Raw genomic sequence first — 61369 nt, 5'->3', positions numbered from 1 at the left:
AGATGCACTTCATCTTTAATGTCATTGTAAAATTCGGACGTTGCCAAAATATGTAAAATTTTGGAAATTCAGAACTTATTTTGGATTTTGAGGTTCAAAATTCAACAAGTTTTAATGATTTTTACACTAATTAAATTTTAGTTTGAATTTGGCTAGAAATTTCAGATTTGCAAGTATTTTGGACCCCGCCGAAATATGCAAAATTTCCTTGAAATATTGAACCCTTGACAAAAGAAGAAACTATGCTGGAATTCCTCTTCACAATTAGTACTGCAACATCCAGAAGGAGCCAATTACGTGGCGGTATGCAGACCTTTGTGTAGGTTTACTGCCATGTAAATCTACCCTGGTTGAACCAGATCTACACGTTAGCGGTGACGTTTTGGGACGGTGCTAGGTGTCCCGAACACGGGTCTCCTCAGCACACGTGCCTCGCATGCAGGCAGCTTTCACGGAGCCCGTGAGGTGACGTTCCAGACCACGCATTTAATGTGAGTGCAAGCTACGGTGCATAGCCAGCCTATAGCTGTAAGGGGTGACAAGTGTTGAGAAGTTCGCCTCGATCATCAAAGACGACTTCCCCCTGCCGCCAGCACTCTCGAATGAACACAATTATAAAATTATTAAAACAGAAACAAGGCAACGAGACTAATGGCAGCCCGAAGTTCCTTACCAAATTATTGGTTTTACCGATGGGCGGGGCGTGCATTTGGATAACTCCCAAAATTTTGGATCCGAGCCAATTTTTGTTGACCCTCCCAATTTTGCGCTCAAGGTGGGAGATTCGTGTGGCCGCGAGATCCTTTGTCAACAAATTGGCGCCCCCCACGTTTTGGTATGGTGGGTGCACGCACAATCGAGAGAGGCGATAAATCCTGAAACCACCTATAACACCCCATCGGCCATATGAATCATCACCATGCAGCAGTTACGCGACACCACCGCCGACTACCCCTCTGTTGTCGGCCACCGCCCCCAGACAAACACCCCCGCGCGATGCTGCTCCTCCAAAGAAACGACCCGCCACACTTCGACAACCGGAGGGGGAAGCGGCTTTAGAGCATTTTTCGCGTGGCGATGGCCTAGGGCTGTGGAAAAAAAAACATGGCATTTGGACATCGTTTGGCTTGGTGGTTCTTCTCCACGAACGGGCCAACAAGTAGCGTGTGTGCGTCGCCTCGCCGGGGCGATTTTCACAGGCCGTGTGATGCCGTCATGGGAACGAGACAAGCACCATCAGTTGACAGCTACCACTGCACTCATTGCAGGAGGGAGTAGTACGTAAAATGCTTTGCAGGCCAGCACAGCACTAGCCACCGATGATCCCATGGCATGGCTCGCCGCTCAGTTCGGGAAGGTGAACTCTGCTCCATCCATTCAAAGCAGTACTAGCACGCAGCTTTACCCGGTGGAGTGCTGTGTGTGTGGCGTGTGAGACAAGGGAAAAGATTGGTCGAATCTCTTTAATTTATACTCCATGCATGAGCCAGATTGTTCTTTTGTACGTACTAGTATAGTCCAATTGCATCCATCTTATTACTACTCCCACACCCTCAGGCCCTTTCAAAATTCAAATGAGATTCGGGGTCTTGGTTAAGTTGGATTGGTGGGCATGTGATGATGGATGAGCGCAGGATGGTGGAGTTGTCTGGCGTCGACGGCAGCTAGACCGGACAAGGTAGATGCAACAATACAGCACTGAAGATGGATTGGTGGCAGGTGGCTACAGCGGCCTCATACCCGGCAGGCGTCTTGGTTAAGGAGGGCGCCGGACTGGTGGGTGCCCCATACCCGGCCGGCAGGCGTCCTGGTTGAGACCTCAGGACTTAGATGTTAGGTTTGGTTGCGAGGTCTGTTTGATATTAGACCCAGACTATCAGAATCCCTACATCAATTGAATAGGAGTAGCGACAGATGTTACCTAGACGATGGCTTTAGTCTTACTGTTGTATGACTTTGTAAGGTCTTATGTGAATAATTAATAAAGTGGCTGCATACATCGTCCAGAGGCCGGGGGTCCCCCTCCTTTAAAAAAATGCCCAAATCACCTATGGAGACCCATCGGATACCGTCGCCATTGGCCACCGCCCCAGACGACGACCTGCACCTGGTGCCGCTCCTCCAAAAAGAAGAGCATGCCACCTTTGACAATGGGGCCCGCCACCATCTTGGAGATTGGCCCCTACAGACGCATTGGGCGCATGATGGTACGAGAAAGGTAGGGTCCCGAAAGAACCCTTGGCCTTTGCTTTCTAGAATGGCAGCCGGAAACAAGATTTTTTAAAATAGAAACAAGGCAATGGCAGCCGGAAGTTACATTACCAAATTAGTGGGATTTACCGAGGGCAACTCCCAAAATTTTGGATCCCAGCCAATTTTTTGTCACCCCTCCCAAATTTGCCGCTCGGCAAGGAGATTCACGTGGCCCCGAAAATCCTTGATCAACAAACTGGCACCCCCACGTTTTGGTAGGGCTGGTGCACGCACAATCCAGAGAGGTGATAAATCCCCAAATCATCTATGACGCCCCATCGGCCATATGAATCTCAATAGCAGTTAGAGCATCTACAACCAAACCTCTCAAACACGTGTCAAACACCTGGGCAGGCTGTCCGGTTATTGAGCAGTCACAAAAAAAGATCCAACCGGAGCTCTCAAACCGCAGACAAACGCTTGAGTTGACCGACACCCCTCATATCCAGCCTAAATATAGGAAGGATATGAGGCGGCCCGGACGCGTCCGCCACGACCCACCATTGGCCCACCCCAACCCCACAAAATCATCCTTCAGAGCAACCCTAGCTCACTTCACTCCGCTCCGCTTCGCTCCCCGACAATCCCCTTTTCCCAATCCGTCCAATCCCTAGCGCCGATGAGCATGTCAAGCACCCAGAGCTACTCCGACGGCAGCTCCGAAGATGAGTACGAGATGGCGCTCCTTATCGTGCTCGAGCGCTCGCGGGTCGATACGGGCGGCAGCTGATCCGGGTCCGGTGCGACGCCTCATGTCGCCCGTCGCCGCAGCGCCAACGCTGGCGCCATCCCTTCCCGCCCGCGCTCGGATCTATGCGGGCTGCCCAATCTGCTCCGCCCGCCCGACGGCCTTCTCCACCTCCGGATGCTGCTCCGCGCGGGGCAGCGTTGGGTTCTAGTGTCGCACCGTCCGACGCTTGCAAGGCTACATCGTCATCTCCTCCTCGTCCTCCGACGGGTTCGACTCTGACGGCTCCGACGTTGACCCATCTACTGCTGCGGACGTCTACAGTAGCGCCGCTGATCGGAAGGGCAAAGGGCCGGCGAGAAAGTGGTGAAGCCCGCCCTCTCCTTTTATATAATCTAGTTCTAGTATGTAGTTACAATGTGCCGGATCGTTGAACTATGTGAACTATGCCCGTTTGGTAATCTTTTGGTGATGTTTATGTGATTATGCCCGTTTCGTATCGGTTTATATGTCGTGTCAATTTTGATCGTTCGGCGATCTATGTACTACATTTGCATGAATTTGTATGAATATAGAGTGTTGGATATGCGATACGCGGGTATGAAGGGGTGAATTTAGAGAGTATCCGGTCAATGTCCACGAACACACCCGAACGCGTCCACGACTGTTTGAGAGATCAGATTTGCAGAATCCGACTGTAAATGCTCTTACGCCACACCACCGCCCAAGAAAAGGACGACCGCCACGCGGTGCTGCTCCAAACGCATGGCACTTGGGCTGCGAGAAAACAGTGGCATTTGGGCGTCGTTTGGCTTGGTGATGATTTTTCTCCACGAACGGCACCAACAAGTCGTAGTAGCATGTATGCATGCATCGCCTCGCCGGACCGATTTCACAGGCTGTGAGGCCAACTCCAACGCACACCTCATCTGATCCGTCTGTATCCGTTTTATCCGTTTGATGTCCGGCCCGCCCTATTTTCGACGCAAAATTGCGTCAGGTATACGTCCCCACAAACATCAAATGAATGCACACGCGCCCGCTCCTCATCCGTCTCGAGACCGCGTGACGGCCGTCCACCTACCTCCCATCGTCCAAATTAAACTGCACACGCGCGGGCGGCCTCGCATGTCAGCCTCCTAGCCACGTGGGGCCTCATTCTTTTTAATGCGGAGGCCGTGGACCGGCCAGTCCACACTTCCACTCCCGGCCACTCCTGCCTCCTTGAAGCCCAACACAGCCAAACCCTAGCCACCGGCCGCCAGAGATCCACCTCCTCCCCGCCTCCACCTCGTCCATTGTCGGTAATGGGGTGGCATTGGATCGACGGCCGTAAGGGGAAGCGCGACCATAAGGCTGGGTCATCCTCCGGCCGTCGCCGCAGCCACTCCACCCTTCCACCCCCTCCTCCTCCGCCGCCATTCTCCATCGCCCCGTCGGCGGCCAACCCTCGGAACTGACTGTACGTGAAGGCCGACATTTGCAAGCGGTAGTGGGAGACGGGGATGCTGCTGCCGTGGAGCGACGTCCACCTCCCCAACAACTGGCATTTGTCGGCCGACTGCGTTCCCATCCCGCCGGTCCCAGTTGGCGGCCGAGCCCGTCGCGAGGAGATCCAGCGCGGCCGCGCCCTCCTGCCCCAACCTCCTCGACGACACCAGGTACGCCTTCGACTCGCCGTTGTGGGACACCTGGTTCCGCGACGAGCAGTATAGGGTTTAGGGTTTAGGGACGGCGTGGTGTGTCATTAAATGGTATGGATGGGCCCGATTGATGATACAAGTCACGTTACATTTACTTGAAGGCGATGCACATGGAATTCTTCTTTGAGAGGTGCGATTCAGGTAATCATGCGGCAGATCTGCCAAAATTTGTGCTTCTTCTAGTTCAGGGATTTGGTTGGGTGTCCCGGGAATCTCAGCTACTGTGATGCAACAAACCCAAAAACGGTTCTTCATATACAAGTTAATGCGGTGGTAAGTTAGAAAATCAAAATAAAACCAGTGATAAACCTGGTGTGCGCAATTCATTTAAAAATAGAATATGAACGCACCAGGCAGAGTGCATCTTCTTTTATCTGGTTATAAGAAAATAATAAATACTATTTGAAAAGAAAAAATAGCATAATTTTTTCCAGCTTACTCTGAAAAAATGACGCCAGAAAAAAATGGTAGAGTGCATCTTTAATTGAAATGATTAGGAACACTAGGTAACATCTGTGGTTGGCTAAAAAACTGAAGAGTGTGAATAGTCGAATGGTTTCCATCTTTTGCTAGAGGGACAGACAAAAAAATAATATTCCGTGTGTGTAATTTATCTTGAGCCCATGTGAGTATAAGATGTGAGGATTTTTTGAAATTTCACACCTGGAAAATGTTGATTAGTACACTTGGAGTGCCATGGGGTCGACGAGAGCCGCAGTTATGGTATGGCATCGAAGAAGCAAGGGGAGAGGGGTGTATGTTCAATTGGTAACGGAATTATTAGTGCAGGGGAGCGGTTGTTTTTTAAATGAACCACTAGTATAAAATGACAAACAATCTGAATGCATTTTTGTGGATAGGGTGTGAAAGTTTGATCATAAACTGCAGTATCCGTGTTAAGTTGGCCCGCGTACACTTATTTGTGTATCACATGAGGGGTGGCTGTGTCTTACGCGTTAAAGAAGAGCATAACTTTGAGAGGAAGGCACTTTGAGGAAACAAATTTGTCACCAGAATTTTCTAACAAAAAATTGTGATGCAAAAGTAATTTGGAAAATGCATCTAGACAATGAATGCATGTGAAGGAAAAAAATGTCATTCCAAGATGTGACAGTCAAAATAATTTGAATTAGGCACAATTTCTCTTTTTTTAAACCCATCAAATAAGAAAGAAAGGATGTTTTCAGGTGATTTCGTGTACTAAAACGGGCATATTATGTTGGTGGTTACACAATGACGATTTGTCCTAGAAATAGAAATTTGATACACCAAGTTGGACGAAGTGGCGCAGCTGGTTTGTTAACTGGCCAGAGGGGCCATGCAATGTGATCTTCCCCAGTACTCACTTGCTAGCTAGACTCCTATGTGAAGCGTAGCTGCGTGTAAGATTTGATGAGGCATAGAAATTGAGCAAGCAAACCGCAATCATGTGCGACGTACGGCTCCGCGCATGGGATGCATCAGCGAGTAAATGGGTTGCTACAATCAGCCATAATCCTGCCCCGTGTGTGGTCTACTGGTCTATCTTGCTGTGCACGATGCGATGATGGCACTTGTTCCTCTGCTGGTACGGCCGCTGCCACTGTGCATAAATGGGAATACGGTGCCGTGTAAAACCACGGCGGGTGGAATACATGAGATAAGTACGAAGCAGCGCCTGATCCATGTGAAAACCAACGCCCAAGATAGCGAGCCTCATGGTGCTCGGCCTCCAAAGAGCATTTTCGGCTTCTATTCTACTTTATTAGGGCATCTCGAACGGCAACCCGCAAAAAACGCCCCGCATCCGTCCACGGACATAGATGTGAGAGGCCGACATCCAACCGTAGCCACATACATCCGCCTTTCCGGATTTTTCTCAGTCTGCACGATCAGTAGCCGCATGCAAAGGGCACAGAAGTTCAAATAGCCGCATGCAGTGCTAGTTAATTTTTTTTTTAAAAAATCAAATATCTTCCTTGAACTGCTCGTGAGTTGGTCGATGTCGAATTTGTTGATGCATTTGAATAAACTCCTCAAATGTGGCCGGATTCTGGTCTGGAAGTTGGATAGGATCACCCACACAACATGTCATCACCTCCCACAAGGTCTCCGGATCCCATTGTTTGCAGCTCCACGAACAACTACAAAACGGGCCTGAAGAACTCCAAATGCCCTCTTGACATCCTTTCTAGCCGTTTCTTGTCTTTGGGCAAAGTGAGCCTTTTTCTGGCTAGCTGAGTTTGAGATGGTGCTGACAAAGGTAGCCCATGGAGGATAGATGCTGTCAACCAGATAGTAACCCATGTTGTACTCATGTCCATTGACAGTATAGTGGCAAGGAGGAGCTTTTCCTTCAGTCAGCCTCGCAAACAACGACGATCGTTGCAGCACATTGATGTCATTGTGAGAACCGGGTATGCCAAAAAAAGCGTGCCAAATCCAAAGATCATGAGATGCAATTGCTTCAAGAATGATGATGGGCTTCTTAACATGACTCTGAAATTGCCCTTCACTAGTAGAAAAAGGGCCTAATTTGAAGCACATTAGTCCCGGTTTGGAACTGAACTGACACTAATGTGACCATTAGTGCCGGTTCCAACGGCTAGGTGGGCGGAGCTCATTAGTACCGGTTCGTGGTGAACCTTTAGTACCGGTTCGTGCCACGAACCGGTACTAAAGAGGCTGTGGCAGGCTGTGGTCAGGCTGGGGCCCCACCAGCACCTTTAGTACCAGTTCATGCCACAAACCGGTACTAGAGGTTTCTAGTTGATTCATTTTGCAGCACTTTTTTAGTCCCACCTCGCTCCGCTAACAGAGTTTTTACCACCTTAAATATGTTACTTCTCAAACTATCACAACCACTTGGTCTTCATTGAACTCTATGTGTAGAAATTGTGGCCACAATATGAGTCTTCTCCGGTTTTTAAACCGGTGAGGTCTCATATTGACAATTCAGACTGTACACAAAAAGATCATTGATGTCAGAAAGGCCATCATTTAATTCATTTTTTAAAACTTATTACAACTCCGGACTTTTTTTGCGTTCAGTATGCACGATTCAAAGCCATGTCATCAACTTTCAACCCTTTCTGACATCATTTGCTATTTTTCATTCATTTACTGATTTGTTTTGAGAGCTAAATGACCATGAAATTGAAAAGCATTACAAAATGAACTCTGAAAAGGTTGAATCTTGGCATGATATCATCATTTCACCCACATAGCATATGCAAAAAAGTAGAGAGGGTTACGGCAAAAACTGGATGCACTTCGTGTACAAACTGGACAATCTCTTTCGAAGTATCAGGGTTTCGAACGAAAAAACTCATCTGTTACACCGGCACTTCATTTTTTTAAACTTATTATAACTCCGGACCTTTTTTGCATTCAGTATGCACGATTCAAAGCCACATCATCAACTTTCAACCCTTTCTAACATCATTTGCTATTTTTCATTTATTTACTGATTTGTTTTGAGAGTTAAATGATCATGAAATTGAAAAGCACTACAAAATGAACTTTGAAAAGGTTGAAACTTGGCATGGTATCATCATTTCACCCACATAGCATGTGCAAAAAAGTAGAGAGGGTTACGACAAAAACTGGATGCACTTTGTGTACAAACTGGACAATCTCTTTCGAAGTATCAGGGTTTCGGACGAAAAAACTCATCTGTTACACCGACACTTCATTTTTTTAAACTTATTACAACTCTGGACTTTTTTTGCGTTCAGTATGCACGATTCAAGGCCACGTCATCAATTTTCAACCCTTTCTGACATCATTTGCTATTTTTCATTCATTTACTGATTTGTTTTGAGAGCTAAATGACTGTGAAATTGAAAAGCATTACAAAATAAACTCTGAAAAGGTTGAAACTTGGCATGGTATCATCATTTCACCCACATAGCATGTGCAAAAAAGTAGAGAGGGTTACGGCAAAAACTGGATGCACTTCGTGTACAAACTGGACAAGCTCTTTCGAAGTATTAGGATTTCAGACGAAAACTCATCTGTTACACCGGCACTTCATTTTTTTAACTTATTACAACTCCAGATGTATTACCAATTTGAATATAATGATAAAACACACTAATATTAAACATAAGAAAAAAGAATTACTGAAAAATCTATTTTTAAAGTTAAGTTATTCACAAAGTAGTGATTCAGACAAATTTCAAATAATTCAAATTTAAACTATTCAAATTTGAAAACTACTGGCACTAACAGAAAGTTTGTAATTTTTTGTACGTAAAGAAAAAATATTCACAAAGAAACTCTAAATACAGCAAAAACCTACTCAGAAATAAACAAAAGAAGAAAACTATATAAAAAAATTATTTGCGCGCTGCCCAGTGGGCCTGCTCGGACTTGGGCGTGGATATGCAGGCCCATAAGGCCCAGCAGGCTCACAGGGCAGCGCGGCAAAGTTAGGCCCAGAAGCCTGCTTTAGAGAGTAGCTCGAAGAAGGAGTCGTGGCTGTGTTTATAAACCAGTGCGGCGGCCCTTCGCTTGGCGAGGTGGGACTAAACTTTGTGCACCGCGGGATGGGAGCGCGCCACCTTTAGTACCAGTTCGTGGCTTCAACCGGTACTAAGGGGGGTCTTTAGTACCGGGTGGAGCCGCCACCCGGTACAAAGGCCTGGCTTTCCCGCCGCTTCGTCTGGCCAAAATTGACCTTTAGTATCGGTTGGTGGCTCCAACCGGTACTAAAGGCCACTTCTATATAAACAGCACTTACGAAATTTCAGTTAGTTTCTTCTTCGTCTTCGTCGCGCCCGTCCCCGTCGCCGCCTCCGTCGCGCGCGCCCGTCCCTGTCGCCGTCGCCGTCCCCGTCGATGTCGCCGCCCACCCCGTCGCGCGCGCCCGTCCCCGCCCTCGTCGCCGCGCGCGCCCGTCCCCGTCGTTTTCGATCGCGCGCGCGCCGGCCGGTCGCCGCCCCGGCCCGTCCCCGTCGCCGCCCCCCGTCGCCTCGCATCGCCGGCCGTTGCCCCGCTGTAAGATCGACCGCGCGCGCCATGGCCGGCGGCCTCACACACACAGTGCACACACACAAACAGAGACATATTTTTCTTAATGATTTTTTTCTGTTTTCTGTTTTTTTTAGATTTTTATACTTTTACTTTATATAAATGTTAGATTAATGTCAATTGTTAGATGATTATATATATATAGAAATGTTAGATATATTAATGTCAAATGTTAGATGAATTAATTAGATAGAAATATATGTTAGATATGAATTAGATGAATTAGCTAGATATTAATGTTAGATGAATTAGTTTTTTATACTTTTAGTTATAGATGAATTAGATATATTAATGTTAGATGAATTAGATATATTAAATTTAGGTATATGAGATTTGATCATCTAATCAAAGTTTTACTATATAGAACTAGCTACTTTATTTTTAGTAAGAAAATTAATAGAACTAGTTTATTTTTAGTAAGTGCTTAGTTGAATTAATAGAACTAGTAAGTGTTTATCAATTAATGTTTCACCTATGAACATAGGAAATGTCGTCTGACGACGAAAACGATTTCGTTATGTGCGAATACTGTGAAGACGAGCGTGGCCTGTGCGACAGAAATTTCCTAGTTGATGATAGGCGCTTCAGCATCAAGCTGGATGAGACCTTCGAAGTGGATACAGTAAGTCACAATGACAAGTATTTTTTCGTAATTAAGCTTGACTTATATGCTTCATTTGCTTCAACTTATAATTTTAAAATTTCACTATTCTACTAGCGTATCCCTTGCCATGCAAGAATTTTTGTCTTGGATAAGATAGGTTTCAGTCCTAACAAAACTATGGAGGTAAAGAAAGTTTACTTGAAGACCGAGCATGGTTATACCTTCGACATCAAATTATACAATGCAGACACCTACACTTATTTTGAATGCAAAACTTGGCAAGCATTATGCAAGGCTTATGCATTTGAGTCTGATATGCTTATCACCTTTGATATTCGTCCGGAAGATGATATTGAAGGTAATAGAGACATTTGGGTCGATGTGCAGACGCCTCCAGTTCTACCATTATGTGAGTTTCTCAACCATATTTATGTCTTCGATATTGTTTATTCATAAATAGTTGACAACTAATTTCTATTGACAGCTTATTTCCATTCAAGCAAACATGTCCAGCGCTTGGTAGACAAGACCATCCACTGTCCCGGGGCTGAACTAAACCGCGAGGAGATAAGTCATTATGTTTCATAGCTTGAGGATCTTGATGCTGTCAAGAGAAATTATTTTCCTGAATTTGAAAATCTTAGTACTCAAAACGTGCGACCAATAGTGTTTGTATTGAACTACGGTCACATCTATTTAGGCAAGATGGTAAGATTTTTACTATTTGTCCTCAGTGCACTTTTGCATAAATTATTTTTCAAGCTAAACTTCATTGCTAAGTATTACTATACGATGTTCTTCAACAGGGACTCCCGATGACAGTTGTGCCTCAGTGGATCGGTACTAAAGGTCGCATGTCAATTGTTAGCTTACGACCAAGACATCCTACATTGCACATGAGTGCATTCAGGATTTCTAAAACCAAGGAATGCTTAATAGTGAAAGACTGGAGCGAAATTGTGAACGATCGCAGAGAAGTACTAGGGGCAGCAATCAGAAGCGCAGCCCATGATCAGGAGACAGGTTCATCTGCATGCTCCAATACGATGAATCAGGAGAGCTACACATGTTCTATGCTATTTTACCTGAGAGAGACCAGCAGGAGTGATTAGCTAATTCATGCTCTTAGTACTTGTCCTCTCATGTCCGTGTTCTTCGTCCTGAACTTAATCTCAAAGTGATTTGCTTTTGTGGTCTTATGAACGCTTATAATCTCATGACCATGTTGAACTCGATGATATCTTTGCTTCTGGTACAAGTGAATGTTTCTTCTTTAAGCTAGAGTTGGTGATGATTAGATAGCGGTAATAACTATGATGATTAAATAGTGGTAATGACGACCATGATGATTATTAGCTAGCTAGTACTGTTGTTGGTGATGATATGATGCAAGAGTTTTTATATTAATATGATGATGATGATGATGATGATGATGAGTTATAATGAGTTTGCGTGCTGAACCGCCACTAAAGTGCCACCACGTGATGATGATGATGATGATGATGATGCAAGAGTTTTTATATTAATATGATGATGATGATGATGATGAGTTATATGATGATGATGATGATGATGTATATCATTTATGAAAGAAACCGCAGATTATAATGAGTTGTTAAATCACTAGGTGAAAGTACCGCGGATTAGTTTGAAGTGGATATGGATCGTCCTAAGTGATCAAGTAATATGGATATGGCTATAGTGATCAAGTATATGCGATATCCATATTACTTGATCACTTAGGACGATCCATATCCACTTTCACCTAGTGATTTAACAACTCATTATAATGTAAAAACAATCTCTAAATTAAATTGAAAACACAATTAAAGGAAAAATAAAACCAAAACCCCCAACCCTTTAGTATCGGTTGGTGTTACCAACCGGTACTAAAGGTCTTCCCGCCCCCCGCCCAGGCTCGTGCCACGTGGTGGCACTTTAGTGGCGGTTCGTGCTGAACCGGTACTAAAGGGGGGGACCTTTAGTCCCCACCCTTTAGTGTCGGTTACAGAACCGGCACTAAAGGCCCTTACGAACCGGTGCTAAAGCCCGGTTCTGCACTAGTGCTTGTAAAGCCTTCGGGCAGTTCTTCCATTTCCAATGCATGCAGTCAAGAGAGCCAAGCAAACCTGGGCACCCTCTTGCTTCTAAGATTGCCAGGAGCCTCTCAGTGTCTGCCACGGTTGGTTCTCTCAGCTACAGAGGTCCGAACACCTCGACCACGATAGTTGCAAACCTGACCATGGCATGTGCTCTCAGACATCCGTAGGTACTCGTCCTATGGATCAGCGGTTGTGCCATATGCAAGCATCCGGAGTGCGGCCATGCACTTCTGATAACCAGAGAAGCCAATCGTTCCCACAACGTCCTTCTTCAGGAAGAAGTAGTCATCATAGGACCTAACGCCGTGGTACAAACGATCGAAGACAGTCTTGCGCATCCGAAAACGCCGATGAAAATGGTCAGCAAAGAGTGCATCCGGGGCAAAGTAGTCGACCATCAGTGTCAAATGGCCATGCGCCCTGTTGCGGTTGAGCCCTCGATGACCCTTGATCAGGCCCTTGAAATTGAGTACATGCTCCTCCGCACGATCCGTGTCTTCAAGGACCGCCTGCATCATCGCCGTCTCATCGGAGTACTCCTCGTCTGACGAGCCGTCGGACGACTCAACCTACTGCTCGTATATGTACTCCAAATCAGAATCCATTGCTAGAAAGAAGAAGGGGAAACTGTTTTTAGCTCCGGCGTTCATCGAACAGTTGCCGGGCATGATAGAGGATGGTACCTGGCAGGGCGGTCGGAGGACAGGAGGTTGAACGGAGATGGAGTAGAAGCTGCAGGGAGCCCTACTGGATCGCCGGAGGTGACGGAGACGCAGATTTTCGGCAGGGATGTGGCGTGGTGGCCGGGTGGTGGAGTGGTGGCGACGACAAGAGAGAAAGAAGGAAGGAGAGAAAATGGGGAGGATGGAGTCGCGGGGTCCGGGTAGGGTTTTTGGGTGGGCCTGGGGTGTCAGATTCGTACGTTTGGCATGTCCAGACTCCCGCAAACCTCCCCCACTTTTGTCTCCATTTTGCGGGAGAAATCGCGTCCGGACCGCCCTGCGGACCGATAGAGGACCGCGTTGGATGGCTTTCGCGATCCGGACGGTTGCGGGGGGTTTACGGGTCCGCCTTGGAGATGCCCTTAGCATCAGCTTCTTTCAACTACTACTTCTATACATCTAGCTGGTGTTATTTTTTCCCCCTTTCAACTGTTCTAGAAATTGAAATATGTATCTCAATAAGAAGAAGAAAAGAATTGAAACTTAAAAAAAAAGTCCACTCATAGCTTTTCCCCCAAAGTAATGATGATTCTTTTATGACAAATGGATTTTAACGGCTTAACCCAAAGGATATTAGACGTGTCAAATTTGTAGGAAAAAATTCCTGCATTTAACATCTTTTCTAACAGTGCAAAACATTTCCCCTTTTTTTCGAATATCTCTCAGTTGTTCACTTAACAAGAACAAGTTAAAGAAAATGAAGTTTTTCACGCTCATAGTTAGCATCAAGTCTTTTGTGTGCTCATAATAATTTTCTCTTCATAGTTAGCATCAAATCTTGTGTGTGCTTGTTTTTTTTTCCTTCTGAGCAACCTGGACTTTGTAGTTCTAAAAGGACTTTCAAGACAGAAATCGCATGCTCCAAAAGTTAGCGTTCACAATTCAAATAAATCCTGGTGTGTTATATCTTTGTTTCTGAACCAACCATATCAACAACACCCCTGTCCTGAAAATCATCAGTTATACAGTTTTAGTCTTCTGAACTAGTATATGAAAAATATGAGACGATTTCAGACAATACGCCTTCAGAATATTATTATGCTTACGGTTGCTCACAAATTATAAGAGGATATGCTCAGGCTCGGAACTTGGAGTAAGTACCCTCGCCAAAAAGAAAATACTTCCAGTAAGTAGCACTAACTGACGTTGTTCAACATTCACAGTTGTAAATTCCCCTGTGAGCACGACTAAATACAGTTCCAACCTCCACAAAGAAAACAGAGTTTTTCACAAATTTCACACTGCAGTTGCTCACAAATTTCAACCTATTGCTGGTTGGTTACATGATTAATGCACACTTACATCTCAGCTTGCAGCCTGGTGTTGTTTTCTCAACTCCCAAGGAACAACATTCTTCAAGTACTGATGGTCTTCAGCCTTCACAGTTGTAAATTCATCTGTGAACAGAACTAAAATATAGCTTCAGGCTTCATGTACCAAACACACTTTTTTTTTCACAAATTTAAGTGTAGTTTCTTTCACAAATTTCAATCTGAAAGTTTTCTCAAGTCCCAAATAGCAGCAGACATGTACCTTTTCCAAGTACATCAAAATGTGCATGACAAACAAAACAAGTTCAAAGTCTTTCTGAGGTTTTAACTAGAAGCAGTGTGTCAGACATTATATCGCAGAAATGCACACGAACATCAAAAGTATTGCAGTCAACAGTCAGCCACAAGTTACAATTTAGATGGATTTGGTGCAATGGGAATACTAATTCTGAGATACATGGGGCAATTGTGAGCTCCAGCCACACTACAAATGCAACAATGGTGGTTCCGTAAACATGCATGAGACAATCTAGAGCAACAACAGTTTGAAAGTTTCATGGGCATCATATTCAGTAAACTACCTTAGTTCAGAGAGTCGGTAAAGGGGGTCTTCGCAGATTCTGCATTGTCAGGAGAGGCAATTAATTCTTCTAGTGTGCGGAACCTCTTGTGATCGGCTGCCGGTTCTTCCACGGGCCCCTTGCGACGTTCACGCTTCAGTTGAAACCTAGGACTTGTCCTAGGAGTGCCAGTATGGTAATCCTTCCTACCATGTTTCACCTTCCCCCTCACCAGCTCTGCATCAGCACCATCAGAGGTCAGAGCCTCAGCTGGCAGCTCTTCCACAGACCCGTTACGACATTCACGCTTTGTTTTAAACCTAGGACTTGTCCGAGGAGTGCCGGTATGGTAGTTCTTCCTAGAATGTTTCACTTCCCCTCTCACCAGCTCAGCATCACCACCTTCAGAGGTCAGAACCTCGGCTGGCATTTCTTCCATAGACCCGTTATGACATTCAGGCTTCGGTTCAAACCTAGGACTTGTCCTAGGAGTGCCAGCAGGGTAGTTGTTCCTAGGATGTTTCAGCTTCCCTCTCACCAGCTCCGCGTCGCCAACTTCAGAGGTCAGTGCCTCGGTTGGCAGCTCTTCCACAGGCCCGTTATGATATTCATGCTTTGGTTCAAACCTAGGACTTGTCCGAGGAGTGCCGGTATGGCAGTTCTTCTTAGGACGTTTCACCTTCCCTCTCACCAACTCCACATCGCCACCTTCAGAAATTAGTGCCTCGGCTGGCAGCTCTTCCACAGGCCCGTTACGACAATCAAGCTTCTGTTCGAACCTAGGACTTGTCCTAGGAGTGCCAGCATGGTAGTTCTTCGTAGGATGTTTCAGCTTCCCTCTCACCAGCTCTTCATTGCCACCTTCAGAGGTCAGAGCCTCGGCTGGCAGCTCTTCCAAAGGCCTGTTATGACATTCAAGCTTCGTTACAAACATAGGACTTGTCCTAGGAGTGCTGGTATGGTAGTTCATCCGAGGATGCTTGACCTTCGCTCTCAACAGCTTTGCGTTGCCACCTTCAGAGGTCAGAGCCTCGGCTGGCAGCTCTTTCACAGGCCCGTTATGACATTCACGCTTCGGTTCAAACCTAGGACTTGTCCCATGAGTGCCGGTATGGTAATCCTTCCCAGGATGTTGCATCTTCTCTCTCACCAGCTCCGCGTCGCCACCTTCAGAGGTCAGTGCCTCGGCTGGCAGCTCTTCCAGAGACCCGTTCCGACATTCAGGCTTCAGTTCAAACCTAGGACTTGTCCTAGGAGTACCGGTGTGGTAGTTCTTCCTGGGACGCTTCACCTTCCCTCTTACCAGCTTTGCATCGCCACCTTCAAAGGTCGGAGCCTTCAGAACGGTAGAAGTCGGGCCTGCAGAAGGTCAATGTTAATTTTTTTTCTGGGAAGGGTGCTGTTAACTTCAAATAATAATAATTTGTTGCAATGTTTGCTTGATATGGACTGTTTGCAAGATAAACACAGAACTGTACAGAGAAAGGGATAGAGGAATATACTGGGGAACAGCGCTGATGTGGGAGAGAGTGGACAGTTGTGCGATTCAGCCGTATCAAGAGGTGCTTTTTCAGTAACCAAAGGCGATGCTGTAGCTTCCAAACCATTTCCAGAGTCAGCAGCTTCTTGACTTCCTTCAGTAGCTGCAACAAGCACAACCTTCACATCTTGGCTTCCTTCACTAGCAGCCTGCACATCTTGGCTTCCTTCACGAGCTGCAACAAGCACAACCTGCACATCTTGGCTTCCTTCACTAGCTGCAAGAAGAGGTTCTTTTTCCGTAACCAAGGACGATATGGTGGCTTCCAAAGCATGTCCGCAATCAGCAGCCTCTTGGCTTCCTTCACTAGCTGCAACAAGAGGTTCTTTTTCTGTAACCAAGGACGATGTGGTGGCTTCCAAAGCATGTCCGCAATCAGCAGCCTCTTGTCTTCCTTCACTAGCTGCAGCAAACACAGCCTGCACATCTTGCCTTCCTTCACTAGCTGCAACAAACGCAGCCTGCACATCTTCGATTCCTTCACCAGCTACGACATGCATAGTCTGCCTATCAAGCGACGCCGCCCGGTGCTGAGTTGCAATATGATCCTCCTGAACAGTCTCGTCATCGCTGCTGCTCAAGTCAATAATATCATGATCACTCAGATCTATGAAATCTATTACAGTCATTTTGTGGCCTGAAATAGTAAAATTGCGTGAGCAATGATTAATGAAGAATGGTGCAGGAATAAAAAGAAGCTGAAGCTATATCCATCCATCAGACATTTCACCCCTAAGGGAAAAGAAACAAGTGACAAGGATAATAAAAATAACCAAAGTCACTTACCCTTTTTAAGAATCGAGATATTTGAACATTTATGTAGCTATTATAACATGACTGGCTCTTTAACTTGGAGCACCGGCCATGAACTCTCTTTTTTAGTACATGTGGTAAAAAAAACAATGAATGTACTATTGAAGACAAATGCAGTAAGATTATTTTCATATAACCCGTCATAAATATTTTAATGTGCAAATTCAAAGAACTCTGATTCCAGAGCTCTAGCGGTTGCTTTGATTCCTACATATCCATTCAGTATATCTTGATTGAAAATGAAGCTATCATTTCCTTCTGTACATTGCTAAATGAATAGATTTCATAAGAGGTCGAGAAGCTCGAGTAGTAGTAAGAATTAGAGTTCTTCCTCAATTATGGAATTTTTTACATAGCTCGGGTGAATTAGCATCTCCATGTGTTGAGTTAAAAGTGACAGCGACATTGCTAAAAATCAAACAAAAATGGCTTTACCGGATCCAAGTGTGACTAAATTGTCACTTTCTTTATCGTATCACTAGAATGAGGCTATTTGTGAATCTTGAGACCTGAATTTGATATAACCTTTAGGATAGCAAGAGCTGGAGCTGTTGTAAATAGTACAAGCGCTTGAAGTTGTAATGAGTGTTAATGCAAAATAACAAGAAAAGAGAAAAAATAGCATCGAATCCTACAGAAAAAGATCATTGTACAAGTCTTCATTAACAAGAATAATGGGTCGAAAATTTTCAAACAACATTTGTTTCACCAGCAATGAATAATGACAAGGCATGTAAGGCAAGACAGCTCAAAATTTTATCCTTGCAATAACTTGAAGGCCAAGGTTCTTAGCTTTCACCCCATTGACTAGTACAATTGCAGCACCACCATCACTGTACAGTGCTGGAAGATAAGAAAGGCACTGCAGTTACACTTTAATGTAACATCGCTTCGCGTAATTCATCTCAACCGTGCAAAAAAGAATAAAATTTGAGCTCTGAAATAATCTAGCTCTTCAGTACTCTCTTAAGATGACACAGAACAGACCGTTGATTTTTACTACTGAAAATCTACAACATTGTTTGGCTGAAGGTAGTCTGGTCATGTAAAAATAAAGCTACAATGCTAGACCAAGCAGGATCAACTAACCCCTCTTTAAGAATGGGGGTACTAATATCATATCAAAGGAACAACTAATACTTCCTTAATTAACTGCTTCTTTTGCCTTTGACCCCCTTTCCAACTTAAAGCACCAGCCATGAACTCTCTTCACTTAATACACATGCTAAAATATTAAACGGCGGAATTACTGTTAATGACAAATGTATTAACATTATTTTCATGCATCCAATCATAAACATCCCATATATTTTAGCGTGAAAATTTGAACAACTCTGGTTGCAAAAATCTAGAATTTTCTGTGTACCACAAAACTATATTGAATCTGTATGTCAAAACCAGGCCATGTTGGTTTATCAATAAAAGTGAAACCATGTGCAGATGACATTGAAGAAATTCAACACATTCCACAAATTTGGTAGTAATCCGTAAGTTCAACACTAGTATAAGCTGACTACTGGATTTTCAGCTAACCCCTCTTTAAGAATGGAGATACTAATATCATATCAACGAAACAACTATGTTTCCTTAATTAACTGCTATTTTTGGCTCTGACAGCCTCTCCGACTTAAAGCTCCGGCCACGAACTCTCTTCACTTAATACACGTGGTAAAATATTAAACGGCGGAATTACTGTTAATGACAAATGCATTAACATTACTTTCATGCATCCAATCATAAACTATATTTTAGCGTGCGAATTTGAACAGCTCCGATTGCAAAAATCTAGAATTTTCTGCAAGATTTGTTCAGGGCAGTTCGTCAATCGAAGTCGAAGACGCGCCTGGTTGGCGGAGAAAACTTTGATTGGTTGCAATTTAGGAGAGCAGCAGGTTCGTTCGCCGCTAAACCTTGATTTTTCCTGTGCCCTTGGCCAAGTACTTTGGCTGAAAGGTGTGCTTAGCATGAACAAATCATACTCCTACATTTAACTAGTACCACCACCAATGTCAGGAGATCTCTGTTTTACTGTTAAGTACTGTACTACTGTAAGTTGATTGTTTGGCCTAAAGGTGTGCTTTGGTTGAAACGTGTGCTTAGCCTAAAAAAATCGTTTTCTTTTACATTTAACTGCAGCCACCGAGTGTCAGGAGATCTCCGTTTTACTGTTCAACGTACTACTAGTTTAAGCTGACTTCGGTGGGATGAGTGAGCTCTCGAATGCTACGAGGAAAGAGTTCGCAAATCGCAAAGAGGGCATCTGAAAAGAACAAATCTGGAAGAGAAAGGCACAGACGGAGGCAGCAGACCTTGGTTCCTCTGCTTCCCCTTGTCACCCCACCTCCAGGCTAATTCCTTGCTCGATTGGCCCCCTTCCAAGCGCGATCGGTGCTCTGCAAGGAAGCCAGCAGAGATCGTTGAGCGGCGAGCAAGAACCGGCTTAAAATCAGCTCCAAGAAAAGAAAGACAGGGGTTCCTCACCCGCGGGACGGATCGACCGGAGGCCTTCGCTCAGCGCCCACGGCAGTGCGGCCCACTGCCGGAGGAGGAGGAGGAGGAGGAAGGGGATGCCGGACGGCGAGCTGATCTGGTGGGGTGGGGGATGCTCTCCGAGGGAGGCAGGGGTCGCCGGATCGGCTCACTCAGTAAGAGCGGCCATGAGGCGTACGGGGCGGAGAGGGCGGAGGAGCCACGGGTGGGAAGAAAGCTTAGGAGCGCCTACGACGATCACGTGGGGGGTTTCTGCGCCGTGGGACCAACCGAGAACAGTGGGCAGGGGCACAACAAAAAGAACATGTACAACAGTCCAACTCCTTTCACAACTTAAAAAACGCCCGTAAGTCCCAAAAGGATTTGACCATGTCAAATCAAATATCTTTTTGACAATTTTTTTTTGCGGGGGAAGGAAAATCTCATTCCTTAAGGTGCTGCATCATCCTTGCACAGGTTCACAATTTCTTCTGTACCTCCTCCTAACCACACCACAGTCTGAGAAGTACAACGCTCGTAGGCAGCTAGGCTATGACTAACTTTATTTTTGGTACGGCTAATAAGAGTAACTAAGATCTCCCTATCAACTTTTAGCATCTCCTGAACTTCACTCACAATGGTCATGTGCCTCGACCGGTTCCGTTCAGTGGCCTGTAGCATCACCACTGCTTCCAAGGAGTCCAACTCCACCTGGATGGGGCAGGTCGTGCGCTCCAGTGCAAGCGCGAGGCCTTCTTTGCATGCCTCCTCTTGAATATCTTTTTGACAATTAATATATGCTGACCACGGTAAGTTTAGTTGGCAAGGATGACAAATCGACTCTCGGTTTATTTTTCGCCAAAAAATTGTCGTGATTGCTGACTAAACTTGTCATCCTTGTGTCAACTAAAATCGCCATAAAAAACGTTCGATGTGCCATGGTGAAACCCCAAACGTTCATGATTTATCATTTCCGAAAAAAAAAACTCCTTTCACTTTGTGATTGAAGAAAAACTCATTATTGCCTCCCCCCCCCTCTCCCGCCACCTCCCATGTCACTCCCACGGGCGGCCCGGGAGAAAAAACCCTATATCTCCCACCATTAAACGTTTACTATGCTTAAAGTATGTAGAACTAAGATAAAAATGCAAGATATAGCTAATGTACTTAGAAAGATAAAGTTAAAAGTCAGGTACTATTATATATTACTCTCCCTGTAAAGAAATATAAGAGCGTTTAGATCACTGTTCCTATATTTCTTTACAGAGGGAGTAGTTTGTAAAAATAAAAAGAGAGAAAGTTTTATGGTTGTGAAGGTAGTGGTGGATTTTCCCCTAGGAAATCGGCGACATAATATACCCGGTACACAAAACTTGTTAGAACTGTTATGCGGCAGAGGCATGTCCTTACATGATGCAAAATAACGGTCTCACAGGTACTTATAATTGTTCACTTAGCAAGTATCCGCAAATACTAAGATTTATTCAGGTAAAACGTTAACGGTGGCCATAACTTCCTCTAGGTTCCTTTCGAATTGCCTATGTTATAATTCATAAACTCAGGAAACGGCTTTTGTCACTCCGGCCTACCATACTAAACTTATCATAACACATTGCTTACCCTAAAGTGTGATTCAATATAGTGTGCACCTCTATATTAACACCCTAGTACAACACAATAACAGTTCATACAATGCATACTAAGCATCCTAGAACACCGGCCGGTATAATAAGACAAAAGGAAACTACTCAAACATGAAACACAATGAAACAAATCATAGGTGAATTATTCATTAGTCAAACACCATGTCTTAGTAGCAGATTATAGGTTATTTTTTACAGTGGTGAACCGTTTGGTCCAAGGAAGATGGTGGTGGAAATGGTGGAGTCCTCCAGCAGCCTTCCCACGGTCGCCGAAAGGGAGAGGGAAGGTCCCCCTTTCTTTTGTTGGAGATGAGTTTTCTACTCTATAGATGGAGGCTATGGTGCTGCAATTTTTGGCACCAAAGGATGCCCCCCCGGGAGGAATGTTAGGGTTTCCCAACAATATATAGGTCAAGTCTTCCAATCTCAGCCATCCAACCCATAAGGCTTTGATCCAAGTGCCCTACAACATGTTTAGGCCCCTCCAAAGCCTTTCTTGCCCATAGGATCAAACCACGTTCGAATCTATCAAGGTTGGAAGGATTTAGAGTCAATCTCGTCACTCTGTTTGAAAGTGGCAGTTTTTTTGTAAATATTGGATTGGGCCCACACAGTGCATACGGACTTAGAATTGGGTGATTCCAAGTGCTACGGTTTTGCTATGATGTGGAGTATAATTTTCATGTATTGATTTTTCTTCATTTGACTCAATCTTAAGGAGTCCAAGTGATGATCTTTAAGAATTATACTTCTGTGGACAGATATGTAGTAACTCCAAATTTTACCGAACCTTGAAGTTTTTTCATAGTTCATTGAATTTTCATGAAGTTCCTACACACATAAGGGAAAACAAGTAATTGTGCTTGTGTTGCAATTATTAGTAGGTTAGTCAAGACAAATATCAAAGTTTGCATAAAAATAAGATAGTGGCATGAAACATACAAAAAAAATATAGATACGTCGGAGACTTATCAAGGGCGAGATGTGGCAAGATGCTCACGTGTCGCAGAGGTGGTAGGCTGGATGGGATGGCAGGGTCATGGGTTTGGGAGGGCGAGATTGCTGGCAAAAGCTGTGCTCCGAGGCTGGAGTCGTCGATGGCGGCGCTTACAAGCAGCTTCCCTTGTTGAAGGCATTGATGTTGCGGCCCTCCCCTTCTTTTCCAAACATGCTTTGGGGGGGAACCCTAGATCCGGTCTCCCTTGAACTCAAATAATATGTTAGCATGCATCCACGCTGCTCGAGCACTTTTTGCTCAACTAAGGATATTATTATGCTTGTACAAGATTATCAGGGGTTATGCTCTCAAGGCCAGAGCTTCAAGTAAGTAGCACTAATAACTGATGATGTTCAACCTTCAGATAGCTCCAGCCGCCATGTACCAAACCACATACTCCGCAGAAATTTTACGTTACAGTTTGCTTTCACAAATTTCAACCTATTGCTGGTTAGTTACATCTCAGCTTGCAGCCAGGATGAGAAGAACAAAAATGTAGTTTTCTTAATTGACAATTAAATAACACTAGTTGTGTGCCTTTTTCATGTACATCAAAATAACACCTTAGAAAATGTGCATGTCAAAACAAGCTAGAAATCTCTTGGAGATATTTAACTGGAAGTTCAGCAGCAGCTTGTCGAACAAAAAGGGACATAATCTGATCTGCAATTCTTCAAGGCGAAAATGGACTCATCCACTAAAACCTTTATTCACCCCATCCGTGGGCAGCAAGTGTACAACTGCATTTTTAACTTCAGCCTCTCCTAATTGATCCATCTCGGCGAAACTAATAAGCTAGCTAGCTACGGCTAGGCTAGGCTACTTCTACTCCTCGATCGTCCGGGCTACTACTGCTCCAGCAGCTTGTTCATCGTGGGGGTCTTCATCTCCCACGCGTGCAGGTTGGTGACCTTGATGTCCGACTCGCCGTTGTTGAAGACGAAGAGGTGCGCGTCGTCCCCGATGGCCTTCCTCGGGTAAACCCTCGTCAGGATGCACGTCTTTCCGCCGGCCCCGAAGCTCTCCACCACAGAATGGTCAATCTGAAATGAAGTTCGCGACATGGCTTAGACCACTCTTGCAACGGTTTAATCCACTCCAGAGCATACACTGATCATGTGGTTACATATATACGTACCAATGTCCTCAGCGCGATCTTCTTGGTCTTGGCTATGTCGACGTTGACAAAGCCGGCAAAGGTCGGCCTGTAGATCTGCGACTCGTATGACGACCTATTTGATAGCGATCATTGGGAATTACTGTTGGATCTGGATGCATGGATAATCCAACATTGCAAGTTTTATACTCCCATGTAATGTGACTTTAGTGAGTTATATCTTATATATTACCTTGTCGGGTCATTACACATGAGGACGACGTAATTGGTGTCGTTGGTCTTGAACACCCTGAAGAAGACGGCCGTCCTCTCCTCGAGGTCGTCGGAGGCCAGCAGCCAGAGCCCGAACGGCCCAACGCCGCCCTTGACGTGCGAGTTGAACTTCTTGCAGAGCCCCTGTGCGTCGGTCCGCCACGCCGGGTCGAACTTCTCCGCCTTGTCCAGGTTCCTGATGGTAAACGCCGTCTCCACGTCCGACTGCACGGATTTGAAGCCGGTGACCTCGAAGTACTCGCCGCCCTTGACGGCCTTGTTGCTGACATTGACATGCTTTGAGCGCAGCGACTTGACCTCCTCCACTGGCCATTGGATCAGTTGTCTCCCGCTTCGCGACAGGAAGATCTTCCTTGGTATCGCCTGAGAAAATCAGCAACAACAATACGTCTCGATCTCAGGCTCTCAGCACTTACGGTAGAAAACATACTAGTAGCAAAAATAATTGTGTTCATGTGGCAGCGTAAGCTAGTGACCTGGATGCCGGCCCAGCCCTTGTGGCGGTCGTCGGTAACGGTGTCAGACTCATTGGCCCAGCCCCAGAGCACTCGTCGTTTCTTGGCCGGGTCGAAGAAGGACTTGGAGGCGTAGAAGTCGCCATAGTCGTAGCGGAGGCCGTAGTCATTGTCCGGGAAGGCGGGGTCAGGGGTGTACCTCTCCTTGTCGTGGTCGTAGGTGCCAACGGTGTAGTAATCGTATCGTGTCAGTTCTAGGCTCACCTTGAGCACGTACTTGACCTCCTCGGCCACAACACGATCGTGCAACTCCGCGGTGTCCACACCGCTCTGGTGGTGACGGCTGCCTCCGGCCACCGCCACAGGGAAGAAGTCGGGGCATTCCCACATTCCTGTGAGTCCCGCGTGCAACGAGTGGCGCGCCTTGACCCACTTCTTGAAGTCTCGGCTCCGGTACAACACCGCGATCCCCCTCATGTTCTCCTTGGTGCCCACCACCAACCTCCAGTGTCTGCAATATATCATGTACGTACAATATATAATCCTTACGTATAAACATAGCACAATATATAGTTTAGAGGGGGGAGGGGGGGCACCGCCCCCCTCCCCCAAGCTCTGAGCTAACTTGTGAAGAAAATTTGTTCGGAGGACCAAGATGGAAAATAAAATGTACATACCCGTCGGGTCCGTACCACGCTGTCGTGGGATCACGGAACGCGCTCGCGTTGATGCCGTGGTCAGGGGTGATGATGGGGTTGTACTCGGGCTTGACCCACTCGCGGAGGAAGGGGTCGGAGAGGTTGGCCGGGTACGCGACGTTCTGCACCTGGTTCTTGTGGGGGTCGATGCCGGTGTACATGATGACGGGGACGCCGTTGGGCAGCAACGTGGCGGAGCCCGACCAGCAGCCGTTGACGTCGAAGGGCTTGGTCGGGTAGATGGCGGGCTGGAGGGCCACCCAGTGGATGAGGTCGGTGGAGACGGAGTGCGCCCAGATGATGTTCCCCCACACGGCGCCCTTGGGGTTGTACTGGTAGAAGAGGTGGTACAGCCCCTTGTAGTACATTGGCCCTGCATCCATCCGCACGTAGCTAGGTTTAGAATCGCACGGTGCCATGCAAAATATATATATCCACACTTGCTATTAGTTACTAGACGTACCATTGGGATCTGATTGGTTGTTGCGTGGTCATGGGATAGGTCAATGCCATGCAGACAAAGGCGACGAGGAATGAGCAATGGGCCGTTGAAAAAGACGATGGTACACAAACATGCAGAGGATATATATATATATACGTACGTACCGTTGATCCAGTGCTTGGGGGGCTGGAAGTGGTAGCCGGTGCGCAGCTCCGTGATGACCTCCTTGGCCTCCAGCGACTGGAGCTCCGGGTAGACGACGTGCGACGCGTGCACCACCGCCCAGCATAGCAGCGGCACGAGCGCTAGCACCGCCGCCGCCGTCCCCATCTCCTCTCCTCTCAACCTCTCAGGAGTACACCCTACGCATTCTACGTACTCGAAGGATCAGGAGGAGATGAGTGAGCAATGCGGTGTGTGTATGCACGGGTATTTATAGCCGGGTTTGGATAAGCAGTACACATGGGACGAACAAAGGACTGAGATCCTAGGGTTCCACGTGGTGGCCGTGCTGTATTGACAGTCAAAGATCTGGATAAGAACGCACGCATGGAACGGAGCGAGCTCCTAGTATTCCACAGGGTGGACCGCCCGCGCGCATGAATAGGCCACGGGCTCTCCTTTCCTGGATGAACCAGCCAGCCAGCGGTACAATTTGACCGTACGTGCCACGACGCCCGGATGCATGCATGTATATCCGCTGGTCCACGGCGGACGTCGCCGCCGCCGAGCTCGCCGCGGCGTGCTGCTGCTTTGGATACGGCGACCGCCTAGCCGCCGTAGGTTGATCCTCCCTTCGGAATGCATACATGAATATGCATGTAGGTATACGATGTTTCCTGTGGTAGCTGCATGCGCACGTGCCTCTTCGTTTAACAAATTTCGTACGTGTACTAACCTAGAGCTTGATTGATTTAGCTTTGCGAGAGAAAGCACTAAGAACTTGAATTTTTTATAATGTCGGATTAGAAAGACCCGCGCTTTACATCAAGATTAGCTGGGCCTTGTATGATTTACAGGAATTTTATCTGAATTATTTGACAAAACGTCCATAAAATTCAGTCAGCCCAAGAGTACTTCAGTCAGCCAACTCTTGATGGCTCCAATTTTGGCCTCATCCGCTTCAATTCTCTGTAGAGTCAAAACACGGCCAAGGAATGATACTCGTTCGATGCAGAATGTGCATACGTCGAGGTTATATTACCAGAAAAATGTGCATCTCTCAAAGCCTTAAAAACAACAACATGTAATATATATGATCATGATGTTTGGGAAGCGGCTCGCTATAAATCAAGATATCATCAAAGTAGACCACCAGTTTCTTTTCAATTAAAGTGTGTATTAACTCCATTAATCTCATCAATAGCAAGTCACTTTGATGAAACCGTGGTTGTTACTTTCGAATTTCATTGACAATTGGAAAGGACAACGCTTTCTTGCTCGGGGATTGCACTGGATCTGAGGAGAAAAACTAAGGAGTTCTGACATTCATGAGAACCTCACAAATCTTTCTTCCCCATCCCGATCTATATATCACTTGACTTTTAGATTGGATTTTCTAGTAGCCTTTATTTCCGATTGGAATATATATTGGAATGAAACTTGAATTGAATAAACCAACATTGGATTCCAATAAGTTGATACTCCCACATGGCCAAAACCTTGCAAATTGTCCGATGCCCTTATAAATGACAGGTTGACACTCCAAATTCTGAGCAAGTTTACCTCAGCATGTGGAAAACACCATACTTTTGACAAAGTTCCTTGCTTTCCTGGAATATGGATTTTAAGGCATGGGAGGAGTAGGTGAACGATACATTTACACAAGAGATAGAGAAAGTGACTTCTGGGCTCTCTTCTCCTAAACATGCCTACCTGGTTTCTGTATCAAACTAGTTATGCGAAGAGAAGCTCATGATTCATAAAACTGCCAACATCAAGTTGTTGAATGCTTTCTATTAATCTAGAGTAACCATCTATGTATCATTTATTCAGGGGCTCTATATGTTGAGCAATATAAATATACATAGTTGTTCATTCTCTGCATCACCTACTTAGTGTGGGTTGATTTAGCTTTGATTAGTTGCATGACCTATCTTTGGTTGATGACATGGAGATGATTTTTTTGGTCCAGTGTTTGTTTTGATAACTTATTCGGGTTAAGGGGAATAAAACTAATTCACTTGCTTTGACGATATGAATGATAGTCAGTATCTTCCTAAATTCAAGTCGGGCAAAGAATCAACGAAATTACCAAGCTTTGATGACATGATGAAAACGCCCTTTATTTTCTGGTCTGGCTTTGATGACATGATGAAAACAAGAGATGAAATGCACTTGAATTATGATTTAGGCTGAAGAGATTGCTCTTTTGGTCTAGGCTTTATTTCTGTCTAGCTCTAAATCCTTGTGAACGAGGTATGCCCTCTTGATGGGTAGCCCGAGAGGGATAGCAAGGACCTATACAAGGGATGGAAGTGATAAATAGGAATATCTAGTCATGATAACTAACAAGAAACTACCTACCTTGCGGATCATAATGTTAACTTTGTTTCTATCAGTGTGGAGAATGTGCCAAATCAAGTTGTATCCGTTGAGGACTTGCGTCCTCAGGCTTCTTGAAGCTAAATTGTCTAGTGTTGTACATGATGGACGCACTAATACCTAAAATTTTCCAATTTGAGGTTGAACTACAAATTTATTACCTATGACACCTAATCAAATACTGGCCTCGAATTGATAACAAAAGGTTGAGGTAATAAACAAAAAGAAGAGTGAAAATAATATGATAAAGAGCACAAGAAAATGGGAGGAGAGGCTTGTCACGAAACTATTTTCACTCTTCTTTTCATCATAAAGACAAGATGATCTCTCGTAAGCGGCGCAATAGACCTCTTGACTGCAAATATTCATGCTCCTCTTCCCGCCAGGACTCCCAGGCTTTATAAGCGGGCACTCAACCCCCGTTTGAGACAGCAAGACTAACATATTACTTATATATACTTCTCGATATCAAGAGGTTCTTACTTACCTTTGATCGGTAAGACACAAATGATCTACTCATCAAGGGATGTGATGGACCATCAGGATCTTACAACGAGTGGATCATTCATATACCAAACTCAGCTTTGCCCTATACTCGAGAGTAGATGGAAACATTAATTTATATATCTTTTCGCTCCCCTCCCGCATATCCCTATGGATTTGAATATAGGAACAAGAACATATTCTTCCGTTATCTATCAAAATAGGAAATCAAAATAGATATGTGAAATGGTAGGTACACTCTACAAGCGCTACTCTTTATATTAAAATACTTTGACATGCAAGTGTACCTATTGCTACTTCCTTAGGCCAACTCCACCGCGCGACCCCATCCTGTCCGCGCGTGTCCGTTTGGGGTAAAACAACGAACCAGACGGCCCAGCGCGCGGGCGCAAACGGACTTTTGTCCGTTTTCTGTCCGCTTTCGACCCATCCCCGGCCCAAATTTGCGCCGCTTTTGGGGTGAAACGGACAGCACGCGGACGCGCGGGCCGTCTGCGTGTGTCCTCCCCTGGCCCGCCCGTCGGTGGCACAGGGGCGCCTTTTTCTATCCGCCCCCTCCCTCCCTCCGGCCACACGCCCTCCACTCTTCCCTCGCCGCCGCCGCCATTAGCTGTGCAGCTCGGACGCGCGCTCGCCCAGCCCCTTCCCCTCGGCGCCCCTGAGCTACCCAACCACGGCCACCTGATTTGCGCACCCGCCGGCCGGATTTGGGGCGGATCCGGTCGGTCTTGATCTCGCCCGACTGTGGGAGGCCGCGCCGCACCATGGACGGGCCGGGCACCGGGCCGGAAGGCCCTGGCAGGGCCGCAAGGCCACATGCATGCAGTGGCTCCTCCTCTAGCCGCTCGGATCTACACCGTCGGTGGTCCGCCGGCAGATACACGAATGGCGGTCGGCCGGGCTCGGTGCTAGCCCTAAAGCTCGTCGGCGCACCGTTGCCGCTCATTAAGTGCGACCACTGCCCAAAGAAGGTCGTGCGCCGCGTGTCTACAATGCCGGAACATCCCGGATGGGTGTTCATCAAGTGCTTAAACGATGGGGTGTGTGCTCTTTTTAGCTTCGGTTTGTGCTCTGGATTTGACTAGTTGTGCTAACTTCAAATTTTGTTGTGTAGAATGGATGCAAGTTTTGGTATTGGGAAGAAGAGTACATCAATATATTGATAGAGCGTAATTTAGTAGATATTCGTGCACTTTTAGCTAGCGTAGAGGCTGTAGATGAGATAAGTGCACTTGTTGCTAGATTAGAGGCTAGACACGAGGCTAGATGCGAGGAAGCAACCTCTACTTCTTTAGACTCGAAGAAGAAAGAAACACGCAAGATGGAGGCGGCTCCTCCGCAGATCAACAATGAATGCATCAAGAAGACACTAATCCAACTTACAGGAGCAGTTATGGAAGTTGGATATCTTCTAAAATGTATTCTTGTGGTTCTTGTTTTTTTTTGATCTTGTTTTTCTAGTGAAAATTTGGTGATGTATTCCCATGTACCAAGAATGAATGATGAAAAAAAGTTTAATGGCTTGCAAAGAAAAAAGTACGCGGACAGGATGCGGCCGCGCGTTAGGCGCACGGCCACTGCATCCCAGAAACGGTACGGACACGACCCCATTGCCCTACCCAAACGAACAGAATCCGGGTAAAACAGACGTCTGTTTGGGGTCGCGCGGTGGAGTTGGCCTTACATCCACGTATTTTAAATGGGAGTGTACAGTGTGTAGAATGAGTAAACACGTGAATCTAGAGAGAGAACTCCTGGCCATATATCACTTCTCACAAAGCAAGTTTGAAATCTGCTATCAACATTTTATAGTTTGACCGTGTAAAGTTCTATTTTAGCTGCAGATGGATATGCATTTGTTTTCTCAGGATAATTTGGTATGTACCATGCTACTCTTTCTTTTTGTATTTTATTAATTAGTTATTTTTACCGGTGTTTCTGCATGATCATGGTGCAAATTTATCCTTTTCCCTTGTTTGATCTACCTCCAGTTTCATTTATTTAGCAGTGATAGAGGATGGTTTATTATAGTGGAGGTGTTGTGAGATATAGTAGTTGAAGTTCTGGTTGATCATACTATACTCGAAGATGAGTACAAGAACAAGCTGTTTGAGAATTTGTAGTTTCTGACTGCATGGGAGATGACATATGTATTGCGTCTGTGAAGCTAAATGAATGCATGACTCAGTTATAGATTTCTTGAGTAAAGATTAGTGTGTGTAAACTTTGCATCTTTAGCTCTCTAAGTGAAACCCTCGATGGTTAACATGATATATGGAGGTTTGTTTGGAGCTTAGCTGGCTTGAACTCGTTGATGTTTATGAAGATGATTTTGGAACATGATTTGCTCTCATTGAGACCATTTATTAGTATTTTTCGGCAGCAATGCACAAGCAGGTCCGAGCCTGAGGCTGCAGATGACTCATCAAGTCCTCAATAGGTGAAGATGATGTGGCTTGCCACTTCATCGAGAGTGAAGGAGAGGCAGGGGTTAATGAACTCAAGTGCGGGGTGCGGGAGGTCGTGGGTGCCTGAGATGGTGGCAGGGTTTAGAGGGACGGCCAATGACAGAGGTGGCGACTCAGGCAGGGGCAACGAGGCAGCACGCGACAACACTTGCTAAATGCTGATGGTGGTGGCAGGTGGTTATGCAGGGAGAGGTGGGCGGGTCGATAGGGTGGACGAAAGACAAAAGTAGCGGCGGGAGGAAGAAGAATGGTAGCAGTAGTGGGTCATCACCAGCGGAGGAGAGGCAACGGGTTGATGAACTCGAGTGCGGGGTGCGGGAGGTCGCAGGCATCGGAGATGGTGCCATGGTTTAGAGGGATGGCTAGTGCCAACAGTGGAAGAGGTGACGACTCGAGTAGGGGGCATGTGATAACACCCGCCGATTGTAGGATGGTGGTGGCAGTTTGTTAGGCAAGGAGAGGTGTGCGGGTTGACATTCGATGAATAAAAAGGTAGAGGCGGGAGGAGAGGAAGAAGAAGAACAGTAGCAGAGGTCGCTGGCGGAGGAAGGGTTGGGGATTGACGGATTCGAGAGGGGAGGGTTGTGTGAATAAGTTATGTTCTGGACTCGGATCATGCCGAGATGACTAAATAATACACAACCCACTCTAACTAAAAAACTTTTTTTTTGAGTTGTTAATTGTGTTCGATAACATGATGTGTGTTAGCTGATTGTAAAAAAGAAAAACGTGTGTTGGATGAAACGGCATTGTTTTGGTTATTCTAGCTCTGTGAGTAATATTCTTTTTCTTCAAAAACCCGTTGCAAGCACGGGTGTTTCCACTAGCGTTACTAGTTGATTAGAAGTACTAGAAGGGTGTGAGAAATAGAGAAGGAGCATTAATTGGAACTTCCATCGTGATTCATTCTTCCGTGTACTCTAGCTACTTGATCGGAAGCAAAAGTGTGTGTGTGTGTGTGAGAGAGAGAGAGAGAGAAAGGTGTATTGGAACCTTGATCGTAAATTTTAAGTCATGGCTGACCGAATAATAGGGATATGTATGCCTTTTTCTTGACCAAAAATTCTTTGATCCCCATGGGACTGTGTGCAGGTTGATCAATAATTTTCGACTTCTCTTTCGTAAGTGCTTCAGCACGCTCTTCTTTTTGTTCGGGCCCGTCATTTGTTCTTGGTGGGTCCCACTGCATCTCATTCATCGACGCTCTCTCCATCTCCATCTCCATCGCCATGGCTCTGCTTCCTCTTCCAGACCCACCTTGTTGACTGAACCGATCCAGCTCGCCTTCCAAACAATCAAGCAGATCCACACCTCTTCCTCCTCCTCCGCTGGGCCGCATTGGAGCGCAGAGCCAAGGCCTGCGGTCGATCTGTCCTGCCGGTGAGGAACCCTCCGTTTCTTGGATTTGATGCTGCGATGCTTCTTGTCCGCCTGAAACATGCGATCCCCACTGGTTTCTTGGAGCGATAAAAGGGAAGCAGAGCAACAAGGTTCGCTCCATGTCTTCTCTTCCAGATTCCTTGTTTCCAGATTATCTCTTCAAGATTTGCGAAACTGTTTCTTCTAAGAATTTGAGAGCTCACTCATCCCACCTCAGTACGCTAGCACCTTGAACAGTAAAACAAAACAGAGATCTCCTGACATTGGTGGTAAAATGTAAATAGTGATTTGTTTACGCTAAGCACACCTTTCAGCCAAACTACCTGGCTGAAGGCACATTTTTATTTATTTTTTGATAATAAGTGATGAACGAGCCTGCTGCTCTCCTCAATTGCGAGCAAAGTTTTCTCCGCCAACCAGGCACCTCTGTCTTCTCTTGTGACCCTAGTGTAAAATGCAGCAACTGAGTCAAATCAACCAACACATAAGAATCAATGCAGATGTTAGAGTTTTGCAATCAGAGTTCTTCCAGTTCACACACTAAAAAATATATAGGGTGTTTGTGACTGGCTGCAGGATAATAATGTTAATCTTCGAATCTTGAGTGGTACATTTTGTTGGAAATATGCCCTAGAGGCAATAATAAATGGTTATTATTATATTTCTTTGTTCATGATAATTGTCTATTGTTCATGCTATAATTGTGTTATCCGGAAATCGTAATACATGTGTGAATACATAGACCACAACGTGTCCCTAGTAAGCCTCTAGTTGACTAGCTCATTGATCAACAGATAGTCATGGTTTCCTGACTATGGACATTGGATGTCATTGATAACGGGATCACATCATTAGGAGAATGATGTGATGGACAAGACCCAATCCTAAGCATAGCTCAAAGATCGTGTAGTTCGTTTGCTAGAGCTTTTCCAATGTCAAGTATCTTCTCCTTAGACCATGAGATCGTGCAACTCCCGGATACCGTAGGAGTACTTTGGGTGTGCCAAACGTCACAACGTAACTGGGTGACTATAAAGGTACACTACGGGTATCTCCGAAAGTGTCTGTTGGGTTGGCACGGATCGAGACTGGGATTTGTCACTCCGTATGACGGAGAGGTATCTCTGGGCCCACTCGGTAATGCATCATCATAATGAGCTCAATGTGACTAAGGAGTTAGTCACGGGATCATGCATTACGGTACGAGTAAAGAGACTTGCCGGTAACGAGATTGAACAAGGTATTGGGATACCGACGATCGAATCTCGGGCAAGTAACATACCGATTGACAAAGGGAATTGTATACGGGATTGATTGAATCCTCGACATCGTGGTTCATCCGATGAGATCATCGTGGAACATGTGGGAGCCAACATGGGTATCCAGATCCCGCTGTTGGTTATTGACCGGAGAGGCGTCTCGGTCATGTCTGCATGTCTCCCGAACCCGTAGGGTCTACACACTTAAGGTTCGGTGACGCTAGGGTTGTAGAGATATGAGTATGCGGAAACCCGAAAGTTGTTCGGAGTCCCGGATGAGATCCCGGACGTCACGAGGAGTTCCGGAATGGTCCGGAGGTGAAGAATTATATATAGGAAGTCAAGTTTCGGTCATCGGGAAAGTTTCGGGGGTCACCGGTATTGTACCGGGACCACCGGAAGGGTCCCGGGGGTCCACCGGGTGGGGCCACCTATCCCGGAGGGCCCCATGGGCTGAAGTGGGAAGGGAACCAGCCCTTAGTGGGCTGGGGCGCCCCCATGGGCCTCCCCCCTGCGCCTAGGGTTGGAAACCCTAGGGTGGGGGGGGGGCGCCCCACTTGCCTTGGGGGGCAAGTCTCCCCCTGGCCGCCGCCCCCCCTTCAGATGGGTCTTGGCCGGCGCCCCCCCTCCCAGGGGGCCTATATAAAGGGGGGGAGGGCAGCAATACAACAGCCTTGGGCGCCTCCCTCCCCCCCGCAACACCTCTCCCTCTCGCAGAAGCTCGGCGAAGCCCTGCCGAGACCCCACTACATCCACCACCACGCCGTCGTGCTGTTGGATCTCCATCAACCTCTCCTTCCCCCTTGCTGGATCAAGAAGGAGGAGAACGTCGCTGCTCCGTACGTGTGTTGAATGCGGAGGTGCCGTCCGTTCGGCACTCGGTCATCGGTGATTTGGATCACGGCGAGTACGACTCCACCAACCTCGTTCATTGAAACGCTTCCGCTCGCGATCTACAAGGGTATGTAAGTGCACTCCTTTCCCCTCGTTGCTAGTATACTCCATAGATGGATCTTGGTGAGCGTAGGAAAATTTTAAAATTCTGCTACGATCCCCAACAGTGGCATCATGAGCCAGGCCTATGCGTAGTTGCTATGCACGAGTAGAACACAAAGTAGTTGTGGGCGTTGATGTTGCCAATTCTTCTTGCCGCTACTAGTCTTATCTTGTTTCGGCGGCATTGTGGGATGAAGCGGCCCGGACCGACCTTACACGTACGCTTACGTGAGACAGGTTCCACCGACTGACATGCACTAGTTGCATAAGGTGGCTAGCGGGTGTCTGTCTCTCCCACTTTAGTCGGAACGGATTCGATGAAAAGGGTCCTTATGAAGGATAAATAGAAATTGGCATATCACGTTGTGGTCATACGTAGGTAAGAAACGTTCTTGCTAGAAACCTACAAGCCACGTAAAAACTTGCAACAACAATTAGAGGACGTCTAACTTGTTTTTGCAGCATGTGCTATGTGATATGATATGGCCAGAAGATGTGATGAATGATATATGTGATGTATGAGATTGATCATATTCTTGTAATAGGAATCACGACTTGCATGTCGATGAGTATGACAACCGGCAGGAGCCATAGGAGTTGTCTTTATTATTTTGTATGACCTGCGTGTCATTGAATAACGCCATGTAAATTACTTTACTTTATTGCTAAACGCGTTAGCCATGTAAGTAGAAGTAATCGTTGGCGTGACAACTTCATGAAGACACAATGATGGAGATCATGATGATGGAGATCATGGTGTCATGCCGGTGACGAAGATGATCATGGTGCCCCGAAGATGGAGATCAAAGGAGCAAAATGATATTGGCCATATCATGTCACTATTTGATTGCATGTGATGTTTATCATGTTTTGCATCTTATTTGCTTAGAACGACGGTAGTAAGTAAGATGATCCCTTATAATAATTTCAAGAAAGTGTTCACCCTAACTGTGCACCGTTGCGAAGGTTCGTTGTTTCGAAGCACCACGTGATGATCGGGTGTGATAGATTCTAACGTTCGCATACAACGGGTGTTGACGAGCCTAGCATGTACAGACATGGCCTCGGAACACACGCAATACACTTAGGTTGACTTGACGAGCCTAGCATGTACAGACATGGCCTCGGAACACGGAGGACCGAAAGGTCGAGCATGAGTCGTATAGAAGATACGATCAACATGGAGATGTTCACCGATCTTGACTAGTCCGTCTCACGTGATGATCGGACACGGCCTAGTTAACTCGGATCATGTTTCACTTAGATGACTAGAGGGATGTCTATCTGAGTGGGAGTTCATTGAATAATTTGATTATATGAACTTAATTATCATGAACTTAGTCTAAAATCTTTACAATATGTCTTGTAGATCAAATGGCCCACGTTGTCCTCAACTTCAACGCGTTCCTAGAGAAAACCAAGCTGAAAGATGATGGCAGCAACTATACGGACTGGGTCCGGAACCTGAGGATCATCCTCATAGCAGCCAAGAAAGATTATGTCTTAGAAGCACCGCTAGGTGAAGCACCAATCCCAGAGAACCAAGACGTTATGAACGCTTGGCAATCACGTGCTGATGATTACTCCCTCGTTCAGTGCGGCATGCTTTACAGCTTAGAACCGGGTCTCCAAAAGCGTTTTGAGAAACATGGAGCATATGAGATGTTCGAAGAGCTGAAAATGGTTTTCCAAGCTCATGCCCGGGTCGAGAGATATGAAGTCTCCGACAAGTTCTTCAGCTGTAAAATGGAGGAGAATAGTTCTGTTAGTGAGCACATACTCAGAATGTCTGGGTTACACAACCGCTTGTCTCAGCTGGGAGTTAATCTCCCGGATGACGCGGTCATTGACAGAATCCTTCAGTCGCTTCCACCAAGCTACAAGAGCTTTGTGATGAACTTCAATATGCAGGGGATGGAAAAGACCATTCCTGAGGTATATTCGATGCTGAAATCAGCGGAGGTGGAGATCAGAAAAGAACATCAAGTGTTGATGGTGAATAAAACCACTAAGTTCAAGAAGGGCAAGGGTAAGAAGAACTTCAAGAAGGACGGCAAGGGAGTTGCCGCGCCCGGTAAGCCAGTTGCCGGGAAGAAGTCAAAGAATGGACCCAAGCCTGAGACTGAGTGCTTTTATTGCAAGGGAAGTGGTCACTGGAAGCGGAACTGCCCCAAATACTTAGCGGACAAGAAGGCCGGCAACACCAAAGGTATATGTGATATACATGTAATTGATGTGTACCTTACCAGTACTCGTAGTAGCTCCTGGGTATTTGATACCGGTGCGGTTGCTCATATTTGTAACTCAAAACAGGAACTGCGGAATAAACGGAGACTGGCAAAGGACGAGGTGACGATGCGCGTCGGGAATGGTTCCAAGGTCGATGTGATCGCCGTCGGCACGCTACCTCTGCATCTACCTACGGGATTAGTTTTAAACCTCAATAATTGTTATTTAGTGCCAGCTTTGAGCATGAACATTGTATCTGGATCTCGTTTAATTCGAGATGGCTACTCATTTAAATCCGAGAATAATGGTTGTTCTATTTATTTGAGAGATATGTTTTATGGTCATGCCCCGCTGGTCAATGGTTTATTCTTGATGAATCTCGAACGTGATGTTACACATATTCATAGTGTGAATACCAAAAGATGTAAAGTTGATAACGATAGTCCCACATACTTGTGGCACTGCCGCCTTGGTCACATTGGTGTCAAGCGCATGAAGAAGCTCCATGCAGATGGACTTTTGGAGTCTCTTGATTACGAATCATTTGACACGTGCGAACCATGCCTCATGGGTAAGATGACCAAGACTCCGTTCTCCGGAACAATGGAGCGAGCAACCAACTTATTGGAAATCATACATACCGATGTGTGCGGTCCAATGAGTGTTGAGGCTCGCGGAGGATATCGTTATGTTCTCACTCTCACTGATGACTTAAGTAGATATGGGTATGTCTACCTAATGAAACACAAGTCTGAAACCTTTGAAAAGTTCAAGGAATTTCAGAGTGAGGTTGAGAATCAACGTGACAGGAAAATAAAATTCTTACGATCAGATCGTGGTGGAGAATATTTAAGTCACGAATTTGGTGCGCACTTAAGGAAATGTGGAATCGTTTCACAACTCACGCCGCCTGGAACACCTCAGCGAAACGGTGTGTCCGAACGTCGTAATCGCACTCTATTGGATATGGTGCGATCTATGATGTCTCTTACCGATTTACCGCTCTCATTTTGGGGCTATGCTTTAGAGACTGCCGCATTCACTTTAAATAGGGCTCCGTCGAAATCCGTTGAGACGACACCGTATGAATTATGGTTTGGGAAGAAACCTAAGCTGTCGTTTCTAAAAGTTTGGGGATGCGATGCTTATGTCAAGAAACTTCAACCTGAAAAGCTCGAACCCAAGTCGGAGAAATGCGTCTTCATAGGATACCCTAAGGAAACTATTGGGTATACCTTCTACCTCAGATCCGAAGGCAAGATCTTTGTTGCCAAGAACGGGTCCTTTCTGGAGAAAGAGTTTCTCTCGAAAGAATTGAGTGGGAGGAAAGTGGAACTTGATGAGGTGATAGTCACCCCTTCCGAACCGGAAAGTAGCGCAGCGCGGGAAGATGTTCCTGTGGTGCCTACACCGACTGGGGAGGAAGTTAATGATGATGATCATGAAGCTTCGGATCAAGTTACTGCTGAACTTCGTAGGTCCACAAGGACACGTTCCGCACCAGAGTGGTACGGCAACCCTGTCCTGGAAATCATGTTGTTAGACAACGGTGAACCTTCGAACTATGAAGAAGCGATGGCGGGCCCGGATTCCGACAAATGGCTAGAAGCCATGAAATCCGAGATAGGATCCATGTATGAAAACGAAGTATGGACTTTGACTGACTTGCCCGATGATCGGCGAGCCATAGAAAACAAATGGATCTTTAAGAAGAAGACAGACGCGGATGGTAATGTGACCATCTATAAGGCTCGACTTGTCGCTAAGGGTTATCGACAAGTTCAAGGGGTTGACTACGATGAGACTTTCTCACCCGTAGCGAAGCTGAAGTCCGTCCGAATCATGTTAGCAATTGCCGCATACTATGATTATGAGATATGGCAGATGGACGTCAAAACGGCATTCCTTAACGGCTTCCTTAAGGAAGAATTGTATATGATGCAGCCGGAAGGTTTTGTCGATCCTAAGAATGCTAACAAAGTATGCAAGCTCCAGCGCTCAATCTATGGGCTGGTGCAAGCATCTCGGAGTTGGAACATTCGCTTTGATGAGATGATCAAAGCGTTTGGGTTTACACAGACTTATGGAGAAGCCTGTGTTTACAAGAAAGTGAGTGGGAGCTCTGTAGCATTTCTCATATTATATGTGGATGACATACTATTGATGGGAAATGATATAGAATTCTTGGAAAGTATAAAGGCCTATTTGAATAAGTGTTTTTCAATGAAGGACCTTGGAGAAGCTGCTTATATATTAGGCATCAAGATCTATAGAGATAGATCAAGACGCCTCATTGGTCTTTCACAGAGTACGTACCTTGACAAGATATTGAAGAAGTTCAATATGGATCAGTCCAAGAAGGGGTTCTTGCCTGTATTGCAAGGTGTGCAATTGAGCACGGCTCAATGCCCGACCACGGCAGAAGATAGAGAAAAGATGAGTGTCATCCCCTATGCCTCGGCCATAGGGTCTATTATGTATGCCATGCTGTGTACCAGACCTGATGTAAACCTTGCCGTAAGTTTGGTAGGAAGGTACCAAAGTAATCCCGGCATGGAACACTGGACAGCGGTCAAGAATATCCTGAAGTACCTGAAGAGGACTAAGGATATGTTTCTCGTTTATGGAGGTGACGAAGAGCTCGTCGTAAAGGGTTACGTCGACGCTAGCTTCGACACAGATCTGGATGACTCGAAGTCACAAACCGGATACGTGTATATTTTGAATGGAGGAGCAGTAAGCTGGTGCAGTTGCAAGCAAAGCGTCGTGGCGGGATCTACATGTGAAGCGGAGTACATGGCAGCCTCGGAGGCAGCACAGGAAGCAGTCTGGATGAAGGAGTTCATTACCGACCTAGGGGTGATTCCCAATGCGTCGGGCCCGATGACTCTCTTCTGTGACAACACTGGAGCTATTGCCCTTGCGAAGGAGCCCAGGTTTCACAGGAAGACCAGGCATATCAAGCGTCGCTTCAACTCCATTCGTGAAAGTGTTCAAAATGGAGACATAGATATTTGTAAAGTACATACGGACCTGAATGTAGCAGATCCGTTGACTAAACCTCTCCCTAGAGCAAAACATGATCAACACCAGGACGCAATGGGTGTTCGATTCATCACAATGTAACTAGATTATTGACTCTAGTGCAAGTGGGAGACTGTTGGAAATATGCCCTAGAGGCAATAATAAATGGTTATTATTATATTTCTTTGTTCATGATAATTGTCTATTGTTCATGCTATAATTGTGTTATCCGGAAATCGTAATACATGTGTGAATACATAGACCACAACGTGTCCCTAGTAAGCCTCTAGTTGACTAGCTCGTTGATCAACAGATAGTCATGGTTTCCTGACTATGGACATTGGATGTCATTGATAACGGGATCACATCATTAGGAGAATGATGTGATGGACAAGACCCAATCCTAAGCATAGCTCAAAGATCGTGTAGTTCGTTTGCTAGAGCTTTTCCAATGTCAAGTATCTTCTCCTTAGACCATGAGATCGTGCAACTCCCGGATACCGTAGGAGTACTTTGGGTGTGCCAAACGTCACAACGTAACTGGGTGACTATAAAGGTACACTACGGGTATCTCCGAAAGTGTCTGTTGGGTTGGCACGGATCGAGACTGGGATTTGTCACTCCGTATGACGGAGAGGTATCTCTGGGCCCACTCGGTAATGCATCATCATAATGAGCTCAATGTGACTAAGGAGTTAGTCACGGGATCATGCATTACGGTACGAGTAAAGAGACTTGCCGGTAACGAGATTGAACAAGGTATTGGGATACCGACGATCGAATCTCGGGCAAGTAACATACCGATTGACAAAGGGAATTGTATACGGGATTGATTGAATCCTCGACATCGTGGTTCATCCGATGAGATCATCGTGGAACATGTGGGAGCCAACATGGGTATCCAGGTCCCGCTGTTGGTTATTGACCGGAGAGGCGTCTCGGTCATGTCTGCATGTCTCCCGAACCCGTAGGGTCTACACACTTAAGGTTCGGTGACGCTAGGGTTGTAGAGATATGAGTATGCGGAAACCCGAAAGTTGTTCGGAGTCCCGGATGAGATCCCGGACGTCACGAGGAGTTCCGAAATGGTCCGGAGATGAAGAATTATATATAGGAAGTCAAGTTTCGGCCACCGGGAAAGTTTCGGGGGTCACCGGTATTGTACCGGGACCACCGGAAGGGTCCCGGAGGTCCACCGGGTAGGGCCACCTATCCCCGAGGGCCCCATGGGCTGAAGTGGGAAGGGAACCAGCCCTTAGTGGGCTGGGGCGCCCCCATGGGCCTCCCCCCTGCGCCTAGGGTTGGAAACCCTAGGGTGGGGGGCGCCCCACTTGCCTTGGGGGGCAAGTCTCCCCCTGGCCGCCGCCCCCCTCCCCCTTCAGATGGGTCTTGGCCGGCGCCCCCCCCTCCCAGGGGGCCTATATAAAGGGGGGAGGGAGGGCAGCAGTACAACAGCCTTGGGCGCCTCCCTCCCCCCCTGCAACACCTCTCCCTATCGCAGAAGCTCGGCGAAGCCCTGCCGAGACCCCGCTACATCCACCACCACGCCGTCGTGCTGCTGGATCTCCATCAACCTCTCCTTCCCCCTTGCTGGATCAAGAAGGAGGAGAACGTCGTTGCTCCGTACGTGTGTTGAACGCGAAGGTGCCGTCCGTTCGGCACTCGGTCATCGGTGATTTGGATCACGGCGAGTACGACTCCATCAACCTCGTTCATTGGAACGCTTCCGCTCGCGATCTACAAGGGTATGTAGATGCACTCCTTTTCCCTCATTGCTAGTATACTCCATAGATGAATCTTGGTGAGCGTAGGAAAATTTTAAAATTCTGCTACGATCCCAAACAAATTTGTCATCAATAGTACTTTCATCATTTTATATTTTACCACGTGCGTTAAATGGAGAGAGTTCACATGCAGGTATTAAATAAAGTGAGAGTTTGTGGCCGCCGCTATAAGTTGTAGTGGCTGTCAAAGGCAAAAATGACAGTTAAATATGGAAATATAGCTGTTTCGTTGATATGATATTAGTATCTCACTGCTTAAAGATGAATAAATTGACAATCCAGTAGTCAACTTTTATTGATAAACAATCATGGTCTGGTTTTGACTTACAGATTCAATATAATTTTGTGGTATACAGAAGAACAACACATCAACGCAACAAAAATACACTTTTTTTTCCTTACTGTTTTGACATGGTTTCTCTGGTGATCTATGTGCACAGTTTGATCCACTGAAGTCGAGGAACTTGGGCCAGCATTTAAGAAGATTGGCTCTGTAACTTCTGGTAGTTCCTCTAGTATGAAGATTGCTATTTTCATACCCTTGCTGCTTTTTTTAGTATCTTTTTAGATTTTTTTTCTTAGATGGAAACCTTGCAGAATAGTCAACAAAGGCACATTCCAGTATGGTATCATGATCTTGAAAAAACATTTAGTTAGTAGATATTGAGCTAGGCGATTGAAGTGTCTCTTTTCAATATTTCTATACTCAACAATTATTTGGATTAATGCTGCTGCTTGCTCTAGCATTGTATTTTTACATGACCAGACTACCTTCTGTTTGCAAATCCAGCCAAACTATGTTGTATATCTTCAGTAGTAAAAAACAAGGGTCTGTTCTCTGTCATCTTAAGAGGGTACTGAGCTAGATTATTTGAGAGCTCGAATTTTTGGATTTTTCCACGGTTGAGATGAATTATGTAAAGCTATGTTTACTTTAAAGTACATTCAGTGTTCTATCTTTTAGCCCATGTAGTGCAAATAGAGAATGCTCTTAGAGAGCCTATCAAGGTAAAAGTAACAGTTATCTTGCTTCTTAAAAAAATGCAAGCTCCTTTGGTTATGGTTGTTTTCCGTGCTAGTTTCTGGTTTCTTTTCCCCTTAAGGTGAAATATCGGATAGATGGATATAGCTTCAGCTTCTTTTTATTCATGCACCACTCTTCATTAATCATTGCTCACACATTTTTACTATTTCAGGCCATACAATGACTATAGTAGATTTCATAGAGCTGAGTGATGATAATGTTATTGACGTGAGCAGCGATGAGGAGACTGTTCAACAGGATCAAATAGCAACTCAAGACCGGACGACGTTGCTTGATAAGCAGACTAGTGAAGGTAGCCAAGATGTGCCTGCTGTTTTTTTTGCAGCTAGTGAAGGAAGCCAAGAGGATGCTGAGTGCGGACGTGCTTTTGAAGCCACCGCATCGTCCATGGTTACGGAGAAAGCACCTTTTGTTGCAACTAGTGGAGGAAGCCAAGATGTGCAGGCTGCGTTTGTTGCAGCTAGTGAAGGGAGGCAAGATGCTGCTGAGTCTAGAAATGCTTTGGAAGCTACCCCATTGTCCTTCGTTACCGAAAAAGCACCTCTTGATACGGCTAAATCACCGAACTGCCATCGATCTCCAACATCAGCGCCATTCCCCAGTAATTCCTCTATACCCCTTTGTCATTACAGTTGTGTGTTTATCATGCGAACGATCCATTCAAGCAAGCATTGCAACAAATTCCTATTATTTGAAGTTTAACAGTGGCCTTCCTGAAAAAAATGTTAACGTTGACCTGCTGCAGGCCCAACTTTCACCACTCCGCAAGCTCAGACTTCTGAAGGTGGCGAAGCAAAGTCAGTGAGAGTGAAGAGGAAATATCGTAAGAAGAACTACCATACCGACACTCCTAGGAAAAGTCCTAGGCTTATACAGATAGGTACCAGTCCTGTGGAAGATCCGGCAGCCGACCACAAGAGGTCTCGCACGATCGAGCCAGCAGAGGAATCAGCTGCCTCTACCTTCAAGGCAGGAGCTGCGAAGCTCTCTGTACCGACCCCGCAAACTAGCAGTAGTTGACTGAATGTGATACCTGATTCCGCATGGACCTGTCTAACTTGTGTTGCTGTAGATGTGTCTAATTTCGGACCCCAGCTATCTCAGAATTGTTTTTCCGTTGTATTCGTCGAGAATTTAAGTTGTGGATGAACCTGAGGAAGGCATAGCAGCTGCTGTTATTTGGGAGCGTAGAAAACTTCTTGCCATGATGGACCCAATCTGAGATGTAACCAAACAAAAATAGACGATCAAGTACAGACTACAACGGAAACTCGACCCTGCAATGCAGTGTGATGTGAACCGTGGTTAATAATTGTCCCGTTGAGACGACGGCATCACGGTTTGTCCGGCGTACATGGGAGTTGTTGGCCTGGTTCGTAAATAAAAATGTCGATCCCACCTAAAGAATGATTGATACTATATCTGTAAAGAAATATAAGAGGTGATATAAACGCTCTTATATTTCTTTACGGAGTGAGTAGATTGGATCGTTTGAGAAAATATTTCCGGAATAACATAGCCGCCGCCACAGAGAAAATCTTTGCCGCGCGCCACCGATGCTAAATTTTCTACGAAATGTTGGAGTACAAAGGAATCCTTAAAAAAAAGACCTGTAGGATTCAATCATATACTAAATCAAACAACCTATAAACGAAAAATTTCTAAGGATTTCACATCCTTGAAAATTCGTTTGTATCAAAGAAGCCCTAAATTAATGGTGGTTCCGCGCCAACAAACTAATGAGATACTATGTCATGGTCGTTCAAAAGATTATATCAATACATTTCCCGGCCTTTCACACATCACAACAGTCCACAGGGCAAAGTTCTTGCTGCTGCTGCTGCGCCGCGTGCCATGGTATGATGGCAACAGAGGAGGAGACCGCTGGAGAACAGACTTTGGCCCTGTTTGGATACTCTAACTTAGTTAGAGGTTAGTGTTGGTTTCTAACTTGTGACTAACCCTGAACTAACTCTAGCTTTTGTGGTGTTTGGATGAGAGAGTTAGATTGACAATAAATGCACTTTCTCAATCATTTGGCCCTCTTTTCAGCCGGATTCGTTGTGCTCGGCTCTTCTGTGGCCTCCTCCCGCTCAGAAATGACATAAACTACAAGGAGTGCACAAAAATCTGAAGAGAAAACTAACTAGGAGTCTAGGACAAGTCATACAAAATTGAAAAAAAAAACTTTTCATGTGAGTATGACCGAGCTCATTTAACATGCATGAAAAAAAAAACTGTTGGACTAACAACTTGTGGCATTAAAAATGCCTGGCAAAGTTACTCAAAAGAATTTCTCAACCACATGCTCTTGGCAACTTGAAAAAAGGTACAGCACAGAAAGCTCTGTGTATGCAGTATGCACACCCTCTTTAAGAATTTCAGGCATAAACGATCTATATACTCTCTACAAAAAAAGTTTCTATCCCTAAATGATATAACCTCCTGTAAAGCTGTTGCCGAACAATTCTCTTATTCGAAAAAAACAAGTTATGTTATAGCCATAAAGAAGGTTTCTGACAAAATTAATGTCAGAAAACTGACTACCACCGAAGTAGTTTACACAACAGTTATTGGCAAAAACCCAAAAGTTACCCCGCAAAAAAGAAAAAAAAATCCAAAAGTTACATGCAAGGAAGAGCAATTTGTTATAGTACCGGTGATCACACTCAGGAAGAAAAGGATACGCGGCCGCCGGAGTGCGCACCTGGGGGCGCTGGTGTCGGGGATTGGGGGCGGAGGGGCAGAGGGCGGGGGCGGAGGACGGGGGCGGAGGGGCAGAGGCAAGGGGCGGAGGACGGGGGCGGAGGGCAGCGGCGGGATGCGAACGAGGGACAGAGATCAGGTGACAAGCACCTTTGCATGTCACCGTGTGCCTTGCGGCCCGAATTCAAATTTAAACATTGCAAAAAAAATCTGAAAAAAATCATGTATATTCACAGCACATATTAAGTTAACCCCTAAAAAATTCAGATCAAAATTCGAAACATACATCGAGAAGCAAAAAAGAGAAATCTGTCATGAATAGTTGCGAATGGTTCTCGATGTATGTTTCAAATTTTGATCTGAATTTTTTAGGGATTATCTTAATATGTGCTGTGAACATGCATGATTTTTTTTAAAAAATTTCGTAATGTTTAAATTTGAATTCGGGCCGCAAGGCACACGGTGACGTCACCTGATCTCTGTCCGCGAACGAGAGGGGAGCGGGATGCGCGGGATCCAGGTGCGGGATCAAGATGCGGGATGGATGTGATGCAGTACTTTTTTAATGGGACCCACCACATCTAACCCCAATTAGCACCTCCCCACCCGGTTGGTTTTTTTTTTGCTGGGTTAGATGCAAACAACTCTACCCTAACCCATATGTTAGGATATTTTAGGGTTATTTCTGCCTCAACTAACCTATGCCGGCTCTAACCCCTGATCCAAACAGGGCCTTTATTAATACTACTAGCTAGGTCATCAATTCCTTGGTGTGACTTGAGAGACTGGCTGGATGCGTGCAGCGGACAAAAGATTTTATGCTTTCCTACATGCAGGGCAGTACTACTCCTGCTAGCTAGTCGTCGTCGTGTAGCTATTGTTCGTGAGTACCTGGCAACAACGGCATCAGAACCCCAGATATATCTGAACCAAAAATCCTTGGCTTCTTCCCACACAACACATTGCAAGGTTCATTCACGAACGAATACTTCAGCTTCACCATCATCAGTTTGCATTGCAAAGAGGAGAGGTGGAAGGGAAGAGGGAGGTAACCAGGATGGAGAAGACGGGCAACAAGAAGGCGAGGCTGGTTGTTGAGAGTGTTAAGGTGAAGCAAGCAAGAAGCCGGAAGCAGCAGCAGCGCGATCGTCGTCGCCGCCGCCCCCGACCCGAGACCGAGAGCCATGGTCGGTGGTCGCCGTCGAGTTCGACAAGCACCTGCTTGACTGCCCACTCTGCTCCTTGCCATTGAAACCTCCCGTCTGCCAGGTATAGTAGTTTTTCTCAACGCACATCGATCTTGGTCCATCGCTCCATCTAATTTGGTTGGGATTTGATTTCCGTGCTGTGCTGTGCAGTGCCGCTCTCGTCATGCGGCGTGCGGCTGCTGCGCCACGAGCCACTCCAACAAGTGTCCGGCGTGCACCGACGGCGGCGCGTACGAGCACACGGACGTGCTGGATACCTATCTCCTGGCGGCCAAGGTACGGTGCCCCAACGAGGCGCACGGCTGCCGGAGCTCCGTCGCCTACTGCCTGGCGGGCGAGCACTGGCTGGTGTGCCCGCACGCGCCGTGCCGCTGCCCGGAGCCCGGCTGCGCCTTCCTCGGCTCGCCGCCGGCGCTCTGCCGCCACCTCGCCACGCACCACGCGTGGCCCGTGACCGACATCGCCTACGGCTTGAAAGATTGCGTTAAGCGTATGCCTAGCACGGACGCGTTCTGTGTTATATATAGGCCACAATGCGGGCTAGGGTTTACAAGGATCTGGTGGTTAGGTTGTTGGATTGATCTTCAAGTTAACTATACAAGATATATACAAGATAGAGATCCTCCAACAACCTACCAACCAAGTTATATCAAGATAAACACGCCGCACCGGCCCTACAGCGTATATACGGTTTATACTCCATCATAATACATATACAAGTATTCTAACACGGCTCGGTGCTGGAGCTCCACATGCAGCCGGCGGAGCAGCGGCACCTGCTGCTCGCGAAGAACGGCGAGCGGGTGTTCCTCGTCGTGGCGAGCGAGCGCGGCGGCGGGGACCACGTGGTGAAGGTGGTGTGCGTGAGGGCGAGCGCGGAGGACGGCCCGTGGTGGTACCGGTGCATGGTGTGGATCCACGCGCCCGTGGACCCGGAGACCGGCAGGAAGGACGTCGTGATGCTGGAGGCCAAGGTGGTGAACTGCGCGGACCCCTGCGAGCAGGCGGCCATGGAGGTCGGCGGCAGGTGCCTGCATGTGTCGTCGTCCGACGTGCCGCCGGAGGGAGGGATCCTTCTCCGAGTCCGCATCAACAAGCTCCAACTCCGAGCTCCAGTTCCCGGGGCCAACTAGTTACGTATTAGACTAGCTACAATGGGTAGTAACATAGACTAGTAACATGGGCATGTTACTGATAGGACTTTAAATCGGAGTAGTCTAGATCTTCCGGTGAACCTACCTTCTGCTTGTCCGGACGAGGAACTCCCGGTGCCGGCCATGGTGATGGTGGCCGGTGCTGGCAGAGAGTGGATGGCGGCGGTGGAGCTTCCCGTGAGCACCGCGCTAACCCTGGATCGGTAGGGATTGTTGGTGGGATTTGTGGCAGCGATCAACCTCGTAAGTCGTGCCCGGCCCCCACCTCTGTTTATATATCGCGGGTCACAGGGGCCCACCAACCATGGTTTGGTTGGGCGCCCCCGATCAGGGCGCGAGTCAAGGGCCCGTTCAACCCGTTGGGTTCGAACGGGAGAGAGATCAACCTAACATTCTCCCCCTTGATCTCAACTTTACTTTTAACTTTATACTTTCTAGTTTATTTGTTTCATCACATATTGGTACATAGAGCATGTTTCATCGTCACGGCTTAATTGCCGTTAGAATCATACAGCTACAACATACTTTATGCTCAGAAACAAATTCTGTTCCTTTTGGGCCTATCCAGGAATCATAAGGCTTTCCCTTAAACCCATGCCGGCTAAGTGTTCCTTGAACACATTGGGTGGTAAGCCTTTCGTTAGCGGATCCGCAAGCATATCTTTTGTCCTTATATGCTCGAGACTTATAGTTTGATCCTGGATTTTATCTTTCACAACATAATACCTTATCTCTATTGTTTTGGCAGCATTACTCGACTTGTTGTTGTGAGCGTAAAATACTGCGGGCTGGTTGTCACAGTACATCTTTAGTGGTTTGTGAATACAATCTACCACTTTCAAGTCGGGTATAAATTTCTTTAGCCATATCGCCTGCCCCGTGGCTTCGAAGCATGCTATGAATTCTGCATACATCGTGGATGATGCAACTATCGACTGTTTGGAGCTTTTCCACGAAATAGCTCCCCTAGCGAGGGTGAATATGTATCCTGACGTGGATTTTCTATCATCTCTGTCCCCCGCAAAATCTGCGTCTGAATACCCTTTTATCTCTAGGGAATCACTTCTCCTGTATATTAGCATGTAGTCCTTCGTGCCTTGTGCATAACGCAATGCTTTCTTTACCATCTTCCAGTGCTCTAGGTCTGAATTCTCTTGATAGCTATCGAGTACCCCGGTGATAAAAGCTAAGTCAGGGCGAGTGCACACTTGTGCATACTGTAAGCTGCCAACTGCCGAAGCATATGGTACTGCTTTCATTTGATCGATCTCATACTGGTTCTTGGGACATTGGAATTTCCCAAAACTATCGCCCTTGACTATTGGAGCAGGTGTGGCTTTACTCGCATGCATATTATACTTTTTAAGAACCTTTTCTAAATATGCTTTCTGAGATAGTCCTAAGACTCCATTGTTCCTATCTCGGTGAATTTCTATGCCCAAAACATATGATGCTTCACCAAGATCTGTTATGTCAAAATTTGAGGATAAGTATTTCTTTGTTTCTTGTAGTAGACTAACATCACTACTAGCAAGCAGGATATCATCCACATACAAGATTAGGAAAATATATTTCCCATTTTTAAACTTTGCATAAATGCAATTATCCTCAATATTTTCTTTAAATCCAAAACTTTTAATCGTTTGATTAAACTTTAGATACCACTGCCGAGAGGCTTGTCTTAATCCATAAATGGACTTCTTCAGGCGGCATCCCATATTTTCCTTGCCTTCCATGATAAAACCCTTGGGTTGTTTCATGTAGACCTTTTCTTTTAAATCACCATTCAGAAATGCCGTCTTAACATCCATTTGATGTAACTCTAAATCAAAATGAGCAACTAATGCCATTATGATTCTGAAGGAATCCTTACATGAGACTGGAGAAAATGTCTCATTGTAATCTATCCCTTCTCTTTGTGTAAATCCTTTTGCCACGAGTCGTGCTTTATACTTTTCTATATTCCCTTTAGAGTCATACTTAATTTTGTAGACCCATTTACAACCTACTGTTTTGGCTCCTTTGGAAATTTCCTCTAAGTCCCAAACATCTTTGGAACTCATCGATTTCATCTCGTCTTCCATTTCCTTCATCCACTTCGATGAATGAGGGCTTCTCATGGCTTCTTCATATGAGGTGGGATCTTTTTCCATATGAACCATTTCTGTGTTATAAACTTTAAAGTCAGTAGAAATAGCTGACTTTCTTGGTCTTGTAGACCTTCTAAGGGCCTCAATTTCTGGCACATTTTGTGCCTCAACTTCTGGCACTTCTTCTAAAATTTGCTGTTGCACCTCCCTTTCATGCTCAACAACGGGTTTAGTCGGCTCCTGACGGACAGGTTCCGGGTCTTCCCCCATAGCTGTCATGGGTGGAGTTGCAACTGGTAGTGAGAAAAATGGCTCCTGAATCATCGGATTAGGTGCATGCACCCTCTTCTCCTCAAGATCAATTTTCCGAGCTACCAAGCTCCCCCTCATCATTTCGTCCTCTAAGAAGACTGCATGTCTCGTTTCTACAAACTTTGTATATCTGTCAGGGCAGTAGAAACGAAAACCTTTTGATCTGTCTGGATAGCCAATGAAGTGGCAACTTACTGTTTTGGGATCTAACTTTGCAATGTTTGGATTAAACATTTTGGCCTCAGCAGGGCACCCCCACACCCTGAAGTGTTGCAGGGAGGGCACCCTTCCTGTCCATAGCTCGTACGGTGTTTTGGGCACCGACTTGCTTGGTACTCTATTGAGAATGTGAATGGCGGTTTCGAGCGCCTCCATCCATAACCCTAATGGCAAGTTGGAATAACTCATCATGTTGCGCACCATATCCATAAGTGTACGGTTGCGCCTTTCAGCTACTCCATTCTTTTCTCCCAGAGTGGGATACATTAAAAGCACCTGAGTTATCATATCTTTTTCTTGCCAGAATTTCTCCCGCCATACGGGATTTTTGACATAATATTATGTCAGCTTTACCCCGTTACACAGGTATTTTCCCAGACTTTTCCCGCCATGCGGGTTTTATCATAATCATCTTTTTCCCGCCATGTGGGTAATTCGTTGCAAGGGAACATAAATGCCAGAATTGGCTCTTTTGACTGCATATTCAAGCATCAAATTTAGGAATAAATCCGAATGCTCTTTGACACACATGCTTGATCCGACGTTGGTCAAATTAAACACGCATGTTGCTTGTTTCATCTCAAATCATGTTGACTGAAAAATCTTCTTCATAGAGAGTACATGAAAGACATTCATCAACCAAGACTCTCAATGATCTATTTCTTTTCTTTTGATGCCATTCTTTAGAGAGAACATACTCCCTCACGTTATGACCTTTCTTGGTCATCTTTTGGGTCACTTGTACCCAGCCATTCGCTTTCATGAATGAAAGCATGAAAAACTTTTAGTCTGAGAAAACTTAGCCAATAATCAACAATAATGGGCATAAAAATAACCCTACGTTGGTCTGGTTAAAAGAAATGCACATTAAACTTTTGAAACTTTCTTTTATATTCTAAATCACCGTTGTGACAGAATTAGAATAAACATCATCCTTCTACATTAATCCCATATCACCGTTGGGCGGAAATGGAAATAATGCATATAACTCATAAACAACGTGATGATAGTATTTCTATTGAACAACTTTGCTAAGAATTAATCATCATCATCAACTTTATTGCAACGGGAACAAGAAATATACATTTCTCTTGTGCAAGAGCATTTCTTGATCTTTATTCTTTCTCTGAAAATTGATCACTTTGATACAAAATTTATCAGAGATTTAAACTTTGAACATAAGACCCATAGAATTATAGCATTCTTATCATCAACGTTGGTCAGAAAATAACAATGCCACATTTTAACTTTAAAACAAATATCTTTCTTTTGTCATAGTGGAAACTATCTGCATCTTATTTCACCCACAGGGGAAAAACATTGCTAAGAACATTTCTTCCAATTAAACTTTCCCGTTGGTTCCAATTTAATTGGAGGATAAAACTTTTACTTTGCAGCGAAAACTTTACAATATTCTATTCAAAAAACAATCTGTACTCTTTTACTCTCTAAGCAATTTTAACCAGTTGGTTAAAAAATGCATTACAGAAGCAACAATTTAATCTTTTACTTTAGTTCTATTCACTTTTAAAAGAGCACTTTTATTTTCAATAATAAACATGATCATGTTATTAAAAACGTTGGTCATAAAAATAACATAACCATATTCATTTTAATAATCACTTTAACATGCTCTTAAAAACTTAATTCTATCTAAACTTTTATTTTCTTTGTAAAAGAGCAGTATTAATTATTTACGCAGCGGAAAAACATGAATAAAAATTCATGAACTTTTAATTCTTTACAGAAACTTTTCTTTGACAAGATAAAAAATTCATGAACTTTATTATTTTCTTTATAAAATTCATGAACATTTCCTTTTCTGAAAATTTTCATTCTCATAAAGTTTTTCTGTTTACTTTGTTATTTACTAAACAAAAAATTTCGTTGGAAAAAATTTGCATAGAAAACACTATTTGAAATTTGTGCAAAACTGGACAAATAACAAAATAAACAGAAAACAAAAAGAAAACGAGCAGCACATCAACGGCCTGCCCTCTCGCCCGGCCCACGGCCTGCTCGCGTGCTGTGCGCGCCTGTCCTGGCCGAAGCCGGCCCAGCCTCTCAAGGCCTGTTCGGCTCGCGCGCGGGGCTGCCGGCCCAGCAGCTCAGCTGGCCAGCGCTTTCGGCCCAAAAAGCCCAGCTTTGAGCGATGGCTTAGGGTTTGAATCTCAGCCGCCCGCTGAGATCCGACGGTGGAGCGTCGTTTGCGCTGGATCAAAACGGTCCGACCGGCCTCACCGCCCGAACCCTAGGCTCATTCCGTTTCTCTCGCGCGCCGCGCGCCTCTTCTCGTCTCTTTCGCCGGCGGCGGCTCCTCTCGTAGCCCACGGCCTACTCTCTCCGGCCGCCGGCGACGGTGACGAAAGCCACCAAGCCAGGCGTGCCTCCCCTTCCTTCCCTATGCGCCGCGCGAGCCCCTTTCTCCTCTCGCTCGCGCACCTTCTCTGTCCCGCGCGACAGCGGAAAAGAGGGCTTCACCCCGGTCGCCGGCGACGGTGTCGAGCTGCCAGCCGCCGTCTCTTACTCCTCCCCCTTTCTGTGCTACCTTCTCCATCCCCACTATAACAGCGAGAGAGAGAACAACAGGAGGGCAATCTCTGTTCCTCCCCGCGTCCGATGGTGCTCAAACGACGGCGAGTGGCGGTGCCCCTACAGTTCCCCTTGCCGGCGTGCGCGAACTCCCGCCGGAGAGCGCGCCGCTGTCAAGTGGTCCTGTGGAGGTGCCCTTTGCCCCGAAGGGTTGTTCTTCGTCCCCGCACCTCGGCTTGCCGATGCGTGTGGGGATCGAGAGGAACGGCGCGGCCTTGCAGCGGCGCGATTTCTTTGCCCTTTGCCCCTATTGTTCTTTTAGGGTTAGGGTTCTTTGGGGGAGGGGATCTCTTTTTCTTTTTCTTTTTCTGTTGTTGTTTCTTTGTACCCAAATCGACTAGCCCGATCTGGCTGATACCATTGATAGGACTTTAAATCGGAGTAGGCTAGATCTTCCGGTGAACCTACCTTCTGCTTGTCCGGACGAGGAACTCCCGGTGCCGGCCATGGTGATGGTGGCCGGTGCTGGCAGAGAGTGGATGGCGGCGGTGGAGCTTCCCGTGAGCACCGCGCTAACCCTAGATCGGTAGGGATTGTTGGTGGGATTTGTGGCAGCGATCAACCTCGTAAGTCGTGCCCCGGCCCCCACATCTGTTTATATATCGCGGGTCACAGGGGCCCACCAACCATGGTTTGGTTGGGCGCCCCCGATCAGGGCGCGAGTCAAGGGCCCGTTAGACCCGTTGGGTTCGAACGGGAGAGAGATCAACCTAACAGTTACTAGTCTATGTTACTACCTCTATAGTGAGGAGTAACATATATGTGGTAACATGCAACACTTCATTTATTAGGCTATAGACACATCTTGTCTTGATATGTGTGATGTTACTCATACTACTAGTAACTAGCTATGTTACTACTTTGCTCACTTTCTTCATTTATTGCTTGCCACATCATCCACTTTATCTAGATATGTGTGATGTTACTATCTATGTTACTCCCACTGTGGGTAGTCTTAGGTTGCAGTTTTAGTTACTACTCCTACTTTACAAGTCATCAAGAATGTCGTCCATGTTCCCGGCATCAGGTGGTGGGGGTGGATCTGACACATGCAACACTTGGAGGTGGACGACGCTGCCACAACATGCGCGTGGGTTGGTGTGCGGCGGCGGGACTGGGCTGGTGGCGATGGCGGCACTCAGAGGTGGACTGCAGGTGTCCTCGTGGTGGCGTCGCGGTCTCGAGCCCCGGCGTGCTAGAGCGCGATAATTCGGTGCTCCGACATGCCGGCTCCTTCGGGTGACACGAACTGACCTCTTCCCCGGTGAGGGTACCAGGCCATGACAGGCGGCCAGCGAGGGTGGCACGAGGGTCTCCGGCACCGTTGGCGGTATATAGGGATAGGTTGTGGTGTGCTCCGAGGGCTGCATTGGATATGGCCCATGGAGGGCCTGCTACTCCGGTGGCCCATCTTCCAAGGTTGCCCCAGTGATGATACTGGTTGGCCCCAACGACCCGCGCAAACTACCGATATGGGGGCTGGTGATCCTCCTGGGGGGGCGTCGATGAGTGTGGTGATCCCTCAGGCATGATGGTGTATCTTCTATGCTTTGTCTCGGCAACGGGCTAGAGAGGTTTAGTTGAGCACGTTTGTGCGCCTTTTGCGCTCTGGGATTGCTTTCTGTTTATTTTCTTTGATCAGCTCTTGAGGATTACCTCAATACTCCCTCTCGTCTTTTTTACTCTGCATATAAGGATTGTCTGAAGTCAAACTTCATAAAGTTTGACCTTATTTATATGTGAAAATATCAACATCTACCATGCTAAAGTTATACGATATGGAAATTTAAGTCATGACACATCTACTGATACCTATTGGGGCGCTTATAGGCGCCGTCGCACCGGCTGAACTGTTTGGGCTGGTCGAGCCCCAACCGTTCGATTCGAAGATTGGGCTCTTGTGCAGTTCCTTTCTTAAAAGAAAAAAACGAATCTCGCGAGCACAGCGGAAAAAAAGGAGCAGCGGGCGCCGCTGCCATGGATGAGCAAGCGCGACCAACTTCAAATCACCACCGGTCGCGGCCCCAGCCAATCGTCACCGCCGGTCGCCGCCGCCGCCGGTGGCCAGCTCCACACATGTAACATCGGCACTCGTGGTTGTAGCTCTGGTGGCGACGATTGCAGCTCCAATGGCGAGGGCCATAGCTCGCCGCTCACGCCTGATGCCGCAGCTCATCGGTCACATCTCATCGTCGTAACATCTCGGTCACCAGTTCCAGCAAAAACGAGCGCCCGTTCCAGCAAAATCGAGCAACGGTTGTAGCAAAAAATCCAGACGCTCGCTTGTGCAATGTGGCAAAAATGCAAACACACCGGTTGTAGCAAAAGCGACAACGGTTGTAGCAAAAACCGATGATGACCGTGGTGGCTGGCGAGCCCTGATGCTCCGCCGACAGGAGGTTGTAGCTCCCAGCGTTGCCGGTTGCAGCCCCCCATGACGAAGTTGCAGCTTTTGGTGTCAGCAGTCCCAGCATCCCGTGGCCGTGAGCTTCGACGTTGTAGCTCGCTACACAGTGGTCGTCGCAAATTTTGACACTGGTTGTAGCAAAAATCGATGGTGATCGTGGTGGCCGGCGAGGCCTGATGCTCCGTCGACACGAGGTTGCAGCTCCCCACGACGAGGTTGCAGCTTCTGGCGCCGGTAGTCCCAGCTCCGCCCAGCCACAGTCGTAGAGGAGGTGGAAGAAGCACCCCCAGCTCCGCAGCAGCGCCTTGCTCATGTTCTTTCCCTCGCCTTCACAAATTTAGGGGCTGTTTGGGGGGGGGGGGGGACATGGCTCATCGAATTACAAAGCACTAGTGGATGAGGGGTAGGGGATGGGTGTGCGGCCATGTCCGGTTCCTAGTAGCAGCGGAGGCCGGTGGTCAACAGGAGGAGAGGTCCATGGAGGAAAAACGAGACCAGGGAGAAACAGAGAGAGAATGAGGAGAGGAGAATGATGGGAGGAAGAGGATAAGGAAGGAAGGAGAAAAAGAAGGGGAAGGGACAGGCGTGGGCCACACAAGGAAAACGTGCGGACGCGTGGGAGGTAGCGCGCGCCAGCGATGACGCAGCGAACGACCGGTGCAAACTCGGCCGGTGCGTCGTTCCCAAACATTTACCTATTGATTTCATGTTGTGAATGTCGGTATTTTTTTTCTATAAAGTTGGTCAAACTTTACGAGGCTTGACTTTAAACAAATCTGATGTGCGAACTAAAAGGGACCGGAGGGAGTACATTGTGTATTGTATCGCTTGGTTGGGTGGCTTTATTAATATGGAAATCCTACATATGTTCGCAAAAAAAAAGAATCCTACATAAACAAAAAAATAATCCATTGTAATAAATGTTGAAAATTTCTTTGATCCAAATGGCCCTTACTGATTTATTTTGAGGGAAAAATGGCCCTTACTGTTGATCAATCTTCGAATCTTCAAAGGTTACTTTTATTTTCACTTCAAGAAGAAGAAGAAGAAGAAAAGGCGCCGGTCAATTTTGGCTGGCAGTTGTTCAACGCTCTTCTTGGCGGGTCCCACGGTACAGAAAACCCCCACGCCATCATCCATCGACGCTCCTCTCCACGAAACCCGCGTCTAAGTCTCATTCATGGCGCCGTCCTCTTCCTCTTCCCCATGGAGATGGAGCAGAGCACCAAGCCCACCTTCCTGACTGAACCCATCCAGCTCGCCTCCCTCCTTTCCAAATAATCAAGCAGATCCACTCCTCCTCCTCCTCCTCCGCTGGACCGCACTGGGGCGCAGAGCGGAGGCCTCCGGTCGATCTGTCCTGCCGCTGCGGGTGAGGAACCCTCACTTTCTTGGAGTTGATTTTTCGATGGTTCTTGTTCGCCTCAAACATGCCATCCCTGCGGCGCAGAGCACTGATCGCAGTTTGGTTTGCAGTTTTGTTGGGACTTGGGAAGGGGGCCGAGCGGAGCCGCCGAGGAGAAGCAGAGGAAGAGGAAGAAGGTTTGCCCCCATGCCTTCCCTTGCAGATTTGTTCTTCAATTTCAGATGAGATTTGCCAAGTGATTGTTTCTTCTGAGCATTCGATAGCTCACTCGTCCCACCGCATTCAGCTTACACTAGCAGCAGTAGTAGTGCTTTCATCATTTCATATTTTACCACGCGTGTTAAATGAAGAGAGTTCATGGCCGGCGCTCTAACTTGGAGATGCTGTCAAGGCACAAACAACAGTTAATTACGGAAATACTAGCTGTTCCGTTGACATGATATTGGTATCTCAATTCTTAAAGAGGGGTAAGTTGACAATATGGCAGTCAACTTATAGTATTGTTGATTTGCAGATTACAGTACTGAATTTACGGATTGTGTCGAACGCAAGGAATTTCTTCAATGCCATCTGTGTATGCTTTCGTTTCATTTTTTTTAATAGACCATCATGGTCTGGTTTTGACTTGCATATTCAATAGAATTTTGTGGTATACAAAAAATAACACATCAAGACAACGCAGATACATAACCATCAGCATACCTTTTCTCCTTACTGTTTTGACATGGTTTCTCTGGTGACCTATGTGCGCAGTTTGATCCAGTAAAGCCGAGGAAACTTGGGCCCGAAGAAGATTGTCTCCGTAACTGCTGGCAATTCCTCCAGTATAAGGTTTCCTACTTTCATACCCTTGCTGCTTGTTTACTATCTGTATATATATTTTCCTAGATGGAAACCTTGCAGAATTGTTAACACATCCACATTTCAGTAAGGTATAATGATCTTGAATAAAACATTTAGCTGGTAGATATTGAGCTATGCGATTGGAGTGTCTCTTTTCAGTATTTCTCTCAACAATGTCATTCGGATTTATGATACTGCTTGGTAACATTGTAGCTTCATTTTTACATGACCAGACTACCTTCTGTTTGCAATATGTGAACCTCGATTATTTCAGAGCTTGAATTTTAGGATGTTTTTCACGGTTAAGATGAATTAGGCAAAGCGATGTTTACGTTAAATTGTCCATTCGTATGCTCCTATGTACAGTGTCATTCTTATGTTGAACAGTAAAACAGAGATCCTGCATTGGTGGTTGTACTGGTGGTTAAAAGTAAATATGATTGTTTAGGATAAGCACAACTTTCTGCCAAATTACTTGGCTAAAGGCACACAAAAAAAGTAAAGGTTTAGTCAAGAACGAACCTGCTGTTCTTGTAAACTGCAAGCAAGGTTTTTTCCGCCAACTAGGCTCGTCTTCGCTTGTTGAATTTCTGAACAAATCTTGCTGAAAATTCAGGACCCTGAGATTTTGCCACTCTGGTGTGAAATTCAGTAAATGAATCAATAATAAACTCAACCAACATGTATGAATCAACACAGATGTTGAGTTTAGATCTTTGAACTCCCACACTAAAATATAGGGTTCCCTTCAATATATGTCATGTTTATGACTGGCTGCACGACAATAATGTTACCCTCTGATCCATATTACTTATCTTAGATTTGTCTAGATACGGATGTATGTAGACACGTTTTAGTGTTTGATACATCCGTATCTAGAGAAATCTAAGACAAGTAATATGGATCGGAGGGAGTAGTAAATTTGTCATTAATAGTACTTTCACTGTTTATACTTTATCACGTCTATTAAATGAAAAGATTTCGTGTGTATAATAAAGAGAGTTTGTGACTTGTAGAGGCTATCAAGGCAAAATTAACGGTTGATTGCTTGGATATAGCTGTATTATTCATATGGTATTAGTATCTCAACTCTTAAAGAGGCTTAAGTTCACGATTCAGTAGTCAACTTACAGTAGTGTTGACTTACAGAATACTAAGTTTACGGAATGTTTCTAACGGAAGGATTTCTCGGAGTCAACTGTGTGTGGTTTCATTTTTATTGATAAACCAGCATGGATTTGTTTTGACTTACGTATTCAATACAGTTTTGTGGTATACATAAAAAAATAACGTAGTATCAGCACAAGGTTTTCTATTTAATAGAAAAAATAACATATTCTGTCTGAAAAAACAACATATCAACATATTCAATACAATTTTGTACTTACTGTTTTTCAGAAAAAAATAATACTCAGTTAGCAAATACATAACCATCAGCATACCTTTTCAGCTTTTCTCCTTGCTGTTTTTGACATGGTTTATCTAGTGATCTATGTGCACAGTTTTATCCAGTTCGATGGATATAGCTTCAGCTCTTTATGTTCCTGCACCACTCTTCTTTAATCATTTCTCACATACTTTTACTATTTCAGGCCACACAATGACTATTATAGATTTCATAGAGCTGAGTGATGATGATATTATCGACTTGAGTAGCGATGAGGAGACTGTTCAAGAGGTTCAGATTGCAACTCAACACCGGGCGACGTCGCTTGATAGGCAGGGTATGTTTTTCCTAGCTGGTGAAGGAAACCAAGGGGTGCAGGCCGTATTTGTTGCAGCTGGTGAAGGAAGTCAAGATGTGCAGGCCGTGTTTGTTGCAGCCAGTAAAGGAAGTCAAGATGTGCAGACTGTGTTTGTTGCAGCTAGTGAAGGAAGGCAAGAGGCTACTGAGCCCGGACATGCTTTGGAAGCTACCGCATTGTCCATGGTTATGGAGAAAGCACCTCTTGTTGCAGCTAGTGAAGGAAGGCAGGAGGCTGCTGAGTCTGGACATGCCTTGGAAGCTACCACGGTGTCCTTGCTTACAGAAACACCACCTCTAGGTACGGCTAAATCACTGTACTGTCATCGCTCTCCAACATCAGCGCCATTCCCCAGTAAATTCCTCTCTACCCCTTTGTCATTACAGTTGTGTGTTTATCATGCAGAAGATCCATATCAAGCAAACTCTGCGACAAATTTCTAGTATTTGAAAAGTTCAGCAGTGGCCTTCCTGAAAAAAAATGCTAACATTGACCTGCTGCAGGCCCGACTTCCACCACTCCGAAAGCTCAGACTTCTGAAGGTGGCGACGCAAAGGCAGTGAGAGTGAAGAGGAAATATCGTAAGGGGAACTACCATACCGACACTCCTAGGAGAAGTCCTAGGCTTATACAGATGGGTGAATGTTGTACCAGTCCTGTGGAAGAGCCAACAGCCGACCACAAGAGGTCTCGCATGCTCGGGCCAGCAGAAGAATCAGCTACCTTTATCAACTCAGCTGAAACGGTTGTCCTCGCTCTGCCACATGCTGGATCAACGAATTGTCTTCGCTCTCCAACATCAGCGACATTCCCCAGTAATTTCCTCTACATCCTTTTGTCATTACAGTTGTGTCTTTATCATGCAAACGTTCCATATCAAGCAAACATTGCAACAAATTCCTGTGTTTGAAGTTAACATTAGCCTTCCTAGAAAAATGTTAATAATGACCCGCTGCAGGCCTGATTTCCACCAGTCCTACAGCTGTGACTTCTGGAGGTGGCGATGCAAAGCTGGTGAGAGTGAAGGCGAAACATCCTGAGAGGAACTACCATATCTTGTCCTTGGTTAGGCAAAAACCACCTCTTGGTACGGTTTGTCCTTGCTCTCCAACATGCTGAATCGCCGAATTGTCCTCGCCCTCCAACATCAGCGCCATTCTTGTCATTACAGTTGTGTGCTTTATCATGCAAACAATCCATATCAAAGCAAGTGTTGCAACAAATTCCTAGCATTTGGAGTTAACAGTGGCCTTGACAGAAAGATGCTAACAGTGATCCTGCTGCAGCTCCGACTTCCACCAGTCCGAAGGCTCTGTCCTCAGAAGGTGGTGACGCGAAGCTTGTGACCGGGAAGGTGAAACGTCGTAGGAAGAACTGCCGACCCTGCAAACTAACTCCTTAGACTGAATCTTTCTAACTACTGTCGTTGTAGTTCCTCTCATAGGTAACCACTCTTGTTGCATCTGTAGTGGGATCTGAGCTCGTCGTTGCCCCATCTCTCTGCATCAAATTCGTCTAGGATGTAAGTTGTGGGTGATTTTTGGACTTGTTTCGTCAAGCACATCATTAATTAGGTGGTATTTTGGTGAGCTTGGAAAATGGCGCGCAGCTGCTGTTTTCTGGGAGCTTAAGAAATTTTTGTAGGAGTTAATCCTGGCTCCAACCTGAGATGTAACCAAACCAACAATAGATCCAGATTTGTGAGAGCAACTGCATTTTGATTTATTTACTTTGCGAAAAAAGTGTGTTTTGCTTTGGTAGATGAAGGCTGAAGCGATAGCTTAGTTCTGTCCGCAGATGAATTTACAGGTGTTCTTGCTGACCTGCACGCCTGGTAATGTTATGCATGACATAAGTGTTGTTGCTGCGGTTCAGAATACAACCTTTTGGAGCATGGCATTTTTTTTGCTCCGTTTTATTTTTGTGAAGACTCGAACATTCTTTTAGAATTATTATCAATATAGTGCTAGATATGAAGAGAAAATTGCAGACATGCCACGGCCAGCTAGAAGATATGCATGACAAAAACGGGAAGATAGGAGGCAATAGTTTGCGAGGGCGCATAACCCCTTTTTTTTTAAAGGGCAGATTGACATCCATATACTGTAGGGGCTGACGGTACTGCCAGTGC

At 46.0% G+C, this 61369-nt stretch overlaps 3 protein-coding genes across 6 annotated transcripts; 1 reads left to right on the top strand and 2 right to left on the bottom strand.

The window, feature by feature from the left end:
• Positions 1-14209: 14209 nt before the first annotated feature.
• LOC123076789 (uncharacterized) lies at positions 14210-20015 on the bottom strand. Of its 3 annotated transcripts, none has more exons than XM_044498917.1 (5): positions 19751-20015; positions 19579-19662; positions 16419-17093; positions 14938-16275; positions 14210-14494 (listed from the first exon to the last, which is right to left on the bottom strand). In XM_044498917.1, exons 3-4 carry the CDS (start codon positions 17083-17085, stop codon positions 14939-14941), a joined length of 2004 nt encoding a protein of 667 aa, XP_044354852.1. In that variant the 5' UTR covers positions 17086-17093; positions 19579-19662; positions 19751-20015; the 3' UTR covers positions 14210-14494; position 14938. The 3 variants fall into 3 exon arrangements, with proteins under 3 accessions (XP_044354852.1, XP_044354853.1, XP_044354854.1); XM_044498918.1 differs by having other exon boundaries at positions 14210-14482; XM_044498919.1 differs by lacking the exons at positions 19579-19662; positions 19751-20015 and adding an exon at positions 17243-19543.
• A 2869-nt stretch (positions 20016-22884) lies between these two features.
• Positions 22885-25749, bottom strand: LOC123076790 (beta-fructofuranosidase, insoluble isoenzyme 3). Its single transcript, XM_044498920.1, has 7 exons — positions 25528-25749; positions 25385-25393; positions 24901-25294; positions 24245-24734; positions 23728-24131; positions 23517-23610; positions 22885-23421 (listed from the first exon to the last, which is right to left on the bottom strand). The coding sequence occupies exons 1-7, from the start codon at positions 25691-25693 to the stop codon at positions 23227-23229; spliced, it is 1752 nt and encodes a 583-aa protein (XP_044354855.1). The 5' UTR covers positions 25694-25749; the 3' UTR covers positions 22885-23226.
• Positions 25750-56403: 30654 nt separating this feature from the next.
• LOC123073640 (uncharacterized) lies at positions 56404-60967 on the top strand. 2 transcript variants are annotated; one of them, XM_044496705.1, is made up of 7 exons: positions 56404-56656; positions 56761-56826; positions 57404-57481; positions 59086-59592; positions 59742-60053; positions 60197-60325; positions 60525-60967. In XM_044496705.1, the coding sequence occupies exons 4-7, from the start codon at positions 59094-59096 to the stop codon at positions 60638-60640; spliced, it is 1056 nt and encodes a 351-aa protein (XP_044352640.1). In that variant the 5' UTR covers positions 56404-56656; positions 56761-56826; positions 57404-57481; positions 59086-59093; the 3' UTR covers positions 60641-60967. The 2 variants fall into 2 exon arrangements, with proteins under 2 accessions (XP_044352640.1, XP_044352641.1); XM_044496706.1 differs by having other exon boundaries at positions 56405-56656; positions 59086-59538.
• Positions 60968-61369: the final 402 nt, after the last annotated feature.

The sequence above is a fragment of the Triticum aestivum genome, chromosome 3D, assembly GCF_018294505.1.
Source record: "Triticum aestivum cultivar Chinese Spring chromosome 3D, IWGSC CS RefSeq v2.1, whole genome shotgun sequence".
Taxonomy (NCBI): Eukaryota; Viridiplantae; Streptophyta; class Magnoliopsida; order Poales; family Poaceae; genus Triticum; species Triticum aestivum.
Note: the sequence above shows the minus strand (reverse complement) of the source record. Positions and strands in the feature narration are given on the sequence as shown.

What these genes read in the sequence shown, in the direction of transcription:
- LOC123073640 (XM_044496705.1), top strand. Translation starts at nt 59,094, where the DNA reads ATGACTATTATAGATTTCATAGAGCTGAGTGATGATGATATTATCGAC. An exon ending in AACATCAGCGACATTCCCCA is followed by an intron (nt 60,054 to 60,196) that starts GTAATTTCCTCT and finishes GACCCGCTGCAG; the next exon opens with GCCTGATTTCCACCAGTCCT. An exon ending in TAGGCAAAAACCACCTCTTG is followed by an intron (nt 60,326 to 60,524) that starts GTACGGTTTGTC and finishes ATCCTGCTGCAG; the next exon opens with CTCCGACTTCCACCAGTCCG.
- LOC123076789 (XM_044498917.1), bottom strand. Translation starts at nt 17,085, where the DNA reads ATGACTGTAATAGATTTCATAGATCTGAGTGATCATGATATTATTGAC. An exon ending in CACATCAGCGCTGTTCCCCA is followed by an intron (nt 16,276 to 16,418) that starts GTATATTCCTCT and finishes GACCTTCTGCAG; the next exon opens with GCCCGACTTCTACCGTTCTG.
- LOC123076790 (XM_044498920.1), bottom strand. Translation starts at nt 25,693, where the DNA reads ATGGGGACGGCGGCGGCGGTGCTAGCGCTCGTGCCGCTGCTATGCTGG. An exon ending in AGGGCTGGGCCGGCATCCAG is followed by an intron (nt 24,132 to 24,244) that starts GTCACTAGCTTA and finishes TGATTTTCTCAG; the next exon opens with GCGATACCAAGGAAGATCTT. An exon ending in AGATCGCGCTGAGGACATTG is followed by an intron (nt 23,422 to 23,516) that starts GTACGTATATAT and finishes ACTTCATTTCAG; the next exon opens with ATTGACCATTCTGTGGTGGA.